At 38.2% G+C, this 72,089-nt stretch overlaps 1 protein-coding gene across 1 annotated transcript; it reads left to right on the top strand.

Moving 5' to 3' along the window:
- Positions 1 to 54,127: 54,127 nt before the first annotated feature.
- On the top strand, positions 54,128 to 68,995 carry PENK (proenkephalin). The gene is made up of 4 exons (XM_083357998.1): positions 54,128 to 54,293; positions 54,412 to 54,530; positions 55,286 to 55,426; positions 68,204 to 68,995. The coding sequence occupies exons 3-4, from the start codon at positions 55,289 to 55,291 to the stop codon at positions 68,864 to 68,866; spliced, it is 801 nt and encodes a 266-aa protein (XP_083214124.1). The 5' UTR covers positions 54,128 to 54,293; positions 54,412 to 54,530; positions 55,286 to 55,288; the 3' UTR covers positions 68,867 to 68,995.
- The last annotated feature ends 3,094 nt before the right edge of the window (positions 68,996 to 72,089 follow it).

Here is a 72,089-nt window from a genome sequence, read left to right as displayed (position 1 = left end):
GCCCTAGGCTGGATTCCATACTACCCTATGTACATCTGGCTTAATGTGCTTCATGTATTCAGCAAGTTGAAGGAGAAAAATAAAATATGAAAATGGGTTCTTCATCATATAATGAGTCATATAGTTCTAATTAGTATCATAAATCTTTCATTTTAAGATAATAATTTACAGGTGACAAAATTAATTATAAGCTAATATCCATATTTTTTCCAGAAAGTAATCAACAAGTTATTTGTTACTAGTCATTTAATATCCCTCTCATTTAGCTTTATTTTACAAATGAAAAAACAAATATATGCATCTACCCACAAAAATTAAGCATAAACTTAAATTCATATTCATATAAAACTAAATTGATTGGGCATCCCAAATATTACTTATCTGTGGAGAGATTTTCATTAGCCAGAAACTGGCTCTAGAGTAGTACTTCCATTACAATGCTTCCATTGTGGAGCTGCTCACAGGGACTTCTAACCCCTTCCCCCATCAGTCCTTGCCTGGGAGCCCCTTTTCAATTATATATTGATATATTTTTAATATTCTTTGGATTTCTCAATTATCCAGCAAGTATCAGTAATAATGTTTCTTGTTCCTTGTTTTCTTCTAAACTAAACCAACTGGAACACATGGCAATTCCCTGTTCATGTGCAGCTCTATCTGTGTTGAATAGCCCTAAGTATTATTGTATTAGCATGTGAGATTATGGAGACAATACAATAGTTTGCAAAACTGTAAGTCTCCTTTCTTTAGTATTGATATGTAGACTAATTTATTCCAATATGTTGGACATTGTTATTCTCCAAATTTGTTAGAATACTTTCATTAGAACATAGACTAGACTAGACTAGACTAGACTAGACTAGACTAGACTAGACTAGACTAGAATAGAATAGAATAGAATAGAATAGAATAGAATAGAATAGAATAGAATAGAATAGAATAGGACCTTGGAGGTCTTCTAATCCAGTCCCCTGCTCAAGCAGGAGACCCTATAATATTTCAGACAAGTGACTGTCTAGTCTGTTCTTTAAAAACCTCCAGTGATGGAGCACCCACGATTTACTACTTCTTCTGTTCTTTGTCATACATATGAAGATATTTCATGAAGTTCTATAGCTTTCTGATTTGATAATGACTGGAATGCTGATCTAAGTCCATCTTCTATCTGTTTAGGGTTTTGTACTTAGGAAATATCTTTGGTATCTTGAATGTTATCTTTACTATATAGAATTGCGTTATAGTCATCCGACTCTTCTATTTGTTCTTTAAATCAGGTGCTGTCTGATTCAAGCATGCTAAAATATTTTATAGCATATAATTTAAGGTAGGAACTTCCTTCTGAACCAAGAGACTTTTGAAAATATTCCATCTTTAATTTCTCTATAGTGTAATATTGCTCCTTGTTTCTCCTAACCATTTTCTAAAATTCTTTTTTTTTTCCTTGAAATCTTTTTTCTTGGCTTTGGCTTTTGCTCTTAGCAATTTCCACTGTTGTTTTCACATCCAATTTATTTTGTTCTTTTTTCTTGGTTTTGGTCAGTCTCCTTTCACATTCATCCTTAACAAATTCTTCTCATTTCATATTTACTCTGGTTCCCTATCAATGGAGAGAAGAACTTTAAAGTGATACTTGAAGTTTTCCTTGAAAAGTGGTGGAGATAGGCTCAAGGTAGAAACTCGTTTACTTATTCTTCCGCTTACCTTGAACTGGAACTTGCACATGGGCAGTTTGTGATCTGTTCGCATTCAGTCCCTGGTCACATCTTTGTTGTTACACTTGATTTTTTTTTAATCAACAATATAGCCATTTGATCTCTGGAGTAAAAGTATAATTTTAGTTGTTTAACAATAAAGAAATTATTGGAAATAGAACCTGATCATTTCTAATTACTTCATTTCTATTTCCTAGGTCATATAGTCCAATTTTATTTTCCTCCTTACTATTTTTAATTTTGCCATTCTGACTGCCAATCACAAGAAGCATATCTTGCTTTTATGTTCTGTTAATTTCAGGCTGAGCTTGACTGTCGATATTTATCAACTTTCTCTTTTTCTACAACACTGATTACAATGTAAATTTGAATAACTGTCATTAAAGTATTGCCTGAGAAATCTAATTGCTATCATTTGGTCACTGGCTACATTGTACTCAAGCACTGCTTTGCTTGACCATTCCTGATGATGAAACCAATGCTATTTTTTTTTTTACTTTTCATGTCCTTAGCAGTAAATAGCTTGGTCATCTGACTGAAAGTATCCAATTCTAGTCCCTTTCAATTTGCTCTCCTTCGAGTTTCATTTACTCTTTCACTTCATTGAACTTTCCTGTGTTTATTCTTCTTATATTCCATGTCCCCACAGTAATTCTGTATTTGCCGGTCCAAGTTTCTTTTCCTGCATGATGACATCAACAAGATGTCCAGAATGCTTCAGTTTAGCCATGACATAAGCAACATTAGTTCTCTGAAAGATCATCAGCTTTTCCACAGTAATACAGTTGCGTGCCATCCAACCTGAGGGGCCGATGATATGAAATCACTTTATTTTGTCTATTGATGTGTTTTTCTTGGTAAAATAATACATTATGAAATAATGCTTTTGTTGTCATTAAAGTGATTGCCCTTTTCTAATATCTTAATATATTACTGATGATATATATAATGCCTCCTTAAGTAACACCAGCTGCCTGCAATTAGTGCAGGTTCGCATCCCACCAGGCTCAAGGTTGACTCAGCCTTCCATCCTTCCGAGGTAGGTAAAATGAGGACCCAGATTGTTGGGGGCAATTAAGCTGACTTTGTAATAATGCCGCTTGGGGGGTGTATGAAAGCCCTAATAAACAGGCATATACATAGAATGAAGGCTACTGCTAAGCTTGTAAGCCGCCCTGAGTCTTCGGAGAAGGGCGGGATATAAATGGAATTAAAATAAATAAATAAATTATATATATATATATATATATATATATATATATATATATATATATATATGTATGTATGTGTGTGTGTGTGTGTGTGTGTGTGTGTGTGTGTGTGTGTGTGTAAATTACTAACAAAGAATTAAGGGAGACTGAAATGCATTTCTGACTCATTAGTCTTCATCAGTCAGCCATACCCTTCTGAGATTCGAACCTGGGCTGATTGCATATTAGGCAGTGTATTTACCTCTTGAGCCACAGGATCTCTCTCGCTCCGTTAGCTTTCTACAAGGGGAGATATGTGTCAAATGTTAACTATTTAGATTACCTTGCTAGGCCCCAAACATGGGGCAAATCTTTATTTCCTGTTTTCAGCCTATCTTGAAGGCCATCGAACAGGCTGTAGTCACACCGGACAGTTCATATATTTGTGTAAATTACTAACAAAGAATTAAGGGAGACTGAAATGCATTTCTGACTCATTAGTCTTCATCAGTCACCATACTGAGATTCGAACCTGGGCTGATTGGCTGAAAACAGGAAATAAAGATTTGCCCCATGTTTGGGGCCTAGTTATCTAAATAGTTAACATTTCACACACACACACACACACACACACACACACAAACACATATATATAAAGAGGAACAAACAGCCACATGCTTCTCCCAGAAGAAGGAAGCAGAAGCCACCAGCCTGATGATGACGGATGGGATTCCGTCGAAACGTCGCACCTACACTATATATACATACATACATACATATATATACATACACATATATGTTAAATGCTTGTTAACTATTTAGATTACCTTGCTAGGCCCCAAACATGGGACAAATCTTTATTTCCTGTTTCAGCCTAACCGAAGGCCATCGACAGGCAGTAATCACAACAGTGACAGCTCATATTTGTGTAATTTTTTTTTAGATTGCTAACAAAGAATTAAAGTGCATTTCAAACTTATTTGTTTTCATCAGTCAGCCATACCCTTCTGAGATTCGAACCTGGGCTGATTGCACATTAGGCAGTTGTTTTAACCTCTAGGCCACAAACTCTATCTCACTTTGTTAGCTGAGAAGCAAGGGAGATATGTGTTAAATGCTTGTTAACTATTTAGATTACCTTGCTAGGCCCCAAACATGGGACAAATCTTTATTTCCTGTTTTGGCCTAACCGAAGGCCATCGACAGGCAGTAGTCACAACAGTGACAGCTCATATTTGTGTAATTTTTTTTTAGATTGCTAACAAAGTCTCCCACTATAATGAGGAGGCATACCAAGACTGGGGCAAGAAGTTTTAAATATGCAGTTATTAATATTGATTTTTCAGATGTATTTAGAGACAACTTAAATGTCTTTTAATATTTCCAGTAATGTTTCCAATCAAGTCAAACATCTGCACATGCCAAAGTAATTATAAGATTTCCCCATAATGCAAAATGTATAATGTTGTCTGAATGCACTGATGTGGAAGAAATAATAATTAAGTAAGCTGAACTTCATATGTCTTTTGTACAAGATTCTTGTGTGAAGAACATTTAACACAGTATTATATAAATTTTGACAAGCATGAAAAGCCATTCACTGCAGTTTTCTCTTTTATTTTAAAGTCCTTGAAAATTATATTCTATACATACAGTATTTCTGATCTTCTGTTAGAATAATAGTACTGAAAAGTACTGAAAAGAAGGGGAAATAGAAGAAATTAAGAAAGCTAGAATTAAAACTGTACAGAATTCCAATCATAATGCAACATGCTGGAAAGATGTGTGGGGGTAGACACACTGCAAGATATTCTAATCAGTTACCTCTTATGCTCAGGAATAGTATAAGAATTATTCTGTGAATTCATCTGATTATAAATTATTGGAATTCTCATTCAAATTATATAGATAGAGCTTGTTGTTCTTCACCTTTATCTTTACATAATATATATTAAAATTGTGCTCCAATAAAAAGTGACTTCTTCGAGCTTCTTCATAAAATCTGTCATGTGCAACTTAAATCTTTTGTCAATACAGCAGAAATAAACCTTTCCATTGTACATTAACAATATGCTGTCATGGACCACAGCCCACTTTATTATATGCATTAAACCATATACTTTATTCTGTTAATAAAACAGAATTATGATTATGATTAAATTATGATTAAAAAAACAGAGGCTTGTTAATAAAACCCAAAGGGGCAAATATGAGATCATTTGGAGTCAGAAACAAGACAAAGAGCAAAGCTGTCTTGTATACATATTTGAAGTAATAGCAATAGCATTTAAGCTTATATACTGTCCCCATAGCATGCTCTCTGGACAGTTTACAATGTAAAAGCATTATTTGCATATTGCTCCCAACAATCTGGGTCCTCATTTTACCGACCTTGGAAGAATGGAATGCTGCATCAACCTTGAACCCTTTCAAGATTTAACTCCAGGCTGTGGGCAGAGTTTGCCTGCAATATTGCACTTTAACCACTCTGCCACCAGGGCTCCTCTTGTGTAAGACAATCTGTATTGTGCTTGATTCTTCAAAAGTCATATATAGACCTACTCTGTAAGCAAACTGGATGGTCTAGCTAAATTTTATAAGAAGGCCTGAGCTTGACAATAATTGTGGCTTTAACTCACTGATGATTGAAATTCAAAAATTCTATCAGGTTCAAGGTTGCTTTGTGTTAGGTTCTTTATGACAAAATAATTGCATTGTCCTCAAAGAACTGGAAAACTGCCTGCAGTTCAAAGGGGGGCAGGAATTATTCACATTAATACTTTATAGCAAATATAATTATTAAATTTATATAGCCAGACATCTCGCATATTTGTCTCTTGGGCAGTGCCGATAATTAAAATAACAAAAAGCAAATAGTCAAAGCAATTAAAAAACAATAACTGTTGGAATACAATTAGCACAGTTAAAAGCTGTAAATAGAACAAAAGGCGTGGCAGAGTGCATTCTAGAACCTACAAACATTAAAAACCATTTCTAAGGATCCATCCTTCATGAAATCCCCAGGCCCCATGACAAAACCAGGTTGTAAGGACCTTCTTGAAGGTCAGTAGGGTCAGGAGCAATCTCATCTTGCAGACAATAATGTTCCCAAGGGCAGGTTGTGAGGTAGAAAAGCCTGTTCTTCTGAGATATTATTAATTTGATGTATTTTTTATTGTTTTAAAATGTTTTAATTATAGCATTTTTTTTAATGTAAGCTGCCTCAAGTCATTGATTGAAATGGGTGGCTAAAAGAATTGAATAAATAAACATACATACATACATACATACATACATACATACATAAATTAATTAGGCAGCAACTCTTAACTAGCCATGGTAAGGAATTTGTTAAAATGATTGTATATAATGCTGTTAAATGAATATTGCAATCCGATTAATTAAGAAGGTTAAAAAAAATAAGGATGTTGCTGTACTATAAGATGTTGATAAAATCTCAGTTAGTGGATGGAATCCCTATCAGAAAGTATCAAGAATCTGTTGGGCCAGAGGGAACACTAGAAATTATCACAGAAGCTAGATCTGGGAGGAAATCCATGACACAGATGAAGATTGCTATATAGTATTTTTATGTGGTTCAAAGTGTCTTAGATTAGGCATTGGCAATTTCTTGAGCTGATAAACACCTTTAAAACTTTGACAGCTTACTGTAGCTCATGGAATAGTTGTTCCTGTTGAGATAGTAATTCACAAAGTAACAAAAGGAAATTGTTGTGGAATTACTGATACCTTCCCTATAGCCCTTTCCCTCCAGGATGACTCCGACATTTCCAATTTATATTTATATTTGTATTTTATTTGGGCAAGTAGATACCTTCTCATAAAAGCACTAAACTATAGCTACCCACCATTTTTATTCCCTAAAACAGTGTTTTTCAGCTTCAGCAATATTAAGATGGATGAACTTCAATTTCCTGAATTCCCCAGCCAGCATTGAATTTAAGTCCACACATCTTAAAAGCAGCTGAGATCAGGGGAAAAAAGCTCTAAAAAAAACAACCTATGTGGTTTTTGTAGGACTGATAAAAGCCAGAAGGAGGAGCAATTAAAATATGTCTCTTCTTCTAAGTAAAAGATACATTATGAGAGAAAACCAGTATCAGTTAAGACTATCTCCTGATGATGTTTCATCTGTCCAACTGGACCAGGATTTCCCCAGTCCAGCACTAAGAACATACAAAGGAGAGTGATTTTGAACTTTCTAAACCCAGATAAATAGTTTAACAAACATGGTAAAACTCCTGAATCACAGATGGTAACTATGCAACTCGATATGCTTGCATATGAGAATAATTTTAAATGGAAAATTGCCTTCTCCAGCTAATGAAGCCAAATCTATAGATGCAAAAGGCTTATTGGGGGAAACAGGAAATACAGTAAAAAAAAAGCAAGGCAATACTCACCAAAGCAGCACTTTCAAATAGAGCCAATACAGTCAGTGTTCCTAAACTAATTGCTCCTTGAATCTCCTTCAGATTTTAGCACATATTCATTGCAGAGACTATGTCAGAAGAAAGAGATCATTTGAGCTTCCTGCATCATTTATTAGCAGGCCCTTCTTATTCTTTCTCTTTTTTCCCCTTCCCTCTTGTTTTTCTCCTTTCCTTTGGAGTGCTTAATTCTTTTTATTTACAGATTATAGAAGCCATCTCTTTGGGAAGACTAATTGTTGCTTTGCTCAGTGAAGAATATGTATTTATATGTATTTATCAGAAGTTTAGGGGATAGTGTGATGCTATACTGTTAGGGATTGTTACAGGATTTCAGAGCATTCTTGAAAATAAAGATATTTATTAAACCTAAGCAATTATTTTTGCACTATGCTTCTTTAAACTGAAAGACCCCACAGCTTCAGAAACAAACAAGTGCATAGTATTCACAGAAAGATTACAAGGAAATCAATCACATGTTACCTATCACCGGGTTACATTTCAATAGAATATAAGATTGAAGACTTATACAAAACTCAAATGTAACAAATATGACTCAAAAATTAATTTTAACTTAGAAGTTTCAAGAAATACATTTTTGGCAAACTCACTTTTATAACCTTTGACTAACTGAGGGAATCAAAAACTCTTCTTTTGGTCAAGGGTTCCTTCTATGGATTTCTATGATTTAAAAGACATTCATTTTAGTAAGTGAGCAAGCTTTATGTAACCATGGAGCCATTATCATCTTTGCTCTTTGCAATGTTTATTTTTTAAAATTTATTAATTTGTATACCACCTTTAGGACAGGAAGGCCTGGAGGAACGTTGTCTGTGGGATCGTGATGGGTCGGACACGACTTCACAACTACCAACAACAACATCCCACCTTTATTATTTTTACAAATAACTCAAGGTAGCAAACACATCCAAAACACCTTCCTCCTCCTCCTATTTTTCCCAAAACAAAACCCTGGACTGACAGAGAGTGAGCAGCCCAAAGTTATCCACCTGGCTTTCATGGCTGAGGTGGGATTTGAATTTGCAGTCTCCTGTTTTCTTGCTTGGTGTGCTTATATTTTTATATTATTTTTTCCTTTTGGAGAGAAAAACCAAATAGACATAAAAGGGGCAAAAATAAGAAAAAAACAAAAAAATATTCAAACTGAATTTTCAGATAAGCTATATTGTCTAATAGATATAATATAGCTCCAATAAATTTGATGCAAGTGTTGAAAACAAAAAAAATTCTCTAAATAACCAAAGTAGATAATTATTATGAAGCTTCAATTTGAATAACTCATTCAAATTATTCACCTTACAGATAGCCTTAAAATAATTAAATGTTGTTGTTGTTGTTAGTTGCAAAGTCGTGTCCGACCCATCGCGACCCTATGGACAATGTTCCTCCAGGCCTTCCTGTCCTCTACCATCTTCTGGAGTCCATCTAAGCTCACGCCTACTGCTTCAATGACTCCATCCAGCCACCTCATTCTCTGTCGTCCCCTTCTTCTATTGCCCTCAATCTTTCCCAGCATTAGGCTCTTCTCCAGTGAGTCCTTCCTTCTCATTAGGTGGCCAAAGTATTTGAGTTTTAGCTTCAGGATCTGGCCTTCTAAAGAGCAGTCAGGGTTGATCTCCTCTAGGACTGACCGGTTTGATCGCCTTGCAGTCCAAGGGACTCGCAGGAGTCTTCTCCAGCACCAGAGTTCTAAGGCCTCAATTCTTTTGCGCTCAGCCTTTCTTATGGTCCAACTTTCACTGCCATACATTGCAACTGGGAAGACCATAGCCTTGACTATACACACTTTTGTTGACAGGGTGATGTCTCTGCTTTTTAGTGTGCTGTCTAGATTTGCCATGGCTTTCCTCTCAAGGAGCAAGCGTCTTTTAATTTCTTGGCTACAGTCCCCATCTGCAGTGATGTTGGAGCCCAGGAAAATAAAATCTGTCACTACCTCCATTTCTTCCCCATCTATTTGCCAGGAATTGAGAGGGCCAGATGCCATGATCTTGGTTTTCTTAATGTTTAGTTTCAACCCAAGTTTTGCACTCTCCTTCTTCACTCGCAACAAGAGGCTCTTTAGTTCCTCTTCACTTTCTGCCATTAGAGTGGTATCATCTGCATATCTTAGGTTGTTGATGTTTCTTCCAGCAATCTTAATTCCAACTTTTCATTCATCTAGCCCTGCCTTTCTCATGATGTGCTCTGCATATAAGTTAAATAGGCAAGGTGACAGTATACAGCCTTGCCGGACTCCTTTCCCAATTTTGAACCAATCAGTGGTTCCGTGTACAGTTCTCACTGTTGCTTCTTGGCCCGCATATAGACTTCTCAAGAGACAAATAAGATGGTCTGGTATGCCCATCTCTTTAAGGACTTGCCACAGTTTGTTATGATCCACACAATCAAAGGCTTTAGCATAGTCAATGAAGCAGAAGTAGATGTTTTTCTGGAACTCTATAGCTTTCTCCATGATCCAGCGTATGTTAGCAATTTGATCTCTAGTTCCTCTGCCTCTTCGAAATCCTGCCTGTACTTCTGGTAGTTCTCGATCCACATACTGCTGGAGTCTAGCTTGTAGAATTTTAAGCATAACTTTACTAGCATGAGAAATGAGTGCAATGGTGCGATAGTTTGAACATTCTTTGGCACTGCCTTTCTTTGGAATTGGAATGTAAACTGATCTTTTCCAATCCTGTGGCCACTGTTGAGTTTTCCAAATTTGCTGGCAAATTGAGTGTAGCACTTTTACTGCATTGTCTTTTAAGATTTTGAATAGCTCAGCTGGAATACTGTCACCTCCACTAGCTTTGTTGTTGCTCAGCTTTTCTAAGGCCCACTTCACTTCACATTCTAGGATGTCTGGCTCGAGGTCAGTGACCACCTCATTGTGATTATCAGGGACGTTAAGCTCATTCTTGTATAGTTCTTCTGTGTAATTTTGCCACCTCTTCTTAATCTCTTCTGCCTCTGTTAGGTCCCTGCCATTTTGGTCCTTTATCATGCCCATTTTTGCATGAAACGTTCCTTTCATCTCTCCAATTTTCTTGAAAAGATCTCTGGTCCTCCCTATTCTATTGTTTTCTTCTATTTCTTTGCATTGTTCATTTAAGAAGGCATTCTTATCTCTTCTAGCTATTCTTTGGAATTCTGCATTTAATTGGGCATATCTTTCTTTTTCTCCCTTGCCTTTCGCTTCCCTCCTTTCCTCAGCTATTTGCAAAGCTTCCTCAGACAGCCATTTTGCTTTCTTGCATTTCTTTTTCTTTGGGATGGTTTTGGTTGCTACCTGTTGTACAATGTTGCGAACCTCTGTCCATAGTTCTTCAGGCACTCTGTCTATCAGATCTAATTCCTTAAATCTATTTGTCACCTCTACTGTATATTCAACAGGGATATGATTTAATTCATACCTGACTGGCCTAGCGCTTTTCCCTACTTTCTTTAATTTAAGCCTAAACTTTGCAACGAGAAGCTCATGGTCTGAGCCACAGTCAGCTCCTGGTCTTGTTTTTATTGACTGTATAGAGCTTCTCTATCTTTGGCTGCAGAGCATATAGTCAATCTGATTTCTGTGTTGACCGTCTGGTGATGTCCATGTGTAAATCCGTCTCTTGGGTTGTTGGAAAAGAGTGTTTGCTATGACCATCGTATTCTCTTGACAAAATTCTATCAACCTGTGCCATGCTTCATTTTGTACTCCAAGGCCAAACTTGCCTGTTATTCCAGTTATCTTTTGGCTTCCTACTTTAGCATTCCAATCCCCCATGATGATAAATAAGGACATCATTTCTGGGTGTTAGTTCTATAAGGTGCTGTAGGGCTTCATAGAACCGGTCAATTTCATCCTCTTCAGCACCGGTGGTTGGGGCATAGACTTGGACTACTGTGATATTGAATGGTTTGCCTTGGATTCGAACTGAGATCATTCTGTCATTTTGAGGATTGTATCCCAGTATTGCTTTTCCTATTTTTTTATTGACTATGAAGGCTACTCCATTTCTTCTGAGGGATTCTTGCCCGCAGTAGTATACCTGATGGTCATCTGAATTAAATTCACCCATTCCTGTCCATTTTAGTTCGCTGATACCTAAGATGTCAATGTTTAGTCTTGTCATCTCTTGTTTGACCACGTCCAGCTTTCCTTGATTCATGGATCTTACATTCCAGGTTCCTATGGAGAAAAAATCTTTACAGCATCGGACTTTCCTTTCACCACCAGACATATCCACAGCTGAGCGTCCTTTCGGCTTTGGCCCAGTCGCTTCATTCTTTCTGGCGCTACTAGTACTAGCCCTCTGCTCTTCCGCAGTAGCATATTGGACGCCTTCCGACCTGAGGGGCTCATCTTCCAGTGTCATATCGTTTTGTCTTTTGGTACTGTCCATAGGGTTTTCATGGCAAAGATACTGGAGTGGGTTGCCATTTCCTTCTCCAGTGGATCACGTTTTGTCAGAACTCTCTGCTATGACCTGTCCGTCTTGGGTGGCCCTTCACGGCATAGCTCATAGCTTCATTGAATTACGCAAGCCCCTTTGCCACGACAAGGCAGTAATCCATGAAGGGGAAAATAATTAAATACTTCTTTTTATTTAAATCTATTTCTAACTTAGAAAGATAATTACTAAAATAAGTACACATTTTTTTAAAAAAATGTATGAAGTCCAAACAGAAAACTGGCAGGGCTTAATATTATTGTAGGTTCAACTGAAATGCTAATCTAGGTATAAATAATGTTCTTGTACTAATAAAAAATAGTACAAAATGAAGAGATGAGTATATGGCAATTATTATATAACAAATTTGTTATGGGTAAAAGAATACTCAGAATTATTGAACCATTCATGCAGCCGGCAAAATATAGAAGAAACAAACATTGAATGATGTTAGTATATGAATAATCTAAATTAGATAAAAAATAATTTAAGCATGGATGAAATATAAGGTCATTCCAATGAAATTAGAAATTGCAAAACAAGTGAAGCATAGAATGTTGTGAAGAAAGAAGGGAAGAAAAGACAATTAACTGAAGAAGAAATTAATACAATGGTAAAGCCATTGTTCCCACAACCTTCTCAGACAGGGAAGAATTAAATATTCCCAAAGACATACAATAGCACAGAGTTTCTCAACCTGGGTGACTTTAAGAATGTGTGGACTTCAGCTCTCAGAATTCCCTTGTCGGTTATGCTGGCTGGGGAGTTCTGGATGCTGAAGTTCACATATCTTAAAGTTGTCAAGGTTGAGAAAAATTGCAATAGTAGAATGTTATTGGGAGGTGGGGGGAGGGGAGAAATATTTTAAGCATGGAGATTATTAAATTTATACTTGTAAAAGATGGTTCAAGCTTGTTTTCATTATTGCTGTTGCTTCTTCCTTTAAAAATATAAAAAACACATCAAAGGGACTTCCGGTGGCTCCGCGGCGACGGAGGGAGCCTTCCCGGGCTGCCCGCGGCTCAGCTGGTGTTTTTTCGCCCGAAACAGCGCCGATCAGCTGTTCGGGCGAATCTGAAGCCCCCTCCTCGGGAGAAGAGGAGGGGGTGAGCCCCCAGGTGGGGGTTGAGTTCTCCGGGGCCGCCTGAGCTTGGAGCTTGGGCGGCTGAAGGATTGAACTCCCCCGTAGCCTGGGCTGCTCCCAGCTGGCTAGCGTCTCTGCTCCGGACTTCATGGAGCAGAGCCAGGCGTCTGCGACCATCCCTGCTTGAAGGAGAGACTATGAAAGGGAAAGAGCAGGCAGAGCAGTACAAGAGGGAAAGATGAAGAGATGAAGAAGATTTTATTTTACTCTCAAGCTTGATGGACTTTGCTTAAAACTTAAAGTGAAAGTGCGTCACAATTGTAAGTAAAAGATGGCGGCTAAACCTCCCCCTAGAACTTTTCGGAGTGCTGGAAATTCTCCGGTGCAACAACAATCATTGCTGCAGGCGTTGCATTCTCCTGATGTATTGACATCGAAGGATCTTGAAAAACATACCCAGTTAATTTTGGAGTCAATGGGTGTTAAATTTCTACAGATGGAGGAGAAATTGGAGAAATTGGAGCAGAGAATGGAAGAAAGGATGGAACAGAAACTTAGAGAAATGAAGGTAGACATTTTGTCCTCAGTGCAAAAAGTTGCTAAATGTGTGGAGGTGCTGGATGATCAAGTGCAAGATTTGATTCAAAAGAATGCTTTATTAGAAGCAAAAGTATTGGAAATTGAAGATTTAAAAGACAAAATCGACAGTGAACAGAGCTTGGCCCAATTTTACCAGATGCAGTTTGCTGTGAGAATTAGAGGCCTAAAAGAGAATATTAAGGAAGATTTAAAGCAGCTGGTTTCTGAGGCTTTTGAGGGAGTATTGAACCATCCAGCATCTGAATTAAAACAAGGTATGGACAAAGTGTTCCGTGTGAATTCGTGGATTGCTAAACAGAGAAAGTTGCCTAGAGATGTGGTGGTTTATTTTGTAAAAAGGGAAATTAGAGATGAAGTTATACAAGCTGCCTACGATACCAAAGTTGTGATTGCTGGTCAACAAGTTTTGGTTCTAAAAGAAATTCCTCCAAAGATTTTAAAGAGAAGGAAGGATTTTATATTTCTTGTGCAAGAGCTCAAGCAAAGAGATATAAGGTTCAGATGGGAGATCCCAGCTGGGTTGAGCTTCATGTATGATGGCAAAAGGTACTGTTTGAGTAATGTGAAGCAAGCGCATGATTTTTATAATAATGTCTTGAAAGTAACCCCATCAACACTTCTGGAAGCTGCAGAGGGATCTGGAGAAGGAGAACATCATGAGGATGAAGATGCACAGATAGACGAGAAGGGTACAGGAGGAGTTCAAGCTGCAACTCTTTTGGATGATCTTAGAGAACAGAGGGTGACGCGTGCTGCCTTAAAACGCTCAAAAAAGGAAAAAAAATAAGACCAGTAGAAATCTATGGAACTTCCACAAAATATTTATAGTTAAGTGGTAGTTGTGTTTTTTTTTAAAAAAAAAAAAGTTTTGGGATGCTATGTATGGTAATAGATTTTTTTTTTTTAATTTGGAATTAATGGATAACTTACTACAGAGGAAGAGGAAGAAAGTTTTGTGGGTTAATGTGGGTTAATTTGTGTAAGAACTATTTATTAATGTGCAAATGAGAATATGTTAAGGTAATAGTGAATTGTGGAAGAACATAGATGGGAATGATGCTAGTTTTCTTTTATTTTAGTTTTTTATATATATTTAGTATTATTAAGGATTGGTTTACTATATACAAGCTAGAGAGTGATGGATTTTAGAGTTTATAATTGTTAGTATATGATTGTTTATGATTGCCTTTTAGATATATACCTTGTATTTTGCTCTGGGAAGTGGGGGGGGGGAGGGGGGAGGAGGGGAAGTGGAGGGGGGGAGGTAGGGGAGGGAGGAGGGGGAGGGGGTAGGGGGGAGGTAGGGAGGGGAGGAGGGAGGGGGAAGGGGGGTTTTTTTAAAGGAAAATTGTATTTTATAAAACTTTTCAATTAAAAAAAAAAAAAAAAAAAAAAAAAAAAAAAAACACATCAAACAGCTGCTAAATTGCCTATCAAGGAGTGTATGTAATCCAAGGTCTTTTTCTTAAATTCTTAAATCAAAAGAGGTAGAAAAAAGTCAATGATAGTTGAAAATAAATTAATAATAATAATAATAATAATAATAATAATAATAATAATAATAATAATAATAATAATAATAATAATAATAATCCCGTGGCTGGACAGCTATCGGGTGTGGTCCCTACGGTTATGGGATTACCGGTCTTCTGATTGGTAGTGACGTAGCCACCATGAACCAACCCAGGCACCTCCCATCACCAATGATGAGAAGAAATAAAAAAAATTACATACCAGATCAATCATTGCCCGGGTCAACAAGGACCACGTCAGATGCTATGGCTCCTGGACATCTGTGAAAAACGGACCACAGGGCTCAGTTGTTACTGCTGGGGAACCAGAGCATACAACTGTAAAGCAACTGGAACAAAAGCGCAAAACCTGGACAACCGAAGAAAATTGAAAAATCATCCAATGCTACTACCAGGCAGAAACAACAGCCAGGGGATTTCAAAAAAGAATGATGCAACTGTGGAAGGAAAAGCACCCAGAAAGTGACATAACCAAACAACAATTAATGGATCAAAGATGTTTCATCATCCGTAATAAAGTTTTTACAAATGTGGAAATTCAACATTTAGGAACATTGGCTAAAAAGAAAACAACAAGCAATGATGATGAACAGGCTGAAGAAATTGTTCCAATACCTGAACAAACTGACCAACCAGTGGAAGAAGCCACCACACAGGATGAAGACTCCCCTGTGCAACAACTCGAAAGTGTAGAGCTAAGTAATCTAGCAAAAATGCTGAAAGAAAAGATTTAAAACCACATCAAAGAAAACACAGAAAGAAAAAGACTGCCTGCCATCTGTGAAGTGCATAGCAAACGAGTGAAAGATCTACTAAATGCTGTGAACATTTTAACTTCCATCCCATCCACCACACTGTATGAAACGAACCAACTAATGTACAGTACAGCTGCCATTATAACTGTAGAATTGGGTTATAAAATGCCAAAAAAAAACCATTGGGACACCAAAGTGGAAAATTCGACTTGAAAATAAAACAAAAAAACTACAAAGAGATGTCAGCAAATTGAAATACTTGAAAGAAGGAAAACTAAAGAAAAGCTGAAAAATAGTTTATACAAAAAATATAACCTGGAGGAAAAAACAATAACAGAAATCATGGAAAAACTAAAACAGCGTGTAATAGCAACAGCAAAGAAAATTGAAAGATATGAAGGACGAATAAAACAATATCGTGAAAATGTCCAGTTCAGAAGAAACCAGCACCTCTTTCTATCAGTCACTTGATGAAAATAAAGTCCAAACTACTGTTCTACCATGTAAAGAAAAAACCTTAAACTTTTGGAAAGAACTGTGGGAAAACCCAGTGGAACATAATAAAACTACCCCCTGGATCAAAGATATCCAAAAACAAGCAACACAAAACAAAATGGAGAATATTGTAGTAACCACTGATATGGTTGCAAAACAAGTAAAGAAGGTCAAGAACTGGAGTGCACCTGGCCTGGACAAGCTGCATGGATACTGGTTGAAACACCTCACCAGCTCCACCGCATGGCCACTCAGTTTGATGAAATGCTTCAAAATCCCACAAGTGAAGAATGGTTAACAGCTGGTTGAACATACTTGACAATGAAAGACCCTGAAAAGAGCACAGAACCAAGCAACTACCACCCAATTACTTGTCTGCCAACAATGTTCAATTTTTTTTACAGGAATACTGGCAAATTCAGTATTCAATCATCTGATGGAAAACAATTCGTATCCAGCAAAACAAAAAAGAAATTATAAAAAATCAAGTGGAACAAAAGATCAGCTGCTCATTGACAAAATAGTACTTAAAATGCAAAATGACAAAAAACAAATTTAAATATGGTGTGGATTGATTACAAGAAAGCATTTTACTCATTACCCCACAGTTGCATGGACAACATTTGAAAAACATTGAAGGAAAATGTAATAACAACTTGACATGGGCATGGTTTAAGATGGGAACGATCAAGAAAGAAACAGAAGGCTTAATACTGGATGCTCAAGAACAAGCACTACAAACTAATTCCATGAAAGCAAAGATACAAAAATCTACTGACAATCCAAATTGCTGACTTTGCAACAACAAAGGTGAAACTGTTTCACATTTAATATGTGAGTGCAGCAAAATCGTGCAAACTGATTACAAAGCTAGCCATGACCGAGTTGCTAAACTAATCCACTGGGCATTGTGTAAAAAATACAACTTGCCTGTGTCTGAAAAGTCGTGGAAACATAGGGTGGAAAAAGTTGTCAAGAATGACAGGGAGAAGATCTTGTGGGACTTCCGAATACAGACAGATCACCATTTGGAACACAACACGCCAGATATCACAGATGTAGAGAACTGAAGCGTACAGTTGATTAATATCGCTGTACCAGGAGATGCCAGAGTCGAAGAAAAAGAACTGGAAAAAATTATGAAATACCCCGACCTGGCCATCGAAACTGTGCGATTATGGATGAAACTTGTAACAGTGGTACCCATTGTCATCGGGGCACTGGTAACTATGTCCAAAAACTTTGCAAAACACATCAAGAAATTTCAGCTTCCTGCCATAACTCTAACAAAGCTACAAAAAACTGCGCTACTCAGAACATCTTACATTTTAAGGAGATACGTGGTTGATACCTAGGATGCTGGCAGCAGCCTATGTCAACTATTAGTGCCAGTCAATTTGAGTGTTCAGTTGACTGAGTTTCATGTTTTATGAATAAAATAATAATAATAATAATAATAATAATAATAATAATAATAATAATAATAATAATAATAATAATAATAATAAAGTTGGAAGGGATCTTGGAAGTCATCTAGTCCAACCCACTGCTCAGGCAGGAAACCCTATACCATTTCGGACAAATGGCTGTCAAGTCTTTTCTTAAAAACTTCCAGTGTTGGAGCATTCACAGCTTCTAGAGGCAGGGTGTTCCTTTGGTTAATTGTTCTAACTGGCAGGAAGTTTCTCCTTAGTTCCAGGTTGCTTCTCTCCTTGATTAATTTCCATCCGTTGCTTCTTGTCCTGCCTTCGGGTGCTTTGGTTTTATTTTTTCATATTACTACCATAACATATTTTCAGAAATAACAACCTTGCATACACACACACACACACACATATACATATATATACACACATATATATACACACACACATATACATATATACATTGTGCGTGTGTGTGTATATATCTATATACAAACACAGACACACATATAGATATATACATATAAATATACACATACACACACGTGTGTGTGTGTATGTATAAAGATGAAATTACATGTCAGTGAGAAAGTCTATTTGTAAAGAAACACTGAAAAATTTACTGAGTGGAAGATAATCTTCTGCTATTTATGCATTTTTATTTTTTGTCCAACATCTGGAAAGAATGAATGTCAATCTTCTATCAATAATATGTCTGGAAATAAGCTTCTTTGTTCAAAATATAGCTAATTTTTAGTTTCAGAAGATGCCGGGAAGATATTATTAGATCTGCATGAATTCATTGTTTTTTAAAGTTTTGAATGTATTCAGAAAGACCTTTGTATAGTTTTGTATTTTAAGCAAAGAAAATCTTAGTGAGACAACAAAATTGTTTATATAAAGTATTTTTTTGATTTTTGTCTAAATAAAATATTCCTGGTATTTCAGACAATAGTCAGTTCTCCATGGGTGAATAATTGATTTTTGGCAGGTGGGTGAAATATGGGAATCCACACATTTAAAAATTCAAGAACATAGTTTTTTAAAATAAAACTTCAAAATTCATATTTTGGATCAGAAGTTTGCTCTAGAAAAACAAAACTGTAACAAAGAATGTCTTTCCATTTTTCTTGAGGAGGGACTCATTCCATCTTTCTTTGGCATAAGAATTGTGTTTTGTCGGGAGAAAATAATGCCTTAGGATTTGTAGCCAACACTTTTTATGGAGTTTATATCAAATTCTTTCATTGTGAAATATTACACTTTTACTTTAATTATTAGCCTGGTGTTTGACAAATAAATAGATTCCTGACCCCACCCCAACTGCAGAATAAATAGGAATGTATTGTTGAGAGAGACCTGAGGAAGATTTACTATATGTGCAAAAATCCAGTTATGCTTCTCTAAGTGTTTTAACAGTCATCATCAGGATGGCTAACATATCTTTTCTTCCCCAGATTTTCTTCTTTTGATCTAACCAACTTCTAAACTAGTTTTCCCATCCCTTAGCTCATGGGTGCTCAAAATTCTGGTGGCTGAAAGATGCATTTTGAAAAAAATCTTGGTGCCAGATTGCTTGGGTCAGGAATTTTGCTTTTTTTTTAATACAGAGAACTTTTGAGTGTATTTTTAAAGCTATGTACCTTGCTAGTTAAATCTTCTTTCCTGTTTCAGCCTAACCCAAGGCTATCCGCAGGCTATAGTCACAACTTACAACAGTTCATTATTTGTGTAAATTATTCAAATTGCTAATAAAGAATTAGGGAGGCTGATATGGCCATTTCGAACTTATTTTGTTTTCATCAGTCAGTCATACCCTTTATCTGAGATTCGAACCTGGGCTAATTATATATTAGGCAGTTGTTTTAACCCCTAGGCTACAGGCTCTTTGTCTCTTTATTAGCTAGGAAGCAAGGAAGATATCAGCCTCCCTAATTCTTTATTAGCAATTTGAATAATTTACATATATATGTACACATACATATGTGTGTGTGTGTGTGTGTGTGTGTGTGTGTGTGTGTATTATCCATCAGTGGAACTCTTTTACACATTCAGGATTGTCTAGACCACTGTTTCTCAAACTCATGCTGGCTGGGTAATTCAGGGAGTGAAAGTCCACACATCTTCCAGTTTCTCAGGCTGAGAAACACTGATCTAGACTATAAGTTACGCCTAACTATGACAGATAAAATAGTTGTTCTAGGGAGGATCACATAGTGGCCGTGACTAGGGGGGCTTTTGCCCAGGTTCGCCTGGTGCGCCAGTTGCGGCCCTATCTGGACCGGGAGGCCTTATGTACGGTTACTCATGCGCTCGTGACCTCTCGCCTAGACTACTGTAATGCTCTCTACATGGGACTTCCCTTGAAGACTACTCGGAGGCTCCAACTGGTACAGAATGCGGCCGCGAGAGTTGTCTTGGGAGTTTCCCGGTACTCCCATGTTACACCTTTGCTCCGTGAGCTACATTGGTTACCGGTTGTCTTCCGGGTAAGGTTCAAGGTTTTGGTTATGATCTTTAAGTCCCTACATGGCATGGGTCCGCGATACCTCGAGGACCACCTGCTGCCGGCGTCGATTCCCCTCCGCCCTGTGCGCGCCCACAGAGAGGGCCTCCTCAGGGTGCCTCCTGTCAGGGAGTGTCGACTGGTGGCCCCCAGGGGGAGGGCCTTCTCTGTGGGTGCCCCGGCTTTGTGGAACCAACTGCCGGTGGAGCTCCGGACGACATCAGACCTCCGATCCTTCCGTCGCGGGTTGAAGACCCATTTATTTGAACTAGCGGGTCTAGCCTGATGGGGGTACATGGGTTTTTATTGGCTTGTTTTATTCTTGTTTTAACTTGGGCACTGATTTAATTGTTTTTTAATGTTTGTAATGTTTATATTGTTATTTATATTTATGCCCTGTAAACCGCCCTGAGTCCCTTTGGGAGAAGGGCGGTATATAAATCTCAATAAATTAAAATTAAATTAAATTAAATTTACCAGCTTGATAAAATTGTGCTATACTGTTTGACAACACATTATGGCATATAGCATCTCCAGACTAATTCTGAGTGGATTAAATTACATTATTGGAAAAAAAATCCCAGAATCAGACATTTGGTTTGGTTTTCATACTCTCACAGATCAATCAATACTGGTTCAACCTTCTGAAACATTATTTTCTGGGGCTGTGAAGGAAATCTCCCAGAAGAATACATGAAACTTTAGCTTCTATTGAGAGAAGCAAAAATACATCAATGGGAATGTAACATATATTTGTTAAATTTAATTAAAACACCATTTTTGCACATAAGTAACTAAGTACTCTTAACCACAACTATTAAAATGCAAACCCCAAAAAGGAGTTACTATGTAATAGTTGAAATACTGGCAGAAATCTCTCTCAACATCTTATCAACTAGGTATTTTATGCATGTTTAATTTATTTAAATATAAAATCACATTATAACATACTTTAAAATATGAATATAATCAAGATGCAACATATTTTAAATGACCCCAGAAGGTCTCAAGATTATGTTATATTGGGAAACTGGAAAAATATTCTGAAAGAAGGCAAAACTTTCATATAATTCCATGTGCCCATATGTGTTTTCAGAAATGGCACTTGACTTGAATGCATTTTTACTACTATTGAGTCACTCTAGAAAAATTGTGTTTTGAAGATTACTGCAACATTAACATTTTAAAATAAATTAAATTAAATTAACATACAATAAGTCTGCAGCTTCCACATACAGTACATTACTAATTCAAAGGACAAAATGCATGTAAACAGCTCAAGAGGATATATCACTTTTCCCATTCCTAGAAAGAAATGACTTCCTCCTCCACTAAGTTGATATTCCTTATGAGGTGGAGATGTCTTCACCAGGAAATCTGCTGAATAAATGTATTTGCTTCTACATTTAAATTAGACTTCCACCTCCAGCATGTGAGCATGGGATTGGGAAAAATTCTGACTTGAGCCACTTGATCCAAAATTTATCACCTTTACAATCCACCTAATAAAATGATTTTGTTCTTCTTTCTTCAAACATGCAGTACAAAGGGGAGTGCATTGATTTTGCAAATCAGCCTGGAAGGTAAAGTTTAAGATTCTTCCATTTCTATGCAAAAATTTTCCTCTGGGCTGGTTCACATACTTACTGAAAATAAAAACATTAGCAGTGACTCACTGAATATTTGCTTTGCTGTGTAATTTGGTTTTTAACTTATCAGTGAAGTTTATCTTTGGAAATAATTTGAAACATCAAATATGTATTCATTTGTTGAAAATGGAAAAAAAGAAAAGAAAATAGTAAAGAAGGAAAAGAAATCACTGTTCAAATCTCTCTCAGCTCACAGTGAACATCCAGGAATGGTATTAAGATGAGAAGATTGCTGTATCTTCTCTGACTCTGAAATTGGATATCTTCTCTATTAATGCAGGTAGCATGGCAGTTTAGAAAGAGAATTTGTTATTGCTTCAACTGAAAATAAAAGTCAGTATCTCAGATGACAACTCTGAATTTTTTTATATCTGTTCTGAATCTAACTCACCAAAATATTGTTGCTTAATGGGATTCTATTTCTATAGTTATGAGTTACAGCACTTATGCATCTAGGCATCTATGAAAAGTAATAAGGAATAACATAATTTCTGCTGCCATGTTCACAGACTGAAGCACAAATCTTCAAAGCCCAGTGATAGATGTCTGGCAGAAGCATGTTGCTCCCAGACAACCTGCTTTGATGAGATGCATCATCTTGCACAGATACATTCTCACTGAAGCACAAGTTATCAAGAGGTACTGCTTCATCTCAAGCGTGTTTTTGTTATTACTATTACAGTTTTATCGTACTAAAAAGAAAGGAATGAGGGGAAATAATTAAAATGTGAAAAAAGAAACAGTTAAAAGAAGAATATATGATGTTAAAATGAGATGCCAGTTTAATTTTTAATTATAACACTAAATGTTGAACTAATTGAATTAAATAGTTCAGTCTTCCAATTGAAATAATAGCCCCTGATTGTCAGAAAGCAACAATCCTAGGATGATGCAGTCTTTTCAACTCTGAAGAGTAATCTTTGTTATTGCCTTTTTTAACTACTCCCATGAGGCTTGTAAATATATACCTTTCATATAGTGATAAATCCCAAATTTTGGGTATATAATTTAAAAGCATATTCACACCCTTAACTTGTATTTTAGGTGAAGGTTAACCTCATCAATTCCTGCATTTAAAAAGTGGTGAGTGGCCCATACTGGTGATGAGACAAGCAGAAAAGGAAGATCTCTTGTCAAGAGATGATATCTTTTCCTCATCAAGGTGTTTGACATCCAAAACTCGCCTGGTAATAATTGATTGAAAGCATTAAAGGAGGTTGCTGTATATTAAAAAGCATGCATTCATAATCTACTTCCAGCTACTGGAACTGCTGAGAGAGACTTCAAACCAAGGCAAAGCAATACAGTCTGACAATTGTGGATCATTTTAGGGCTAGGATGAGAGGTTGATTTATAGGAGTGTCTATAGGAGATTCTCAGTCATCCAGGTATGGTTGTCCCAAAGATGCTTTTTCAGGAGGCAACTGGACTTTCTTGTTTTTCTTTTGAGACAACTTCATGAAAAGCAGAGTGAACAACAGCAGCAGAATGAAAAGCCAACTAGTAGATGGACTCTTTCAAATATCTGTGAACAAGGAGAGGACTTGAGATTGACCACAAATGCTTCAGACAGCTGCTTCTCATGAGGAAACTATAAGATAATAGTGTCAACAGAGAGATCTGTCTCTGCAGAGAGACTCTGTTTAAAAGATATTTTGGAAGATGTAGAGGCACTGTGGTATTTCAAAGAGTTTTGTGATTTCTCCTTCATATTAAGGAAATGCTAGAATTTTGTAACTCATTCTGAGCTGTTTTACCTGCTTGTTTTTCACTTTTGTTTGATGAATAAGAAAAGGGAAGAGTGGGAGGACTTCATACAACTGTGCATTGTTTAGGTTTGCAGGTTGGCTTATCAGCAAAGTTTTCAGAACTCTCAGTCCCATCCCAAAGTTCTGTACCATCCAGTTAAGGTCAGGTCCTGCAATCTCTTGACCATGGAAGCAGGGCCATCTTGGTGCCAAGTTTTAATAAAAACATTGCACATTGCTTTTTTTTTGGCTTTGACCTTTGTACTGAGCACTCATTGCTCTGCAAAACCTGGTCTTTCATGACCCCCACTATTAAGAGCTTCCAACAGCAGAAGTGAGAGCATGTTATGTTTTTATGTTTCTGTCTATATCTGCCTGCCAAAGTTATTAATAAAGCTTAATATCTTCTTACCCTCTAGTGTGCTCATTATCCCTGGATCCTCAAAGAACCAATTGTCTGGCACCTGGCCACTACCTGACACTTGGCAAAACAGAATACGTTTTACATGACAAAAACAAGACTAAGCTGAAAGTAGATTTACAAATGATAGGCTACAAGAACAACATGGGAAAAGACGCAACACTGGACATACAAAAGAAATTGGCTATGTTTAAATCATTAAAAGGGATATGCAAACAATAAATTGGTAAGTATTATGATAGCAGTTGAGAACTATGATGCTGGCAACAGCTGCATAAAATGTCCAAAGCAAATCTGATTTGCTTGTGGCAGCAAGCTAACTTTCTTTTCCTTACATCATCTTAATTTCCTCCATCCTTTCCTGGGTGTTCTATTTCTTAGTAATAATGCAATAGTAGGTATTATAATTGTATATTTTTATATTTCAGGTACTGCTGATATAACCTGTTGCTTCAGGAATACACGCTGATGTTGATTTAGAAAGAGCTGCACAAATTCCTTTGAATGTCTGTAAGAGTATGTTCATGAGGACCCAGATTGTTGGGGGCAATAAGCTGACTTTGTAATAATGCCGCTTGGGGGGGGCCTGAAAGCCCTAATAAGCAGGCATATACATAGAATGAAGGCTATTGCTAAGCACATTGGTTTGTGCTTAAATTGTAAGCCGCCCTGAGTCTTCGGAGAAGGGTGGGATATAAATGGGATTAAAATAAATAAAATAAAATAAATAATGCCCTCTTACCTAGAGGGACCTGTATCACTCAAAGCAGGGTCCGGAATGACAGTCTGTATTTGCAATAAATATGAAGTAATGATGCTTCACCACCCTTACCACAACAAAGTTGGCCTTAATATCAGTTCTAACCCATGTCTGGTCTAGTTCATCTTTTGTTGGGTGCCAAAAATTCTGTTAACATCTCTTCTCTTGTTTCATCTCACTCAGATCCAAGGGGAATGCCAGAATCCCAAGAAGAGAGAGGTTGCATGGGCACAATCCAATCCAAGACTTTGGTTGCCCCCTTATTCAAAGCAACAACCAAGGCATTAAATGGACTGTTATATTTTCAGTTCGTTAGGCATTAAGCGAGATGAAGTGTTGAAACAGCAAACAAGTTTATTAACTCAGAACAGAAGCAGCCCTAATGGCTGTTGTGCAGCTATTTATACAGTTAGCCTCTAGGAGGTGACCAATAGGTTTAAAGTAAAAGTTTTCCACCCAGAACCTAATTATCAGCCTGGAGACAGCAAGTCTGGCTTTCAGTAACAGCAACCATTACATAACACAGAAATCTACGTCAGACATTAAGCAAGTGATCTAAACAGTTATGGCCAATACATTACATGGACCATAAAACAGATCAACAGGGATAACCCCCAGTTCCCTCGGAAACTGCTCTGGGTCCATAAGGCACCAGGGGCAGACCAATTAATAGGTTCTTCTTGCAGTGGGCAGTGGTGCTAGAGAACCCCATGGAAATCAAGGAGTGATTCTACCATGACAGAGGGGAACCTGAATGCTTCTCTAGGAGTATTCCTATATGTATAATAGGAATGTGGGACTTAAGCTAAATGATGGCTAATTCAAAAAATGTTTTGCAAATGAAAATCACTCTATACATGATAATAAGTTGCCAAAAGAAGAAAAACTATTTTGGAAAGACATTATAGCAGTGCCCCACGTAGAGATCAAATATTCATAAATATGCATTTTCCATTACAGTGTCAGAATTTTAATATAGAATCACAATGCCTTTGCCCATAAGCAAATGTTAAAGTGCCCACACAATATAGGAAGATTGAAAGGAACTCTTAGCTGAAAAAGAAAAAAAAATACTGGTGTCTATTCATACTAGCTAAAATTATCTCCCAAATGATGCAGAAAGCATATCACATGTTCTTTCCGTTGATGGTTTCATTAATAATAAGATTAAATTAAGGATACATTCATTTGGAGACTGGCAAACATGATTTGCCTTCATACATACACACCTATACACAAAATGAAAAAGGAAAAGCAAAAAAGTAAGAAAAGGAATGAAAACACAGCTAAAACTAGTTCAGACCAATGTCCTCTATTTTTCAAATGTGTAGATCACCCATTTCATTTCATAACTCTGCATATTATACATGTACAGTATAAATGCAAGAAGAATGAATACTAATTTATGTAACACATTTTTTTCTATCCTTGCAAGTCAACCTTGCTTGCACCACATTTCTGCCATACCATATGTTGCCTTTCCTCCTTTTCTGGAGGAGCAAACACTTAAAATTAATGTGCAATTGTTCCATGGCAAAATCAAGGTATACAACAATTCAAGAGAAAATGTCATTCTTAAAATATGAGAAGAGAGAGAATTAGTCCCTGAAAACTCAGATCAGGTTTTTGTAAGGAAAACAGTTGTTTTCAGACAATCCAGAAAATATGTGGGCCCTGCTACTAAAAATATCCCATGAATATTACCAGAGAGAAAAACTGGGTTAATTCTACTGTATCTTCATTATATTGTAACTCAAAGCTTTTACCTTGTAATTTTTAAATATATGAGGCTGTTTCCTTTTTAAAAAAATGCCTCAGAAAGTCATCATTTTTAATATCAAACACTGACTCCCACATATTATGCTTCTGTCTAATTCATACCTTTTAAAATAATTTTTATTTTCTATATATTTGCTATATAAGAAAAAAATTGTGAATAAAATCCCCACTTTTTTCCCTTTTGTTTGGAATTCAGCTTTACTACAGTGTTCAACCCTCAGAAGCAATACAGGAAACTGGGAGGAAATTTTCAAACCAGATTTCTAAGAAGGAGGCTTGACCACTAGACTGATAAAACTGATAATACCTTAGTGCAGGGGTGTCAAACTCAATTTCATTGAGGGCCGCATCAGCATTGCGGTTGCCTTCAAGGGGCCAGGTGAGTATGGCCAGGGTGGGTGTGGCCTACTGGGTGGGCATGGCTAGAGTGCATATGGCCTACTGGGTGGGCATGGCCAGCTCTACATCGTTGGCATCAAGGGTGCCTATGGGGGCCTGGGCAGGAGTGGGACAGATCTGAGGGTCTCTGGCAGAAGGAGGGTCTCTGGGCCAGGGCCAAGGCAGTGGGGGCCATTCCCTCACTGTTTCTAGGATGGCTTCGCAGGCCACATGAAACCACTTCGTGGGCTGGATCCGCCCCCGTGCCTTGTGTTTGACATGTCTGCCTTAGTGTGCTTCCACATTTTTTAAAAACAGAGTACACTGTCATTGGAACATCCTACAACCCATAAGCTTACCTGTTATCCTACAAAACATTCTGTGTTTTTTAAGGATTTCTTTAAAACAGTATTTTATTTTTCCTATTGAACCTCAGTACTGTATCATTAGTGACCGCCCTGTGTAACAAATGTTACACAGCAAATGTTTGTAGAAAAAGTGAAACTACATCAAAGAATGCAAATGTGAAGTTCTTTCCTTTTCTGAAATAGCCTACAATTTTCCTAAGCCTTATTATTTTCACCATTGGAAAATACTTCTCAGATATGCATTTGCATTTACTTGTGGCTGCCATGTACAATGAAAGCAATACGCATGTGATAAGCATTTCCCATTGTGATCCCTTATTCTGAATAACATTGAGAATTCATTGTAGTGCTGCAGCTATAATCATAACAAACTTGCTTAGTATTCATGGGGCTGAGAAACCCATTTTGTTCCATTATAATTTAGCTATTGTTAATGGCTACATTTTTTTTCTTTTTTTCTTTTTTCTTTTTTCTTTTGGAAGGTTCAGTTTACAGCAGTTAACATCTGCTGTGGAATACATATATAAACCACATTTGGAATGTTTCTTTGAAATGTTATTGGGTTCAATGCTCTTCTGCAGGAGGTTGTGGGAGTTGCACAATGCCATCATCTTAAAACAAGTGTTATTGATAATTTCTATACTTTGGCCACCTAATGAGAAGGAATGACTCACTGGAGAAGAGCCTAATGCTGGGAAAGATTGAGGGCAATAGAAGAAAGGGACGACAGAGAATGAGGTGGCTGGATGGAGTCACTGAAGCAGTAGGCGTGAGCTTAAATGGACTCCAGAAGATGGTAGAGGACAGGAAGGCCTGGAGGAACGTTGTCCATTAGGTCGCGATGGGTCGATCACAACTTCGCAGCTAACAACAACAACATATGTGATCAAAGCCTTTGGTGTCAATGTATGTGAAAAGAAAAACATACATATCTGTATAAGAAACTAGTATAATCGTATTATCCATGACAAAGAAGAATAGGCAAAAGTCTGCTCTGTTTCTCTTTGGGGAAGGGATACAAGCTGCTGTATATATTTTTCAAGGCGGTCTGATGTCAAGAGGAACTGAACTACTATTGTCTATGATGGGGGATGGTCAGGTCTGGTGAGACTGAAGCAACCATAGTTAATTTAAAAAACAAATTTGGGCGTGTGTTTCCTCTTTTTTGTCACAATTCTTTTCTCACTGTCTGCTTTCATTCATTTACAGATGCTCATTTCACTCAAATTTGGCAGGATCAATTAAGTAATGGGGGGAAAAGCTGGCTTCAAAGAAAACTACCTTCCAGAGCAATATTTTCCACTTTCTATATAACCAACCATTTGGCAATTAATCTACCAGAGAAGACTAGGAAGTATTGAATGAAGTAGGAATCCCTCAGCTGCAAAAATCTACTTTTCCCAGCTGCTCTCCTCTAAAAAGGAGAAAGCAAGCAATTTCAGGGTGGACCACCAAAGTCGAGTACCATAAATTCTGAGAAACTGTCAAGGATGAAGGATGAAGATGAAAATGAACCAATTCTGGTCTTTTTTGAGGAATGCAATAGCATCTTTCATTATCTCAAAAATGCCAGGAAAATATTGCCATTTGAAACGGTAAATTATTGATTAATGTCACTCAGAAGATACTGAAATACATTCCTTTCCATGATTTTCGCTCCTGTAAATATAATCCCAAGTTACCTTTGTGAAGGACCACTGATTACAGTCACACAACACACTCATCCAGATTTCTGAAACTATCCATTTTCTAGACATCTATAATATATTGGGATATAAACCTTCAATTTTGTGTTAAGCCAATATGCTAAGCCTAAATAAATACATTTAACCAATGTTAACACTAATCAGGTTTTGCTGTGAATGTATCTGCTAAACATTTATTTGGGGCTGATTAAATGTGTTTTATGAGTACAGTCGCTGAGTTTTGGCTCTTAAAAAAGAAAAAAAATCCAGAGCACAACTAGAAGCTGGTAGAAAAGCTCTTCTAGCTTCTATGTAAGACTACAAATTGTTCAAATTGTACTAATGTTTGACTATGATATCACCTTTGCTGGTTCTGAAGCTTTTATTGTCACCTCAATAGCTATCCAAGGTTCTGAATCAATATGTACTAGAACTGTACACCAAGTTGCTTCCTCTTTCCAAGGCCATTACACAGATTTCCATGAGAAGCTTCAGTGATTCTCAGTATTAGCAGCCAAGTTGTGATCTATTGATTTAGTTCAATAACATGCTTCAGTTAATGCAATGTGTGGTGAGCCTCAGTTAGCAAATTTACGATCAATTCATGGCTTATTCTGCTCAATTCACACTGAGGATCAAACCAATCTGTCCCTTTAAAGGAATGATTCAGCTTTCTGCTTTAGCAAATCAAATATTCAGCTTTTAGAAAAGCCTATGCATTTTGGTCCATTCACACCCACATACACTTACATATCTGTTCTGGGTCCTATTTAGGACTGTGTTGGAATAAACTGAGATATCAGATATATGCAATTCATGAAAGACACTTAAATTATATGCAAAAAGCTACTGGGCCCAATATATTTTGAAGAAAAAAGGGATAAATCAACTTAACCAACTTAACAATGCTACATTATTTTCCTACCTGATGACTATAAAATGAACAGTGGGAGAATAAATGCAAAATAAAATAGCAATAGTACTTAGACTGACTGTATATACCACCATATAGTACTTTACAGCACTCTCTAAGCAGTTTACACAGTCAACATATTGCGCCCAACAATCTGGGTCCTCATTTTACCGATCTCGGAAGGATGAAAGGCTGAGACAACCTTAATTCGGTCAGGATTGAATTGCTGGCATTCAGCAGAATTAGCTTGCAATACTGCATTCTAACCAGCACAGCAGATAGAAGGCAGATATCAGGATCAGACTGTTATTTCCTTACCTTATCCAAATGGTTCTTTAGGTAGATTGAAATGAAAAATACCAGGAACCACATCCTGCTGCTGAGGCAGTTTATAATTATGTGTGTATATAAATATTTTTTGGTTTTATTATTTATTTAATCAGTTCATTAGCTGCTTGAATTAGTGAAAATATTTTCATTTTTCTTTTAATTGGATATTTCACATAAATGTGTGTTGTGCAGATTGGAAGGACTTTGAAGTCTTGCATCTTAAATCTCCTTCTCTGCTGTTCTTCCGGTTATTTTTTTTTTATTTGCTCATAATAAGCCTTAAAAAGTTGAACATTGGAGAGACAGAGGACAAAGAAAAAATAAGGAGATGTTAGCAGCCCTGGTATTAAAACTCCAGGGAAAAGTGTCATGTGTGTGTGTGTGTTGCATGCTCTCTTAGATTCAGGATTATTGAAAGTCTGGGTGAAGTTCCTACTATAGACTTGCATGATTGAAAACACAGTGATATAACTTGCCTTAATAGAGGCAGTTCCTATTTCCAGTCAAATCCTTCCAACTTGACCATTATCCTAGGTGTACATCGTCTGAGATGCAGGAATAGGATGAAGATTTACCATGTGTTGAAAATACGGGGTCTTGGCAATACAATTAATGTAGGGGAGGTTCCATGAAATAATGATAAATTGATCTGATTTTCTAAATTTATCCACACATAACCTCTGCTATCTCCTTTGCCTTGGCTACTGACTAGAAGCTATTCTGATTGATATATTTTGATATTCTCTGCTGGTTTTTAAAAAGATGTTTCTGTATAATAACCCAAAACAACTTGATTAATCTAATTTTCCACATTCACTGAATAATTCCCAGGATAAGTGGTTTATAACCATCTACAGAAACATATAGATATTTAAAATAAAGGATTACACATTTGACTGCTGGAATCCCCCTATTTATTCATTGAATATCTACAAGTATGATTTGTGAATGAAAGTCATAATTTCATTCAATAGCAACAAAAATGGAGTCTGTATAGACATTGTTTACTGCTACCATAATTTATCACTTTTTTGAAATATCCAGCCTCATGAAGCCTTTTAGCATCTTAAAGGCATCTTATTATTTTATAATATTACTATAACTTCAGAAGGTGGCAGCATATAGCTGATCTCAGAGCTTGGCTAGGAATTGGACTTCTATGGTGGACTCCTTAGGAAATCCTATAGGCTCAAAGGTTGAAACTCATTTGAGAAGAAAAGAAGGTAGTGACAAACCACTTCCATAATAGTGAGTGGAAAACTGCAAGGATACAAGTACTAGGATTCAACTTAATTTGGAATGTTTTTACTAATATTCAAATTTGATTTTCTTTCCATCATGTACTGCATTCCTCTGCTTCTTATTTATTGTTTTTATTTTTAAAAAAATTGAGCTGAAAGGTAGCTTTCAATGCATGAATTCAATGGATGATAGTAATGCTATTTCCCTGAGGGTTTTTTTAAATTTACTGTATAAAATGATTTTGTACATTAACTGTATTTTGGTTGAGGCTTTGTAACTAAAACTGAAGAAAATTCAGATGTCTAGATTAGTCTCCAACCCAAATTATATGGGTCACAAACATCTTTAAGATCATAACTGGCAATTATTGGCTTCTATTAAAACAGACAAGTCAATCCAGTGACTGGATAAAATACACCACAGATTTAGGAGGGGTCTTAGAGTTCATCAATACTACAGCATCCCCAACAAATGGATCTCAAAACTTTTTAAATACGTTTAGCTAAGGAGACTTTACCACTTTCTAAGGCTAAGCAGTCTGCTGATTAGTTACCAATGTAAAATTTTTCTTGATGTTCAAAAATGTAATTGCAATTTTTTATCCTGCCTCTGAAAAAATTCTACCCTATCTTCTACATGACAACTCTTTATCAGTTGAAAACAGCTATCATGTCTCTCCCATATATATCTTTTCTCTGGGATAAACATTCTCGTTGTCTCCAAACATTATTCATATTTTTTTTCAAGCTTCCTCATTATCGGAAAAATTCCAATTTTTCAATGTTCTTCGTAAAATATGGTGTCCAGAACTGAACCCATTATTCTAGGTATGTTCTGATCAATGCAAAAGGGACCAGAATGATTTTTTTATACTGTTGCTAATGTCACCTAGACTGCATTAGCTTTTCTTGCAGCTGCATTGTGTCATGTTCGGCTTATAATAGCAATAACACTTAGACTTATATACCACTTCATAGTTTTTTACAGCACTGTCTAAGAAGTTCACAGAGTCAACATATTGTCCCTAACCATCTGGAACTTCAATTTACTGAACCTTAGAAGGATGGAAGGTTGAGTCTACCTCAAGCCAGTCAGGATTGAACTCCTGGCAGTGGGTAGAGTCAGCCTGCAATACTGCATTCTAATGACTGAGACACACCACTCCTTTTGATCCTCCTAAAATGATCCTCCCAAACATACAGATTTTTTTTTCACATTTGCTCATACCCTATTCCCTTCATTCTACAACTATTCCTTTGAATTTTCTTACCTAAAAAAATAAAATTTGCCCTGTTCGATTCCACTTGCTAGTTTCTATCCCTTGTTCCAGTTGTCAGGCACTTTTTCAATCCTAATTTTGTCTTCTAAATATATTTGCTATCTTTCTTTTAGCAGCAGATTTGATAATCAAATTTCAAACCACACATGCAAGTCACTTATAAATATCTTGAACAGGACAGAGCCTATCACAAAAGCTCTGTACTATGCCACCTGAAATTTCCCTCTAGGAAGACATAAAAACATAAAATTGATGGATATAGTTTTTTTAACCAGCTCTGGATCTCTCCTTCAAGGTTCTGTAAGGTAATTAATTGGTCTACTGTAGTACTAGAGATTTAAGCTCATGCAAATACTATTTTTCTTAGCCAGATATTTGCTAACTATCTTATTATTTATTTTGGCTTGGCTCTACCTCTTTTTGTCATTGTTCAGTTTAGGTTCATTTGAATACAGTTTTTCTTAGTAGAACTCCCTCTGCGCTACCCCTACCCTATTCCTTTTTTTCCTACTACTGACAATAAAACAATGATACAGTAGTTGTTATTTTTAGCTTGCATTGTAAGTTAAGTTCCTTTTCCATTTAAACCTTTCTTTTTGTTTTCAGATATTAGCTGCTTTGATGGTACATCTCCTTGGTGATGAACCTATCTTCCATTTTCTTTATATTTCTTTTAATTCTTTGCTCAGTGAAAAGCACTCTTTGTGTCCACAATGAATTCTTTTTAGGTGCTTCTTTGAACCTCTTTTTCTTATGGGAATGACATGTGATTATATTTTCAGTATCTTATTCTTAAGAGGTTCCTACGTTTCCTACATTCCTCGTAAACTGAAGATTTCTCTCCATTGTGGAAACTGTTAGTCACTGCAAGTGCCTCCTTTGCCCAGTTAAAAAATTATCTATCATCCTGATGAGTTTTTTCCTCAAACTCCTACTCCTTTTCTTTAAGGGGAGCACTCATCGTGCACTTGTAGCATGTATGGTTGTTGTCTTCAAGGATGAAAACAGTCATGGCACAGGTGAGAGGAACAGTTCTGTTTCTTTTCATGTTCCTCTGATAAACAAAGTGTCTCCCACTCTCACACACAGAGGGTTGACAAACTATTTGTTGGACTTCCTATTTGCTTACTTAGTGAGGTGATTCTCTTATATATCTCCTGAAACTCCCTCAACCTGGACAGTAGCAACTAATACTTTGATTACACAAAATTGGCAATCAGCAACATGGAGCACAATCAGCAGCATTCAGGAAACAATCAATAGTAGCACTCAGTCAACAGTATCTCATAGTCCTGTGGTCTCTTCAGAAAGTTGGTGTGTTCTAGATTATTAAAATGTTGTTAACAACCAGTGAGGAAAGTGAGACACACAAGGAATAAATTGTTTTATAAATTCTGTGAAACACAGGATTGGTTGGATGTTAATATCCAAACTCTTTGTCGCAGAACATCCACTTTAAAATATAATAAACTAAAATTATTTGAAATTTGGAATGGGCAAGCTGAAGCCTATTAGTCATACATATCCCTAGTTCCTTCTTTGTCCATCTCACGAGCTATCCAAATATGCAATTTGATATCACCCTTTCACTTTTTCCCCCCAAATAAAATAGATATGTAACAAACAAAAATATGCATAAGCTAGATAGAGTACACTTGAGCATACTTCATATTCTCATCATATTCAAAAAGTAAAACAAAATGCCTTGTCTTTTGTTAGTTAAGTGTAGCCTTTGGCTGAAAAGGGTTGGCTTCTTAGTTAAGATGCTTTGTGTTATGACAAAAATGGCAACAAAAAACAATCCATTATTTCAGTTTCATTGTATAAATTGGTGATTTTGCCAAATCATCATCCACTCAGTCTGACACAATAGCTGCCAGATTGAGTTTGTTTAAGGGCATGACTGCACAGGAAGTTGGAGTTCGACTTCCTACAATCAATGGGATAGTATTAAGCTGAATCTGGAAGCATGTGTAAAAATGAAGCTCTGATGTGAACATTCTAAAATGGTCTTAAAGTCTAACAAACTTTACTGTGATGTAAATGTTACATCAAAAGTGTGAATTATTATAATTATTATTATTATTATTATTATTATTATTGCCAGAGCTTTTCTCACTGAAAAGAAAAAAAACATATTGGGTAAATAAAATAAGAAATATATGGATAATATTATATGATAATCCATATATCCCCTAGGATGGTTAATAACCCAACAACAGAATTAGAAAAATACTCAAATGTAGTTTTTGTTTGTTTGTTTGCACAGCTGCTGGACTGCTTCCTGCAAGTAGGTTGATCATGAGATAATTAGATGCTCAGCTCTCTTTCTAGGGCTTGCAGTCTTTGTAATTAAGGATCACAGTTTCCAATCTCCGGTATGTGTTAATAGCAGATTCCTTAGGGGTTGAACTACATGCTATCTTCAGGTAACCACCCACACACAGTTTCAGGCTTTCAGAAGTACAAATTGTCTTTAAGGAGAAAGGAACCATTAAAGACTTAGAAAAATTACTGCTGGAGGAGAAAGGATGGAAATTAACAGATAGTGATGGAAAGAATGGAATGCAATATACTGAAAAAGGCCATAGATAATTGGTTGTCTGATAACATCACCCATCAGGCAATATTTTGCAGCAGCTTTATTTTATCTATTTAAGATGAATCCAACGGTAATATGCTTTTTACTTAGATACATAAATGTCTACATGTACAAAACCCAGTCCTATCCTTAGCATATAGACTATTTTTCCTGAGAATGTCTAATGCAGCAAGCATAGAGTATGTAAAACAGATATTTTTCCAATATAGAAACCACCAAATAAATGCAAACAATTTGAAACACCACCATCTTCAACTAAAACATTTCAGAACTCTGTCAAAACAATATATTTAAGTATCATCAGAAATGCTTTCTAAAACTGAGGAAAAAAACTAATCAAATCAAAACTATGCAAATCAGAGTAAAATTTACTCATCTACAATATCCAAACCTCAGTGAGTAATTCAAGAGTCTGAATCTTTCATTTGTTGCTGCATCCATTTCAAAGATTTCTGGGCTGTTGAAAATGATGACCATATTTGTAACCTTGTACTGACAGTCAAATATCAGCCTTTTGGAATTAGCAGTATATAGGGAGCATGTATACAGCATGTATGAATGTATGGTTAGGGGGCTGGAGGCTAAAACATATAGGGAACGGTTGCTGGAATTGGGTATGTGTAGTTTAATGAAGAGAAGAGTGAGGGGTGACATGATAGCAGTGTTCCAATATCTCAGGGGCTGCCACAAAGAAGAGGGAGCCAAGCTATTCTCCAAAGCACCTGAAGGCAGGACAAGAAGCAACGGATGGAAACTAGCCAAGGAGAGAAACAACCTAGAACTAAGGAGAAACTTCCTCCCAGTTAGATCAATTAACCAGTGGAACAACCTGCCTCCAGAAGCTGTGAATGCTCTAACATTGGAAGTTTTTAAGAAGAGACTGAACAGCCATTTGCCCGAAATGGTATAGGGTTTCCTCCAAGGTCCCTTCAACTTTATTATTATATGTATGTATGTATACACCATTGCAATGTCGCGTGGTTGAACGGAGAGACGGACACTTGAGCTGGGTAGTATTTCTTTATTGAGTCAGAAATGAAGCTGGAGCAAAGGGGTTACCTGGCGTCTCTTTATACCTGCCCAGGTGAATGGTGACCAATGGATTTAAACCTGGGCTTCCCACCAGTGCAGGTGGCCAATGGATTTAAACCCTCGCTTCCCGCCAGAGCTGACCATGTCCTGGGGCTGTCAACGACTCGCTCTATTCAGGCTTTCCCGCCAAAGCGGTTATAGCCTGGAGCTGTCCAGCCCCCTGCTGTGCTGACATTTCCGTATATGCTTTAAAGGCATACACTACACCCCTTCCCCCATAGTGAGGAATTACCCTCTGTCATTCTGTCTCCATAACTATATACACTTATTTACACTATACACAAATTTTACATATACAAGAGTTTACAATGTTATCCCTCGGTTGTTACTCCAATCCCCCTAAGAACACACATAGTCCGCGAGGTAGCTTGGAGCCTTGTGTGGCCTGCTTGATCTTCTTGGGACTGGTTCACCTGGTGGTGTGGTGCTATGTCTAGGCTCTCTTCCTTGTTGTGAATGTTGTGGTGGATTGTGGTGTGTGTGTGTGTGTGTGTTGCGGTGCTTGGGTTTTGTGTTCTGCTGGGTTCTGGTGACTGCCTGGTTTCTCTGTCCATCTCCTACCTGGGGTGGGGTTGCCACTGTGCCCCTCTGGTAACCCTCCTGGGTGTTTGCGTTTGTGTTGGCTCTTCCTCCTCCACCCCTAGTGTGTCCTCTATAACCCTTTCAGGAGCCCTTTTCCTCAGCTGATCCAGGTGCCTTTTCCAAAGGAGTCCCCCTTCCACCCTTACTCTGTAGGAAAGGGGTCCTGTTTGCTCTAATATCTCCCCTGGTACCCATGGGTGACCTGTGCTATAGTTCCTAGCCCAGATGGGGTCTCCTGTATTGAAGCTTGTTTTGATGCTGGGGGTCCCGGCGTCTGCTGCTACCCTGTCTGGGTGAAGCCTGTCTAATGTTGTTATGAGGCGTCTGCCCCATCTGAGTTCCACTGGACTTTTGCCTATGGCGGTGCAGGGTGTTGCATGTTGGTGTAGGAGAAATGTGGCTAGTCTTTGCTTCCAATTCCCCTGTACTATGCGCTTGAGAGCATCTTTTGTTGTCTGCACAAATCGTTCTGCCAATCCGTTACTGGCAGGGTGGAAGGGAGCCGAGGTGGCGTGCCTAATCCCCAAGGTCCTCAGGAACACCTGGAAATCTGAGGAGGTAAATTGTGTTCCATTATCTGACACGATTACATCAGGCAACCCATGTGTAGCAAACATCCCCCTCAATGCTTGAATGGTTCCTGCTGAGGTCATGTTGCCCACAGGCACCACCTCCAGCCATTTGGAATGGCTGTCTACTGCTACCAGAAATGTGTGACCTTGGAATGGGCCTGCAGAGTCTATATGCACCCTGGACCATGGTGAGTGTGTTTCCTCCCACTTGTGGACTGGTGCATGTGGTTGTTCTGGCCGTGTCCTCTGGCATGTGTGACACCCTGCTACTAGTTCTTCTATCTCCTTGTCCAACCCTGGCCACCACAGGTAGCTCCTTGCCAGGGCCTTCATTCTTACTATCCCTGGGTGGCCTTCATGTAATGACTGGAGGACTCTTTCTCTGAGCCTTGTGGGAATGATGACTCTACTTCCCCACAAGAGGCATCCCTTGTGTGTGGACAGTTCATGCCTTCTGGAGAAGTAAGCAATGAACTCTTGCCCTGGTGATTTGTCCTGCCACCCACTGCTCACCTATGATTGTACCCTGCTCAGAACCTTGTCCTTGGGGGTCTCTGTGGCTATGTCCCTTGCATTGAGGGGGCATTCTGGCAGTTCCTGTATTGCCAGTATTTGGACAGCTGGTGCTGGGTCTGGCTCAGTGTCCCTTAGGGGAAGTCTGCTGAGGCCATCGGCGTGCCCCATCTCTTTGCCCGGCCTGTGTACCAGTTTGCATGAGTATGCGGATAGGAATATGGACCAGCATAACATCCAGGGTGACAGAATCTGTGGTGTCTGCTTCTCTGTTGTAAATAACCCTAATAATGGCTTATGGTCTGTATAAATTAGAAATTCCCTACCATAAAGATAGTCATGAAATTTCTTTACCCCTGCAACCACTGCCAGTGCCTCCTTGTCTATCTGGGCATAGTTCTGCTCTGCAGCTGACAGGGTCCTGGAGTAGTAGGCGATGGGGGTCTGAGTTCCATCCTCCCTTAAATGGCTGAGAACTGCCCCAATCCCATAAGGGGATGCATTGCAAGCAAGGCAGATTGGCTGGTCCTCCCTGAAGTGGGTGACTGTGGCATTGCCTGCTAACAGGTTCTTCAATGTTTTGAATGCATTAGCGTGTTTGTCAGTCCAGTCCCAGGATGCTTGCTTGTCAAGCAGCCTGTGTAGGGGTTCAGCAATTGTGGCCTTGTGTGGCAGGAATGCGTGGTAAAAATTGAGGAGGCCCAGGAATGCCTGCAACTCAGACTTGTTTTGGGGTGTAGGGGCTTCTTTGATTGCCCTGACTTTGGATGCCCATGGGTGGATGCCTTGAGCATCGATCCTGAACCCTAGGAACTCTGTCTCAGTTACCCCAATCTTGCATTTCTCCCTTTTGAGCTTCAACCCTGCACCCCTGAACCTCTCGAGTACTGCCTTCAAACGGTCTGCCAGGACGTCCTCGGAGCTGACTGCGATCAGGACGTCATCGAAATAAGGGCAAATCCCTGGTATTCCCTTGAGGGTCCTTTCCATCACCTCCTGGAATATTCCAGGAGCCACACTGACCCCAAACTGCAACCAGTCTACCCGGAACGCCCCCTTGTGTGTTATGATTGTTTGTGCTCTAGCAGCCCCTGGGTCTACCAGCAGCTGCTGATAAGCTTGGGCAAGATCCAGTTTAGCGAACACCGACCTGCCTTGCAGGAACGCCAGGATGCTGCTGACCGCGGGGACTGGGTAGGAATGGGCACTCAAAGCTCAGTTAATGGTCCCCTTATAGTCGGCGCAAATTCTAATTTCGTCGTTTGCCTTGAGCGGCGTTACGATGGGGGTTTCCCATTCCGTTCCATCGACTGGCGTTAGCACCCCCTGGTCTACCAGCTTATCCAATTCCTGCTCTATCTTATGTTTTAGCGCGAACGGAACCCTCCTAGCCTTCATTCTTATGGGTTGCACCTGGGGGTGTAACTTAAATGAGATTGGGGGACCTGTGTACCTTCCCAGCTGCCCGTCGAACATGTCCGCAAAATACTTGCAGACGGCTTCAAGGGAAAGGCAGCTCCGCATCTGGTGAATCCCTGTGATTCCGATGCCCAGTGCATTGAACCACCCTAACCCCACGAGGCTGGTCTGCTGGCCCTCGACGACCAGTACACTTAATTTGCCTCAAACCCCTTGTACTGAACCCTCACCAATGCCTCCCCCCGGACGTTAATGGGTGAATTTTGAAAATCAGAGAGGGTCAGTCTGGATGGCCTCAAAGGAACCCCTTGGCCGCTCCGCTTGCAAATCTCCTTAAATGTTCTGGTGGAGATGATGGACACGGCTGACCCTGAGTCCAGCTCCATCATGCAGGGGACCCCTTGCAGCTTCACCCTCAGTTTTATTTTTGGGGTTAGCGCCGCAGGGGCCCCTGTTAGAAAAATGTCCAGCCGTCCCGCTGTGTGGCTGACCATCAGTCCCGGCAACCGCTCCCCGGTACCTGTAGTGAACTGGAACTCTGCCTCCACCTCATGTAGGCTATCCCGCTGCTTGCTCCTACAGACCAGTGTGCCCGGTTTTCCCGCATGCCCAACACGTCGCCTACTTGAAACGGCAGGTAGACCGGGGATGCTGTCCTCCGCAGCTGACGCAACGGGTTGACCAGGAGCTGTTCACGCCGCAGCCGGAACACTGGGTAGACCAGGGTTGTCCACAGCCGCTGTGCTGGGTAGACCAGGGGCCGCAACCGCAATGCTGGGTAGACCAGGCCGATTCGCATTGTAGCCATGGAGTTGGGTAGACCGGGGCCTGCTCGCTCCGCACCTGCACTCCTGGCCTCTTGCGTCCGCTGCGGCTGGTCTCGGCTCCCTCACGTTGTCTTAGTTGGAGGTGATGGGTCGCTGTTGTCGGTGGATGGCATCCACTTCCAACTCTGCCCCGTCTGCGTCGCTGCAACCACTCAACTGGTGGATGGATCCATCTTCCCTCGCATTGGACTCCTTGGCCACGTCCCAGGCTAGGAATTCCTCTTGGACATCCCTCAGGGTCAGCTTCTGCTTTGCAAAAATTTTCTGGCACAGCTTCCTGCCCCTCACCCCGCAGATGATCCGATCCCGCAGCCAGATCTTTAAATTCTCAAAATTACAGAGGCGAGCTGCCTGCCTCAGGGCTGCCATGTATTGCTTGGCAGACTCACCCGGCCACTGGTCCCGCTTCTCGAAACGATACCGCCAGGCGATCTCGGACGTCTCGGGCTTGAAGTGCTCGGTCAGTTTTGCCAGCAACTCATTGTACCCGACGGAGTGGATGTCGTCGGGAGCGCAGAGACCGACCGCCAGCTGGTACGTTTCCATGCTGCAACTGCAGAGTTGTGCCGCTGCTCTCTGCCGGTCATCTTTCACCCCGTTTGCCCGTAGGTAGCACTCGAGCTGCCCCACGAAGGCTTCCCACTCCTCTGGGCGGTTGCTATGGAAAAGGAGATACTGACCCAGTTGTGCCATTCCGCCGTCTCGGTCGTCCTGCGTCTTGGTCCGGGGCTGCCGATTGGATTCCGTCCGCAGCTAGTGTTGTCCGGTGCAGAATCCCACCTTCGTCGCCAGTGCAATGCCATGTGGTTGAACAGAGAGACGGACACTTGAGCTGGGTAGTATTTCTTTATTGAGTCAGAAATGAAGCTGGAGCAAAGGGGTTATCTGGCGTCTCTTTATACCTGCCCAGGTGAATGGTGACCAATGGATTTAAACCTGGGCTTCCCGCCAGTGCAGGTGGCCAATGGATTTAAACCCTGGCTTCCCGCCAGAGCTGACCATCCCCTGGGGCTGTCAATGACTCGCTCTATTCAGGCTTTCCCGCCAAAGCGGTTATAGCCTGGAGCTGTCCAGCCCCCTGCTGTGCTGACATTTCCATGTATGCTTTAAAGGCATACACTACAACCATGTATACAAGAAAATAATCAGCCACAATGGGCTGCCTTTCCATTCATTTAGAAGTTAGTGTCCAATATGCTCTTTCTATGAGAATATACATTCCAGCATCTTCAAACCCCACTCCTCCAAATAAAAAACTTAGTTATACATGTCCATTAACATGCTCTTTTATATGACTTAAAGTGAAGGGAAGGGAAAGGCATTAAGATTAGAACATTAAAAATGGAATGTTAAGAAGAAATGGAATGTTAATGTACAAATATTAACATTTTTATGTATATGTTCTCTTTTTCTTTCTTCTATCAGAATCGCCATTGTTGAAAATTAAGAGTTGTTTCAACAGCACTGTGCTGCCACAACTGTTGATTAAACCATATTATTGTTCTGATCAAGGTTAGGTTTCTAAAGTAAAACAATCTGAGATTTTATAAAGCCCACTTGTCAAAAGAGACTGATAGAAAAAGTGCATTTTTCACACACTCCTCAATCGAGCCTATTAGCAGTCCAACTCTCACCGTTGTTGTTTTTTTGTACTGTGTGTATACTTTGTGCATTATGTATGAAACAGAATTTGTATATGTATCTTTCATTTACTTGATTCAACAACTATACTGTTTCTTTACTTGGATATCCAAAGCAGGCCCTAAGTGGCAGGCTTTTTCTGCTATATGCTCACATTGTGGAAACTTCTCCTTCCTTAGATGAGGATGTCCACATCCCTGTTGAGATTCTGGGGGTCCCAAGACCTGGTTATGTCAGGACCCCAGAGAATGGATGAATTAGTGAGGTGGCTCTGCTACTTTTAATATCTCTTCAATTATTATGTTTCTCTTTGTAATTTATTTTCCATCAAATTCTGATAAGATAGCTTCTCAAGTATTTATCATTAAGATAAACTCCCCAATTTTTATCCACTTTCATGTGGGTACTTTCAAAGAAGGTGTCTAAACTGAGTAACTTTTAATGCATTTACACACAATTATTAAGAACTTCAAATAAATATCATAGATATTTTTCTCCCTAAAAATTACAAAACTGAATTCTGACTTCTGTAGCTTAATATTTTACTACCTTAGGCCATCTGCTGTAAGTTGTGTACTGTCCATTTCATCCATGATTTAATAAGATTTTATTTGTAAAGAAAAGTCTACTCATTCTATAGCTTCATTATTTCTTCTTTTCCCCTCCAGAAAAAGGCAATACTTGCAACAGTTCAGTAATTCACAGAAGACAAATTATTTTTCAGCATGGATCCTATTTTAACTACTGAATTTATTAATGTTAAATAGATTTTTTTCTACAAAACTTTTAACTAGAAAATATAAAACTCATGCCAAAGTAATTATTTATATAAGATATATGATGAATGGAAAAAAGAGATGGGGCTTCCATCTCAGTTCCTTGTAGACATCTTTGTTTCAACCATAATGCTTCTTGCCAATGAGTACATAAAAGACTCAGTCTTAGAACAAATATAGATGTAATTAGCAATGGGAGATCACAATTCCTCCAAAGCTGAAGCAAGCATGTTAGCCAGGGGTAAAAGATGATCAATGCATAATTGTAAGGTCAAGAAATAATAAAGTAAAATATCCAAAATATCAATAACCAGTTAGTATTAACTACATTTTACTTACTTATACATTTTTAAATAACATCTTTATAATATATGACCTAGAATTTAAGTGTGTGTGTGTGTGTGTGTGTGTGTGTGTGTGTGTGTGTACATTATCTGTCAAGAAATTAACTATAGTTCCAAGAATGGAAGTGGCCCACACAAATAATTATCAGGAAATGCCTCCCTCCCTGTAACTATATTTCCATTGAGAATTACATGTTGAGTGCAATTGGTCAGCCAGTCACGAATTCATCTGGTGGTGAAGTTGTCTATCCCACATTTTTCATTCTTACTAAGATGTAGGTTGTGGTCTATCAAAATATACAGCTGCAGACAGGCAACTATCTTGTAAAGAGGTTCCTGGCTGCAAAAAAAAAACCCACAGAATTACTGAGCTTGTTCCAAGAAATTCAAGATAAAATTTTTAAAAACAGTTATGTACCTGAGCATTTTTATATCACCATTCAGAGATAACAATTTTCTTTTTGTCTCAAGACTCTTCCAGAGTGTTGGGAACTGCAAAAGGTAAAAGGCTGCTGGGAAAATGAAACAATCCTGTTCCTCTTCGTAACCTCAATTCCTAGCTATTATCTTTATTTTTAAGAGGAAAGGATTTATAATGGATCTCCCTGCCTACAAGATCCCAAGCCTTATCTAGCAAGGATGAAACTTGTATCCCTGCATTTTATCTTGCCATTAGATTGGGGTGGGGGGGGAATGTTACTTTCAAGTGGGTTAAATGGAGAAATGAAACCTCTTAGATTCAGCTGAAGACAGTGGGAGCCTGAAGCCTTGTTAATGACACCAGAACAGATGTGGATTTGAAGCAGATGGTTCCCATAACAAAGCGAACTTGTTGATATGAATTACATAAGACATTGGGGGTTTGACTGGGGAAATTATTGTTTCAGTCTATGAATTGGTGTTGGAACCTCAGTTAGTTTTACTTTTGACAAAACCATGTAATATATTCAATAAACAGTAAGGTTTTCAGAAACAGAATAAACCTGGAGTTTTATTTGGATTCTCAAGTTGAATGTTGACAATATCTCTGTCAGCATGAAAGTTCATCGGAAGAGAAACGTGTTTGGCTGTCAGTGAATTTCAAGCAGGAGCTTGCCTGTTCATTCACCATAGGTAACTTAGTAGACTATCCCAAATGCCATAATTCTCACAATGTTTTTGAACAAAGGGGCTGTTTCTTTCTCTATTTCTGTATGAATAGAATATGTATCAAAGAATGAATATGTATCAAAGAATTTGTAATACAGAATTTTAAAAATAAATTTTGAGGATGTTTATATTGTAATTCAAGTATGGCAATCTACATAACCAGAATGACTATTTGTGATAAAATAAATATTATTCCTTCTTACCAACTTACCAAACAAGTTTCAGAACTCCTTCCATGTTTTAGCTGAATATTTCATGCCCATAGCCAACCTAATTGCCTGCCACTCAGCTTGCAGTGGATATGTTCTAAGGACAATCTGCTTCTTAGTTTATATGAGGCTGTTATTGTGCTTGTCTCCCTACTATTCAAACTTGGAGATTTAACAGAAGAGCTGGAATTATTCATGTTGCCAATTTGTAACTGACTCACTACATTTCAGTGAAATAATTGCCTTTTTTGTATAGAGAAGGACATAATGTCCTACAATGGATCACAGTAACGTAAAAATTTCCACATACTTACCCAATTGCATTATAATCTCTCAAATTCTTTTCAGGCTAGATACATAATTACTGTATTGCCTAAATGAAATCTTTTAAATGAACCACTTCACCTTTTTCCCTTGTCTTCCTCCCTTCCTCCCTTCTCAAGGCCTATAAGTACTACTTAATGAACATAATATACAGAGCTAAACAATCTTCCACTAACCTATTTCTATATTTTAGAAAATCACTTCCAATGGTAATGGAGAATTTCTCAGTGACTGTTTTTCCCTTTCTATCCTGTTATTTGTGCATTATCATGAGAACATTAATCCTTGGTGCTATGACGGAAATAAAAATACGGTAATAAAAGCATTTTGATAGCATACCATGCTGTTATTTTGTCAGTGTTTATCTTGTCATAAGCCATATGACAGTAAATTTCAGAATGTCATTGATATTCTACATACAGCTAGACCTAATGAGGCTCAGAGTGGTAAAATGTAACTTGAAAGTTAGGAAATAAACCCAGAATTTTCTACAATGCCATCTTTTATACATTTTTAACGATTGTCTGAAATCATTGGATGATGTTTGAATTCAGATATTATATTTGTTTTAAAAAGTGATTTTTAATTGTTTGAAAATGACTCTGTCTTTATTATTTTCTTTGAGAAAAGAAGAAAAATTACTGTCCATCCTTTTATCACTGTTTAACTCTTTTGCCTTTTTTCCCCATTACTTTAACTAGAGAACATTCTACTTCATAGCCTGCAGAATTTTTTGTTACTCTTAAGAAACCTAACTGCAATCAAGATAATAGTTAACAGGTTTTAATGTGCCCTCAGATGCCTGCAATAATTACCTCTGGACCTTGGTATACATAACAAAATCTAGAATTCATCTGAATACATATTCTTAGCCTAAATTCTTAGTTTGGGAGGAGGCTTTGTGGTATCCGAAGCAGAACATGCAGATTCAGTCAAAGTTTTGTTCCATACAGTATCAACCTTGTGAACTCTTAAACTTCCTCTTTCCACTATGTATTCAAGATGGACAGTAATTGATATTTATATATATTTATATGTAAGGGTGTAGATGTATACATATGCATGTATATAGCATATCTATATGTGTGTTGTGTAAGTGTACACTTTTGAGAGCAGGCAACAGAATTTCATTTTTAATGTGTGCCAGTGTGCCTACAGTAAAAAATGACAATAAAGGATATATTTTCTTAAAATGAAATAAGAGCAGCTTCCATTAAGCTAAAGTCTGTATATGTATATGTGTATACACATGTGTTATATGCATATATGTATGTATGTGAGCATATGTATGTCTGTGTTGTATATATGTTACCCCTGCATAGTGTTTTCATAACTGGCTTTGTTTTCCCACCTTGCTACTTTCAGCCCTAATTTCAATATTGACATTAATTGCCTTTTTATGTTTCAAGCATGTTGCTGAATAGGAATTACTTCGGATGCAATTCTAAATTAGGAATAAGCTTCATGGAATTCAATATGACTTCTGCTAAGATTGCACTTTTAAATGTTCTTGATGAGCCTGTTACAAATGGAGGAAAAGAGGGAGGAATGGAAGGAAAGGGTTGTTGTTTTCAAGAAGTGCAGCCTGTGCTATTTGTATATATTCATTCTGGTTCCTTTTTGTGGATTGAATGAACAGTCATTATTCTACTAAGTGCAAAAAGATGTTTTATAGTAAGAAAGATATGAAGTTATAAGGACACCTTGGGTCAAATTCTTTTTGTCTCCTTTCCTAGGTCATTTTTCTTATTGCTGCAGCCAATGCTAATTTGCTTGACCTCCAGCATTGGTTATAACCCATCTTCATAGCTGCTCAGGAAATGAAACCAAGAAGAATAACAATTTCTTGCTTGCCTGCTTGAAAATTGTGGCAGACAGACAATATAATCAATGTGGAACGTTGAGGCCCCTATGGAGATATACTAAGCTGGAGGTGGGTTGCATTGACAGAGAAGGCACCAGTCCCACTCCGCACAAGCCCTTGGTTTTTTTAGCCTGTATTTAACTTTTTGCATTTAAACATGATTTTATATTTGTAATTGTTTTTATGTTTATATTTTTATTGCATTGGAAGCTGCCCAAGGTGGCTTACATATAATTTGAACAATAAATAAATAATAAATAAAAGTAACAAGGCCAGAAGCATCAGACATTGAAAATGACCCCTTACTGCAGGGGTGTCAAACTCACAACATCAGGTGATGTGTCACGACATATCACAACTTTTTTTGCCATTGCTAGCAATGGGGTGGGTGCGGTTTTGCTATGATGCATCCGGCCCAAGGGCCGGCAGTTTGATACCCCTGCCTTACTGTGTATAACCTTGGTAGGTATCCAAAGTGCCAGCTTCTGACTTTAGTTCTGACAAGACTAGTATTTCTTAAGACAGCAGAAAGTTTTGAAGAGCTGAAATCTTCTGAAGCTTTTTCACAAAGCAAAACGCCCCCAAGTGCTTCTAAAAGTAAAAATGGTGTTTGCTTCTCCTTTAAGGATTGTGCCACAGTGTTGTGTCACCCTATAGAACTAAGGTGGTGCAGTGATTAGAATGCAGCTCTTCAGGCTACTTCTGCTGACTCCCAGCTGCCAGCAGTTTGCCAGTTCGAGTCTCACTGGCTCAAGGTTGACTCAGGCTTCCGTCCTTCCAAGGTAGGTAAAATGAGGACCCAGATTGTTAAACTGCTTAGAGAGGGCTGTAAAGCACTATGAAGCAGTATATAAGTCTAAGTAGTATTGCTACGGTACTAATGCTTTGCAACTCTCTAGGATTTCAATGGTGTGTGGTTTTCTTCTTGATGTCAAGATGTTATGACTACAGCGATAAAATGTGCAACAGAACTGTATGACATAGAGCCACATAATATTGTGTAAAAAATGAAACAGTCTTTATTTTATTCCTCTTACATTTATTTATTGATCTACTCTCTTAATTATTAAAGAGAAACGGGCATATTTGATTTGAAAATTCCTGCTGTGGCTCATCAGCCTTCATAAGGAAGACAATCATTTAAAGTCTTTCCAATCTTCAATTCTTTAACAGTAATTCAACCCTTAGAAAAAGAAGATAATATTAAGATTTCTCTTTTGAAGAAAATGAAAAAGAGAATTACTTTGGATCTCCAGCTTAAATATAAATAAAAAAATTAAATTGCTGTGAAACAAACCAAAAGATGTCCACTACATGAAGCCTGATGCAAAAAAATATTAATTATTCACTCTGCACATGAGACAGCAAATCACATTAGTTATGAACGCAATTGGAATCACTTATCTATTTAAGATTTGCAATGTTCTTTAATAACAATAATTCTTCAGTATTACATTTCTCAAATCAGTGGAGCACTTTTTATTACCTTTTTTTTGTATGAATGTTGATTATGAAAAGGTTTCTCTATAGTATTAAAACTCCAGATTACAAATTGTTATCACTGAGAATTCATTTATTTGATTATAATAAAGCTATTATTATAATTTCTTTTGTTCCCTTTGGAACTGCATTTTTATTTCTTAGATATAGGAGTTTTGATATAGGAGACTAGCAGACAAATCAAAGATTCCAGCCGGTTTTTTAATTGTTTCGTATTCTACTCAATGGTATAGCTTTAAGAATTTCCTGAAGTAAATCTTTCATCTATGAATTAATATTCAAGGAACCAGAATAAATGTAATTACGTCACTAAGTCTGACTGATGACAATAGAATGGCTCACTGTAGTAATTGGCACCATTGCACTCTATCTAGCTTGAAACAACATATTGTTATATAGTATAGCTATGCATCATAATATGTATGATGCATCAGTTGCAAGCTGATTAAAATCCCAGTTTATTCTGTAATTTCATTGTTTATGCTTTTCAACAAGGTTTTAAATTGTGGTCTATCCACAACTATAACTCTGTTAACTTTTTGCTTTATTCAAAGTAATTTATTTTATGGTTTACTTTAAACCTTTTCCTTTTGAAAATTGTGGCTTTTAATTTGCTTACATACTGTTCACTCCCCACCATCTGAATTTAGGCTTGAAATAATTAATATTTACATATATTATCTCAAGATTTTGTTATTATGATAACTAAAATAAGGACTATTTGTTTCTGAGAAATATGCTTCAGTGTGACATTTAGATCAGCTGAATTATAAAATATACAATTATTTTATTTTTTTCCTTTAAGCATCAAATGAGCATTATATAATTTGAGAGTATTGTAGATTAAATTTTACAATCTAAAGCAAGCATTATCTTTTAACCATTATGATTGTTCCATTCCATTTCAGATAAGGTTAATGCTGGCTGACCCTTTTTAATTATTCTGGCTTTTGTAAAGGAACATTTGGCTGGGAAACAGATTCCAGGTTCCTTTCTGTAGATTGCAGTTTATTGCTTGATTAGAACCCACTTAGACCACAAAAGTATTTCTTATTTATTAGAAGTTTGTTTATGTAGAAAACTATCCAACTATCATTTCTTTGTTTCATGAAAACCTAGCCAGAGCTATTAATCTGTGGGTCAGTAGCTTATGTAACCTTAGGAAATCATAGTAGTTGCAAAATTCATGGTTAGGTTAAGTATGGGAAAGCAAATATGCAAATTAATGCAGGCACTGGTACCTATCCATAATCTTCAAGTACCTCATTTTAAGTACTTCAATTCAACTCAATTTGTTTAATTACAAGATATGGGAGCCCATCAGAGAATTGTCAGGCTGCAGACATAACTGGGAAATCATAAAAACACCACAGAAGAAGCCCAAAGCATAGCACTTCTGCTAAGATAGCTACATGGATCTGTCTAGGTTGTTTCCAAACGTTGAGCTGCAAAGGATTCATCTTATTTATACAGATAGTCACCTTTTAGAGCAATGAGTTTAACTTGCTCTTAGCATTAGATGGGACTATTGATTGTATGATTGTAAGTGTAATAATGAAAAGAATTTTATAATCATCTTTAATTCTCAATATAGTAGAAGAAAATCATTTCAAGAAAATGAAAATGAAAGAATTCTTATAACCATAGAATTCTATTGCAAGAAAGTGTTGTAGTTTTGCACTTTTTCAATATTTAATTATGTTTACTATTTAAACAGTTGTTACTGTTAGAATTTTACAGGAGTTGAGGAGATTCTGTCTACTTCCACAGCAGTTTCACAGAAACTAGCCAATAATTGCCTGAACGCTCAGAAAAATGTGTATTACATTATAAAAGTCCATCACACTCTCTCACACACACAGTTGTACTGTTCACTGTTCAAAATATTTAGCAAATGATTACTCCAGTGAGTTTGAAAATCATCCCTCCAGTTCTAACATCACAAAAATTATGTGTTAAAAGTTTTGTTTCATTATTTTAAACTCTTAGGTTATCAAAACTGAACTTCCAATAGCGATTTCTAATAAAACATTTCTAAACATTTACTTCCTTGTTGATGGAAATGCAAATCATTTGCATTCTACAGAAACCTTCATATTTCCTTTGTGCTCATGTTATACAGTATTCTAAGCATCTTCCAGACACAAGAATGTATTTTAATAGGATGCTTACAAAACTATTACTGTAAGCTAAGTAATGAAAGAAAGCTCATTGTCTATTTGCCAGAGGTCCTTTGCATTTTTGCTTTCTCATTTTTCATTCCTTTGCAAAATGCAAAAAAGTACCCTAATTTATCTGAATAATTGACTTACATGACAATGGAAATGAAACAAAATTAATTTCTTTTCTGTAAAAAATTATTTGAAAAACAAAAACCTGTGACCTAGTTTTGTTCTGGACTGAAAATCAGATTTTCCTGTGGATTTTTTTTTCTTGGATAATTTATTTTAGGTTAAATTGTAGCAGTTATGTTTTTTAAAAAACAATATGACATTATGCACTATAGAAATGAAAGGCTGAATGCAATCCATGCTAAATTTATTAAATACAGCTAGTGATTATGACTTATTTTGTCAATGTATTTACAAACCTCTACACTGATAAACTAAGCAAAAAGCTGGCAATTTGCAAAGTCAATGAAGACAAATTTGCAATCATTGGAAGATAAAAGGGACAAAATTCTATGACTATTATCAGAGTATCTAACAAAGGCTTATATGAGCCAGTTGCCTAATTCACCACAGGACAATGTTTAGTTTTCCTATAAATACAGATGTAGATTTAAGGATTTATCTAGCTGTCATTCATCCACCTTACCACAAATTCAGATTGTACTCTAAATCATGTACCGGTAGTTCCAGCCCTGGCATCTCTGATTACTTTGAGACCATCAGTCCATCTTTTCCAGCATTTCAGTCTAGTAGATACAAACAGAAACCTTATTCAGCTTGTTTTCTGCCATCCTGGTTTATAATTGACCTAAAGCTTCACTTTCTAGAGTATGGACTACACAGTGACACAGCCATACCCTCAGATCACAATTATAATGGCCAAACATGTTGTGCTTATTGAGGTATGATTTTCAGTCAACATCAGTGTTGAATAAACTTTCCTTGCTGTTAAAAAGTCTGCCTTTGAAAATCTGCTGCAAGGCAATGAGTGCCCTCTAGTGTACAAAACTGGCTGAAAAAAGTTACAGGGAAGATTAAATGCAATGTTGAAATTCAAGGAATGCTCAAGGTGCGTTTTGCTTTCTTCTGGGTTCTTACTCTGTAAACAAAAGATGAAAGAGCGACAACAAGAGGGAAAATTATAATACGGATAAGGGAAATGTGTTACAAAAATTTAAAATAGACAATGTCTTGTGGTAATCATTTGTGGGATCACAGAAACATATTAAGTTATTACATCAAAAATAGAAGGTTTTCTGGACCATTTGCAATTTGCAAACAATAGTAACAAGACAATATCTCTTTCCTAATATGAATGAAGTAAAAAAAAAAGGTCTAGGATAGCCAGAAGTGGATTTTCATCTGGACCAACTATGAGTTGCTAGGATTACTATAAGGATTACTTTAAGAATCTTGGAATCATCAAATCTCAATATTCTATTTTAAAAACTATAAAACAAAATGGATCCTGCAGACTTGAAGACTGAGGATTCCAGTCCTGGTCCTTAGCAGTATTTTGAACTCTTCGTCCCTTTTTGGCTACCGTGCTGTTGACTTTGTCAGTTGAAACTACAGCAACCTTTTTTTTCAAGTATACATTCTGTATGTTTTCAAAACATCTGTATTACTTATCTTCATTTCATTTTTTTCTCTGAGTTCAAAATAGTTTTAACAGATATCCATTCAATTTTTATGAATTCTAGGAAAGAATGAAGCAATCAGAAGCTGTGATTTCAGACCCTTTGTGGGAATGCTTTCTATACACGATATGAATAACACAAAAACGGTCTTCTGGCATCTGGAAAAAATATATAATGAGGATAAAGAACAACAAAATAAAAGGATATGAGTTACTAAGTATCTCATATCTCAACTGAAGGGAGCCTAAGAAGGGCCAGATAAATAGACAGGCTAGACTATATTAAAAAACTTTAAAAACCTGAATGTCGATAATGACAAACCATTTTATATGAATATGAGTAAAATAAGATGTAAATGTCCATGTAGTCATCAGCAATCTGGCTCAGGGATCTTTATGTTCTAATGATCTATTTGGACTTCATGTACAAAATAAGCACATGCCCAATCATTCATTTCACTAATAATAGACCAACCAATTGAAACCTGCTTCTTTGTACTCCACTAATGGGATTTATGGATGTTGTACTATTAAAATAAAGAGAGATTTATTTCAATATAGCTAATTGAGAAACTTTCTTGGCTTCAAGCCTTTCTTCTAGTATCTACTCTTGACATTAATTAATCAGTGCTCTGCCTGACATCACTGAATTGATTGCTTCTCTTCACAGGGAGTCTTTTCCGCAATGTACGATTTTTGGAATGGTGTTTACCTAAAAGTTAATTAAAAATATAAAAAGGAGGTATCTGAACTTGTATATTTTTTTTCTTTTTTGATGCAGCTTTTAAAAATGGCACAGTTTATTCCAGAGTAAGATAGTAAATAGAATCGACCAATACTTTATATACCGTGAATGTTTATCATTTTAAAAGATATTTGTTTTCAAGATATCTAAAAGTATATTAAAAGTCATTCAGAGCCACAGAAATCTCATCTAACATCACAAAAATTATGTGTTAAAAGTTTTGTTTCATTGCAAATGCATTAAACATTTTATTGCCAACAAATCTGCTGCCCTTGAACATTTATTGGCTCTCATTTGTTTTCAGAAAAAAAAGACTACTGTGTGGTAACATGTAAAAGGATAGCATTTTTTTTCCCAAAAAAATGATCTAACAGTTGTGTGTTATTTCAAGCTGTCCTTCATAACAGCAGTGTAGTTTCCTGCTGCCTTTTTTAAAAGTAAATTGTTTTGCTGATGATCTCTATATAGCAGTCAAATTAAACTCTGGCATTCAAACCCTTAGGGCGTGCTTAAAATTGGATTTCATTATTAGCAACGCATATATTTTGTACAATAATCCTTTCTTCACATATATATTATATACAGCTTCAGAAAAAATACATCCATATGCCCTTCTCTTGAATTAAATGACCCAATTGCCTTGCCTGTCACCTTCACCATTATTTTTATCACTATTACTATCCTGACTGATGAAACTTTCTGTTTTCTTCCTTGCTACCAGGGCCCTCTCTATGTTATCAGACTATGGGCTTACAGATGCATCAAATGTGGAAGATGAGCTAAACCCACCCAACACTTATGCATCTGACAACACAAACAACAAAATCCTAGAGCTTCTGAAAAACAAGGGGAGGGAGAGATCAAGAATAAATGATATAGACTAATTTCCCCTGCCTAGTGCTCTTCCGATGCTCCCTCCAGCTAGGGAAGGAAGGAAACTGAAGACTCTAGTCCCGACACATTGGGGAGGTACTAATTTAGGGCCAAATTGAGACAAAAATCTTTCTGGCAAACTTCTGAACATGACAAGTTTCTTATTACATCCTTAAGTGGCCTCTGTTAAAAAGAAGTAAACCCCACTCCAGCTTTCCCTGGGATGGGGGTCTGGATCACCCTCCAGCAGAAAGGAAGAACTTTTGAAAATCCCATGTAGCCAAAGGTGATTGGACCAATGGTCAACATGGAAGGCCCCACTGGAACTTGGGGTGATAGGGAGAAGCTATCCTGGTATGAAATATCATCCTGATCAGGTGGGGATGACTCCCACATCCACCCACTCACTCAAGGGAACAAGAGAATCGTGAGTCTTGCTTTGGCCCTAGGCAGGCTGATGCATCTCTCCCCACCTCCCCACACCCAGTACCAGATGCTTTACTCCTACTGGATGGCGTAAGTCTTGCGTCACACGGAGGGCAGTAGGCGATTGGGAGAATGGTGCCCGCGTCTCCTTTTTTGACTAATTATAAAGTCGCCTTCTCCACTTCTTTGCTCCTGATTTTGCTGAAGAGTTCCGAAGCTACAAGAGATACCCTTCTTGGGAAGCGAAGGAAGTAGTCCCAGCACCGCCGCCGTCGCTTCTCTTCGGTAAGATTGATTTGGAGTATTGCAGCAGGTCGTCCTTCGCCAGCTGCCATGCCTTTCCTCCTCCCTCCCTCCCCGTTGTTCATTTCTTTCTCTTTTCTTTTCTTTCTTTCCCCTGCAGTCAGTTAGCTTCTTGGGAGAAAAGCCCTCGCAGGTTTCTTCCGTGGGATCTTCGCCAAGAGGCTCCGAGCGAGAGCTCACTTCAGAAGCGCACCGTATATTCCGGAGCGGAGGAGAAATGTAAGTCTGGGCGTGTGGCGAAGGAGGGGACAGCAGAGCTCCCAGGTCTAGGCTTCTCCAGATTTTTCTTTTTTTTAGAGCCTGGGTTTCACTCGCCCGCCTCCCGTGGCTCATTGCCGGCGGGGATGAGAATGGAATCAGATTTCAGGTGAACGGGATGAAATTCGCTCGCCGCTGGTCATAGTATAGCATCTGTCTGGAACTCTTTGTTGTTCACTTTTAAATCATCCCGTGACAGTACGTGAAGTATTTTATTCTTTGCTTCGTTTGTTACTAAGATTTTTCCCTCCTTTTTTTCCAGTTATACTGAAACTCTGTATAAAAGCCAATATTTGCAAAAGGATTGTTCTGTTTATTATGAAAGGAGCTATTTGAGAACTGATAAGGGAGGGGAGGGTTACACTCAATTCCAAGGAATGTATTCTAATTATATGTTCTTTAATGGTTTCTAGCATCATGCATGAAATTGTCCATATATGACATTATTGCAGGATCCAATCTGGTTTGGTCACCGGGACCACAGGTCACCATATAAATACCACACACTCTGCAAGAGACAAGTTTCCTGAGGATGAGTTCCAGCACAAATCTGAAAGCTTGGAAGAGTAAACCTCTGGTCCTGGTGACCAACCCAGATTGGGTGCTGCAACATTATACTTTGGATTTTTTTTTCCCCATATGTATTTGTTAATGCAATCTATTGCTTATAAAAAAGGGAATACTGTGACTGAGTTTAATTCTTCTTCTTTTTACAGACCATGACATTGCTTCTGAGGTGTTATTTCTTGCTTTTGGCTCTTAATGCATACCTTATCCTTACTGTTCAGGCAGAATGTGCAAAAGATTGTGCATCCTGTGCCCATCAATTGGTGTATCACGCTGATATCAACCCCTTGGTAAGCAGAATTTACTCATTGTTATTTTGAGATTCTTTCTCCTGGCTCAGCTTGATGCTTCATAGTTGCACAAATAGATTACAAACTCAAAATTAGATAGATCACTAACTTAGATTAGTCACTCAATGGATTTGAATTATCACTGAAGAACTTATAGTTCGTTGCCCATGTATATTTTCACACAGAGCATTGAATCTAATGTATATCAACTACAGATAGAAGCACTACCATACTGAAGATTAGTCGATGTTCTTCATCAACAAAATTATAATAGTACATCAAGTATTATTTATATAATTTTTCTCCCCAATGTGTTTAAGTGTTATGACTTCATTCACTAGTAAAATGTTGCTTGAAAATTGATGTTTTTTAAATGTTATTATTGTATTTTATTTTTTTGTACTTTAAAATTAATCTTGACTTCTGGCATTAGCAGGGACAAGTCCCTGCATTTTTCTTGGCTATGTTTTTTTTCCTAAGTGGTTTACCACTGTTTTCTTCCTTGGGCTGACCCATCTGGGTTCCTGTCTAAAACTGGAACTCATGGTCTTTCAGTTGTAGCCTATTGCCTTAAACCACAACACAAAGTGGCTATCAGTCTTTAATACATTAAATATTCAAGTTATATATACTTCATTGACTAATTAATAATGAATATGCATTAAATTCATTGGTTACATTCCTCTACTTCATCGCAGCCATATCAATGAGTTAACAAGTCCTCTTTAACTCTCTGTGTTGGAAAATGCTTGCTTTTGCTGTAACACGCTAAACAACAGATGAAATAGCAAATAAGGTGGAATGCCTTTCACATATTTCAGCTCATCATGTTGCAAACTTAATGGAAGCTATGAGTTTCAGAATTAGTACAAACAATAGTGCCTCAATTTTATGGTTTATTATTGTCTCCCTATATCCTGCTTATGTCATAATATAGTGGTGGCATAATTATTTCTATTGTTGGTTTCTGTAGCCCCCCCCCCCTTTTCGGTCAGTTTGATGAAGATAAAGACTTGGAATCTGTCAACCATTTCATTTTATGAAGCTGGATCAATTAAGTCTCACATGAACACTTAAGTGAGAATAATATGATCAAGGAAAGATTGAAATTTCTATTTAAAACCTGGGCTTGATTCTGGCATGAAAGTACATTTGAGAAGGTATAGCACACTTTTTCTACTTTTGGAAATCCAGCTCTTATCTGGCTATTCTGGATTGTATATATTTTTGCCAAAGCTTATAGGAGAGATTTTATCCAATTAGTGTCTACTTTCTTACATTTTTATAACTATGTAGCTAAAATGATATGCAGGAGAAAATGAGCTTTTATTATTCAAATAGTGCTCCTCCATTCCAGATAGCAAATGTTTTTTTAAAACAGTCTTATATTTCTTTGTTTTATTCTATCAAGCCTAAGCATAGGACATGATTAGCTTCTTAATGTCTTTTCATATTGTTCTCACAACTTTAGGAATTGGGTAAGGTTGGGAGACACCAAAGGGTCACATTATTTCCGTTCAGGTGATATTTGAACCTGGTTTGCATTTTACCTTTCGGGGTCTAATCTGACCCAAAACAATATATATATTAAATATATATATTAATGTACATCCTTTCTCCTGCCCTCCCCCTTTCCCAATGGTCTTTCTTCTGTGAATTTGTTTTTAAAATATAATCAGGTCCATAAGATCATGTGCATTCTTCTATATAATCTCTTTGGTTAATAATTAAGACAATTGAAACTAATAAGATTGACATAGAGAAAAACGTGTCTGCTATGTTCTTAGCTGTCGATGTCCTTTGCAACTCAAAAGCAAAACAGCAGCTGATACTTCATGATATTAAGCTCCCAGACTTTCTTCCAAAATATATTTTTGAAAGAAAAAAAGGTATTGTTTTTCAAGTTTTACACTTATTCTTCAGCATGCACATGAAAGGCAAGAGCATCAGTTTGAGTTCAACCATACTCCTGTTAAATAATGAGGATCGTTAGCTTCATTATTATTCCAATAAATATATACATTAAAAAGATAATATTAACCAAAATAATCAGGATATTAATTACTATCTTAAAGAAAATTGAGGCAAAATAAAATAAAAGTAAGGTGCAGAGCCAAAAGGTTGAACAATCTTCCCTTATCAGATTTTCATTGTGGAAATGAATTAACAGCCCTCTCAAAAATAAAGATAGTACAAGGTAGTACTATGGCCACAAAAGGCATCATTTAATTTACAACAGACTTTTGAAGAACTTCAGGAATGGTTGTGTTGGCCAAAAATGAGTTATAAACCAGCATAATTGGATGGAATCGGGTGAATGTATCTGGGTAGACTTCCATGAGTCCATTCCAATGAGCAAAGATGGACATACTTCTGGGCAAATAAGCATAAGTTTACATCAGATAAGAGAGCAAAATAGCACTGAAATTAATCACTTGATTTTTTTAGCTCATAAATACGTCGTTTAAATTTGAGCAGCTAGCCATTTATTTTTCCTTTTGTTTAATTGCATCCTGAATAACAAGACCTTTCCATAACTATTTTGTTTGGTTTTTCCTTCTTAGTTTAGAATAACAGAAGTGAAAAATAGGCATTATTTTCATAAAGAGTGAAAGATTTCCCTTAAAATAAAGTCATACACAGAAAATAGCATAACCTAATGCTACACGGGGTATCACAATTCACTCATTACATATTTGGTTCTTTTTCCTTTAGCCTACTAAAAAGATTTTGGTTGTTGGTGACTTTAATGCTAATCTATACATTCACTTAATTCTGCAGTTTGGTTCTTTTTTCACATCAGATCTATTAAGTGAATGCTCCAACACTGGAGGTTTTGAAGAAAAGACTGGACAGCCATTTGCCTGAAATGGTATAAGGTTTCCTGCCTGAGCAGGGGGTTGGACTAGATGACCTCCAAGGTCCCTTCCAACTTTATTATTATTATTATTATTATTATTATTATTATTATTATTATTATTATTATATTATTATTATTATTAAGTTAGGGTTATCAATCAGTGGTTGATAGTTACATGCATTCACACCATAATCACAACTGCAGAGGTTAAAAATGTTTTGGATATGAGATTTATTTAGATTTATTCTAAGATGGCAGCACCTGGAATGGCTCCAGCTGCATTGGCTCTCAAAGGTGAATAGTTTTGGGAGGCATATTAAGGGATATAGGCCACTTGATCGGGAAGGCTTTAGTGTGTTTGAGCAATATGGTGGAACTAAGGTAACATACGACTGACAATCTTTGCTGGCATGGCAAGTTTATAGCTGTTTCGGAACTGTTGGTAAGACCGCTATAAGTCGTTGGCGCTGTTTGAATTTGTTCTGCCAGCAGCAAGATCTGACTGCTGGCCTAGCGATGGATTCTATTGCAAATCAGGGCTGTTTCAAAGGGAGGCAGAGGAGAAGAGGTCCCAGGGCTTATGGAGCAAAGGAACTGGTAGCGGTGGCAGCATGCTCCAGGGGCGAAAAGAAGCAAGGCCTCTTTAAGGAAAAAGTGGAAGAGTCAGGATCAGAAAAAGGAAAGAAGGTGAGGTCGTGCAGGAATAAAAGCTAATTTGAGGGCTAATCCACATGGAGCCCCATTTCCATCTGTCCTGTTTGCCATCGTTTGCTCCCGAGACTAAAATGGATGATCTGAAACTTGAGCTGGGCATGAACAAGGAGTGTATATTGGAGGTGGTGACCCTTTGAGAGCTGTATGCAATGAAATTTCATTTTGATGTATGCCGATTGGTGTACATTCAAAGTGACAATAAAGTTGTTGTTGTTGTTGTTGTTGTTACACCAGCAGGAGGCAAAAAAATTGCTAAATATTCTGTCAGACTTTGAAAACCAAAGAATTTTCAAAATGTTTCTGTATAATAATGTTCACATACAGCTCTATGCTAATGATAATTGCATCACAATTCTATTGAGGTATACAGGGTATAATTTATAGCCAAATATTCATATTCAAGCATGCAGAATTTTCTTACTTCAGAGAAAAGTGATGAACTCCTAAGGGTTCTTGAAGAATCCCTAATGAATATAAATTATTCCTTCATCAAAACTGAGCTGCAAGAAATAAACTGGTAGAAGTAAGCCACAGTCGTAACTGGTAAATCAAGCTAGTACAATTCCAAGCATGAAAAACAAAAGCAAAAGTAAGAAGCAAATGTGTAAATAAAGCAATAGCAAACTCTCAGTTTGAACAAGAAGCATTTATTATAAAGAAAGCTAATGATCAATGTTGTATAGGTAGATTATCAGGGGAGTGGTTTCCCAACGGCGGGAAATCCACGAGCCTGGGTTGGGTATTGTTTCCTGTGGCGGGAGATTCCCGGCCGGGGGTTGGCCAGCGTCCAGCGGCTGCCGGGCATATATTCAGCCACCTGGACAGGGATCCCCGTTGACTCCATGTGTACCAATAAAGCATCGCTGCAATACCTCGCTGTGTGTGTGTCATCGATCCGAACACAACAGTGGCGACGAGGATGGGATCGTTCGGCGGAACAACAAAGGAACAAGCGGAAGACAGCAACGCGCGAAGCGGGAAATTCAAACCGCCGTCAACCAAAGCAGCTGATCGCCGTGAACAGAAAGCAGAATGGCACAAGTCAGATCTCTGAAGGAATTCGACCCGAATTACCCCGAAGACTGGGAGGAGTACGTCGGCCAGGTCGAGGGATTCATGCTCGTAAATGGTATTACAGACGACCGGAAAAAGGTGGCAGCGCTCCTCACCATCAGCGGCACACCGGTTTACCGGGTTGCCGTAGGACTGTGCCAACCGTTGCTGGTGGCTAGCGTCTCGTACGCCGATTTACTGGCGAAGCTAAGGGTTCACTTTACCCCCAAGAGATCAGAGCTATACTGGCGGAGAATCTTTGAAAAAAGGAACCAGAAACCCGGTGAGTCAATAACACAGTTCGTGGCCGCCGTGAGGGAAGTGGCCCTGCGTTGCAAGTACGATAACTTAGAGATCCGGATCCGCGACAGGGTGGTTTTGGGCTTGCGAGATGAACAGCTTCAGAACAGGATAATCGCAAAGCCCACCGGAGATTTACAAGAGGTGTTGGACGAGCTCCTCACCTACGAATCAACAGGGAGACGTGACCCCCCCCACAATAGTAATGGCGCCGCGGCTGAAATCAATATAGAAAGCCATGTGGACGGTGGGGAGGTGGACTACACATGGGAAGCCGACATCGACGAGATCGCCCGAAGTTTCGGGAAGATGCCAGCAAAGACCAACCACCCGGACAGCACTGATCGAGCAAAAAGGCAACAACCGCAACAACTACCAACACAAAGGTTCCAGAGAGACAACTCAACCCGATCGCGAGACCCCGACGCCAGGTGTGGCAGCTGCGGCGGCAGCCACCCCCGATCTACCTGCCAGTTCCGCAATGCTAAATGCAGGAACTGCGGAAAAACGGGGCACATTCAAGCAATCTGCCGAGGAAGACCGCGCGACAACCAACTTCACAATATCGACGCGTGGGCTTTAGGTAAGGTAACCCCCCGATCGAGTGGCAGAGAGGACCCCAGGCCTAAGGCGCGATCCTCCAACTGCGGGAAGGGGGTGGGGGTCAACCACATCGGGAACCCTAGGATCAATCACATACTGAGCCCCAAATTAAAAATTGAGGTCTGGCTGCAAGGTATTCCCTGCAGGATGGAAGTGGACTCAGGGGCCTCGGTATCAATCATATCCAGCAGTACCCTAACACATATCGAAGAGAAGTGCGGGCAGAAAATTCCCCTAAAACAAACCATAATCCAACTAGCAGATTTCCAGAGATCACCCATAATCGTTAAGGGAAAAGTTACCGTAACCGTCAGCTACAAGGGATTTAAGGGCCCCCTAGATCTTCTGGTCACCGAGGGCCAGAGAACCAGCCTAGTGGGCCTCAATTGGTTTAAGGCTCTAGGCATTTGGGTGGGGGGAATAAACACAGTCCACCGCCAGAGCCTCAAAACCGTCTGCGATAATTTCGCAGACGTATTTGATGGTTCCTTAGGGAAGTACAAAGGCCCCCCCCATTAACTTTAATCTGGATCCAGCAGTTAAACCCATCAGGCTTAAGGCCTGGAGGGTACCCTTCGCGCTTAAGGGAAAAATCGAGGCCGAGCTAGAAAAGTTAGTAGGCCAGGGAGTGCTGGAACCAGTAGAAGGAGGCCCCTGGGAGACACCAATCGTCACTCCCCTTAAACCTAACAGGGATGTGAGGATTTGTGCCGACTACAAAGCCACCCTTAACCTAGCTATGAAAAAACATGCTTACCCGGTCCCGACGGTGAAGCAGGTCCTCGCGACGATCCAGGACGGCGCCATCTTTGCCAAGCTCGACTTGGCGCAGGCGTATTTGCAACTTACTATGTCTAAGGAAGCCGCCGAGGCTCAAACGATAGTTACCCACAAGGGGGCGTTTCGAGTCCATAGACTGCAGTTTGGGATTGCTGCAGCTCCAGGCATCTTTCAAGAAGTGATGGAGAGGACCTTAAAGGGCATACCTGGAGTATGCCCTTACTTTGATGATGTCTTGGTGGCTGGAAGAACTGAGGAAATCTTGGCAGACAGGCTGGAAAAGGTACTGGAAAAATTCAGGGAGGCAGGACTTAAGCTAAAAAGGGGGAAATGCTGCATTGGAGTTAAATCCACTGAATTTTTAGGATACAGGATAGACGCTCAGGGCATACATCCCATAGAGGAAAAAATAAAGGCCATTAAATTAGCACCAGAACCAAAGAATAAGGCAGAACTCCAAGCATTCTTAGGTCTTATAAATTTCTACCACGCATTCTTGCCACATAAAGCTGCCATAGCCGAGCCCTTACACAGACTGTTAGATAAAAAGACCCCGTGGCAGTGGCAGGAAAAACATAAACAAAGTTTCAAAACCTTGAAGGACATATTGTCTAGCAGATCCACTGTCACACATTTTATAGAGGGCAAACCAATTTACCTCGCCTGTGATGCATCACCCTATGGGGTGGGTGCAGTGATCAGCCACATGGGTGACCAGGGGGTTCAGAGGCCAATCGCATATTATTCCAGAACTCTAACCAAAGCAGAAAGGAATTATGCGCAAACAGACCGGGAAGCACTAGCCATCGTGGCTGGTGTCAAAAAGTTTCATGACTATCTTTATGGTAGGGAGTTTACAATATTTACAGACCATAAACCCCTTTTAGGCTTATTCACCACAGATAGACAGACACCCCAGATCATATCACCTAGAATGCTCAGATGGTCCATTTTCCTAGCAGCGTATACATTCACCATTAAGTACAGACCGGGGAAGGAAATGGGGCATGCAGATGCTCTCAGCAGACTGCCACTACTTGACACAGGGCCAGACCCAGCTCCAGCGAGTCTCATCTTATCACTGCAAGAACTACCAGAATGCCCATTGACAGCCCGGGACATTGCCAAAGCCACTAGCAAGGACCTCATACTCAGCAGGATAGCAGCATGGGTCCAGGGGGGGTGGCCTAGTGAGAACCCTGACACCTAATTCACACCATACTACAGGAGGAAGGACGAAATGTCGTCACACCAGGGGTGCCTACTGTGGGGCAACAGGGTAGTTATACCAGAGATACAAAGGAACACAGTCATAACGGAACTGCATGAGGGACACCCAGGGGTGGTGCGCATGAAGGCACTAGCGAGGAGCCACTTATGGTGGCCGGGACTGGATAAGGCAATTGAGGACAGAGTAGCCGGGTATTACCAGTGCCAGAAGTCTAGGCCAGAACAGACACACAAGCCAGTACACAGGTGGGAGGTGGCTCGCAACCCGTGGTCTCGCATACACATAGATTTTGCAGGGCCATTCCTGGGCCAAATCTTCTTGGTTGTAGTAGACAGTTACTCCCGGTGGTTGGAGGTCGTGCCTGTAAAGACCATGACATCCGCCAAAACGATACAGGTCTTGCGGGGACTCTTTGCCACCCATGGGTTACCCGACGTACTAGTCTCTGACAATGGGCCGCAATTCATGTCTGCTGAATTTCAGGATTTCCTCAAGGCCAACTGGATTAGGCACGCAACGTCGGCTCCCTTCCACCCCTCCTCTAACGGATTGGCCAAAAGGAACGTCAGGACTACCAAGGAAGCATTGAAAAGGATCATCCAAGGTGATTGGCACCAGAGACTGGCCCAGTTCTTGTTGGCCCAACACACAACACCATGCGCTGCAACGGGGAAAAGTCCTGCTGAAATGAGGTGGGGCAGAAGGCTGACAACCAAACTGGACAGGCTCCACCCAGACAGACTACCCATTGAAGCAGAACAAGACTGTGCAACCAGGTCCTTGAACATCGGGGATTTAGTGTGGGCCAGGAACTATGGGCCGGGGGAAAAGTGGACACAAGGGGTAGTCATAGACAAAACAGGGCCACTATCATACATCATAGAGGGGGAAGGGGAATGGCAGATCAGGAGGCACATCGACCAGCTGAGGAAAAGGTCTCCAGAGTTCACTCAGGGGGCGCCCAGGGGGGACCCCATAACACAAGATAACAACAATAGTTATGACTGGTGGGTAGATACACCATCGGGCAGGGGAACGGTAACACACCCTAGGCAAGCAGAACTACCACCTCAGGGGAACATGGCTGCACAGCCAGCAGCCCGCATAATAACACAACGGGCCGTAGACCCGACACCTGAAAGGACACCCCAACAGGCAGCAAGGCCCAACGGGGAAACCAACAACAGTGCTGACATTCCAGTGGGGAGGTATCCTGTTAGGGCCCACAAGCCACCCACTTACTTAAAAGATTACGTTAGATAATATAACTCTATCTGGGGGGGAAGGGGTGTTGTATAGGTAGATTAGCAGGGGAGTGGTTTCCCAATGGCGGGAAATCCACGAGCCTGGGTTGGGTATTGTTTCCTGTGGCGGGAGATTCCCGGCCGGGGGTTGGCCAGCGTCCAGCGGCTGCCGGGCATATATTCAGCCACCTGGACAGGGATCCCCGTTGACTCCACATGTACCAATAAAGCATCGCTGCAATACCTCGCTGTGTGTGTGTGTCGTCGATCCGAACACAACAATCAACTTCAATAGTTTGAATTAATCACATATGCAGGAGCTAGGGACTGTCTATTAAGATGCTCTAACTTATAAACCTTGGGCTTAGATCCTTTTTTATTCTAGTTTCTGAAGTTCCTAATAACCTTTTAATAATCAGAAATTAGAGAAAAAGTCAGTCAAGGAAGGAAATTATATATTTCATCTTGAAAGAATGTGACCTGTTTGCTTCCAACCATGATGAATTCAAAACAATTAGAATTATTCCTCTTTTGAAAAACTATATTATTTCAGTTAGACTGATATATGGAACAGGACAATGAGTGTCAGAGACCTAATAAAACCAAAATTTGCTTTCTGAAAGCTATGAATGAAAATGATTATAGGCTGAATAACCATACCTTTTAGTATTAAATTTTGCAGATCAAGAATGGACCAATTTTAGGGGGGGAAAGTTACCATAGTCCCCACAATACAAAAAAGATGTTGAGACCCTAAAATAAGTACAGAGAAGAGCAACGGGTCTGGAGGCTGACCTGTATGATGAATGGTTGAGAGAACTCGGTATGTCTAATCTAAAGAAGAGAAGGGCTTAGAGAAGGAATGATAGCAGTTTTCCAGTACTAAGAGCCCTCACAGAGAACAGTGGGTTGACCTATTCTCCAAAGAACCTGAGGGCAGGACAAGAAGTAACAAATGGAAGATCCTTAAAGAAAGATCCAACCTAGAACTACAGAGAAATTTCCTGACAGTGAGAACAATTAATCAGTGAAACAACTGGCTTCCAGAAATTTTGGGTACTCCATCACTGAAGGTGTTCAAGAAGAGATTGGACAGCCATTTATTTAGAATGATAGAGGATCTCCTGCTCAAGCTTGGGATTGAACTAGAAGGCTTCAAATGTCCCTTCCAACATTGTTATTGTATGTTCTATGTACTAAATTGTAATACCACTGGAAGAAATAAAGCTGAGGAAATTAGGAATATTTGGCTACTCCAAATGAATTCTCATGGTTCAAAATGTTTAATATTAAGTGTACAGATTGTATGCAGTTCAATCTTTATTTAGTATAGAAATTAACAGAATATTTAGGGATGTCAATTATAAAATGCATTTCTTCAACCTGTGTTTGAAATCAACTTTCATATAATTCAACAACCACTTATTGAATCAAGCAGCAGAATTATTTTATTTACTGTATATGCATGTATGCATATTTGTCTGTCTGTGCATATATCTTTTTGTCGATCATTATCTATCTATCTATCTATCTATCTATCTATCTATCTATCTATCTATCATCTATCATCTATCTATCTGTCTATCATCTGAAACAGCACAAGAAAACATTCCTGCCAAGATTCTGCAAGATAGTTCTGAAATAATTCTGAAGTTTCTTAAACCAATTTCCTTGAAAGCAGCGTTTGAGTAGAATTTTTAATTATACCGTATTCCATACATCAAAATGGATACCATCCCAGTTTCTGAGAAATCACACAATAAGGAAACTTTTGTCAGACTCAAGGACAACAACAATATAGTGAAATCTAATTGAGTCCAGTTCTTCATTTGTTTATACCTAATAGACAAAATCTTGCCAGACTAAAGCTAAAACCCTCTAATATAATAGAACTATGCTGAAAGATTCTAGAATGGCTACCCGGAACCTCTTCCTCCCTTGCCCATCCAGCTCTGGATTGTGCAGTCTCTTAATTTGGGTTTATCTCTCGAATGTACTGCCGGCTAGAATTCCCCCCCCCCATTTCTTCTCCAGGTTCATAGTCCATCACACATTTTGATTTATCAGCAACAGTGATTATAGAATATTTGGAGAAAAACTTACGTTTTAAAACTAGCTGAACTGCCAACTAATATATGCTTTTTGTTTTGCTTTTATCAGCTTAAGCCCTTAAACTTCATAGTCATATATAATCGTTTAAATGGAGAGTGATATGTGTATTTGTGTATGTTGTCTTTATTCAAAATTGTTTTCAATCCCTTAAATGAAGGATAAATGGGGGATTTATAGCTTATATGTGATTCAAAGTATTCAAATTGCAGTACAGAATAAGAGGTTTACAGATGGTTGCTTGAATTATCATTCCAAAGAATTATGTAATTATGAAGTATTGAAATACTTATGCAACATTGCTGACATACTTCTCTTTAACCCAACTGTGCAATATGAGGCAAAGGTAGCACCGGTAATCTATCTGGATAGTTGCAAAACCTTGCGTAAGAGCTTTACCATAAGAGCAGGGGGTTGGACTAGATGACCTCCAAGGACCCTTCCAACTTTATTATTATTATTATTACCTTGAGCTCTATCAGATAATCAGAACAGTCAACAATTAAGCATGCAATTATCTATTAAATCCAGAGATGCCTTAGCAAATGTCCTTGCTATACGTGCCTCATTTCCAGGTATTGCCTTCAATGAAATGAAATGAGCAACAACACAAATTAAGCAGATAGGGAAGAATGGGATTTATGGACACTAGTGTTTCTGAACTGAAAGAACTCTGAAATCACTTTACTGATCCAACTAGATCATTTTAAGCAGCACCTTCTGTTTAAAAATTAATATCTCTTATTGGCATAAATCAACTGCTCAAATTATATCACTGTATGTAGACTGTGATAGATAAAAGTGTAGTTATAGACTCATCAAAACTGTAATTTTAATTAATAAAAACTGATGTGTCTTGTTGATTTCAAGGGATCTAAGAGCAATTTAGTCTAGTCCTTTTTTATGCTATAGAAAAGGGCCAGGGAAATAATTATCATAATATTTCCCTACCCTGAAGTTCTGTGTGTTTTTGAAAAGGCTGGGAAAACTACATGCAATATGCTGCAGTAGGAAGAGGCCATTGGTAAAAAAATTACTGTGCTATTTCCTTCCTTTAGTGGGAAGTCTCCTAGTATCTTCCATGACCACAATGAAGAAAGATCATGGGATAATATTCATTATTATTTAATACTTTAAAGCTGTTACTTAGTAAAGTTTTACTTAGGAAGGCTTTGAGGATTAATTTTAATAAAGTTATTCTGCAGCATCCTTAAAAATTTAGTTAGTCTGTTATTTTTTATGAAGTGATTTTGCAGCAGTTTTATTGATATAACATGCAAAAATTTGAAATACTTATTTCAAACAAATTATTACAATAATCACACTTAGAAACAGGATTGTGCAATAAATATGTATTTATTTTCAATATACTTATATAATCTGATCATTGGTTCAGTCACTTTTACACCACTCATCTTGGTTTCACCTACCTTTTTGTTCCTCTTCTACACTTTTAACCAATCCCAAATATTTTCTACAGAATTTTTTAACAATCTAAACTACAGGGGCAGTCTGACTATATTCAGTTTCCCATTGTGTGGATGTGTGAGACATTATATCCCTTAAAAATATTTTTTGCAACAGCACTTTCTTCTATCCATAAACTGAGCAATCCTATATTTCGCAAATCATGCAAAATCTTTATCACTATTATTAGACTACTGTTCTGAGAACTACATCTTTTTAATTTTTTAATTCCATCTTTTCCATGTTTAAAAATTACTTAGATCATCAGTTCAGGAAGAATTTTAAAAAGTCAAGTACATTCGTTTTGTTTTGTTTTGTTTGGCCATATTCAGAATTTAAAATTCTGAAACATAAGACAATATTTCAAATGTTATTTCTATTTCTAAAATAACTTTATAAAACAAACTATTTTTCAGGCATGTACACTAGAATGTGAAGGAAAACTGCCTTCTGCCAAAGCCTGGGAAACCTGCAAGGAACTTCTTCAGATGACTAAACTGGGCTTCCCCCAAGAAAGCAGCAGCATCCTAGTGGACAGTCCAACAGAGGATGAAAGCCATTTGCTAGCCAAAAAATATGGTGGCTTCATGAAAAGGTATGGTGGCTTTATGAAAAAGATGGATGAGCTCTATCATGTAGAACCAGAGGAGGAACCCAATGGTAGAGAAATTCTTGCTAAAAGATACGGAGGGTTTATGAAGAAAGATTCAGATGATGATGGTTTAGCTAATTCGTCTGATCTTCTGAAGGAGCTTCTTGCAACAGAGGAAAATGCTGAAACAGGACACTATCAGGACTTGAGTGATAGTGAGGTCCTCAAGAGATATGGTGGCTTCATGAGAAGCATAAAGCGCAGTCCAGAGTTGGAAGGTGATGCCAAAGAGTTACAAAAGAGATATGGTGGTTTCATGAGAAGAGTAGGAAGGCCAGAATGGTGGCTGGACTACCAGAAAAGATATGGTGGATTTCAGCAAAAGCGTTTTGCTGATACGCTTCTTCCTTCAGATGATGATGGAGAAAATTATTCCAAAGAGGCTCCAGAGATGGAAAAGAGATATGGTGGATTTATGAGATTTTAGCATCCCTTATTTTGTCCTTTTGATCCCAAATCAAAGACTGCCTCATTGACCATAATTTATTGTATTGTGTTGCTTGTACTGTACAGTTTTTTACTGTCCTGGTTAATAATGCAACCTATTGTCTGTTATTTCAAGTTTTGTGCTCTTTTCAGTAAAAAATAACTTCTGTTTTAGTCTAATTTGTCTATATTGTACTTTCATGCTAAATCTATTTTAATTACCATATCCATTTCTTTAAAGAATGTAATTGTTTAACTGTATATACAATAAATTCTTCATTTTAACTGCATAAAATATCTTGAAGCATTTTTTTGTAGTCACTAAATGTATGAACAGCAAATATTTAACAGTGGAATGTTTTTATGTGAGTTTTATGCTGTCCATGAAATAGAAATTTAAATTATATCAGTCATATTTTATCATTTACTTTCTGAAAATATTCCATAAGGTTACTTTTTAAAATCCTGTATTTCAACAGCTTAACCGTATTTAATAATTTATATATAAGCTTAATCTTTGCTGTAACCAGCCTTTATGTTTGTAAAGAACAGATTTCATCACTTCAAGGCAATAATCCAATCTGATTAAATCCAAAGGGATATTATTTTCATAACCATGTATATAATTGGTTACAGTGTTCTTAAAGATAATTAAGAATATAATCCTATACTGTATATCAGGGGTGTCAAACTGCCGGCCGGAGCGTCATGGAGAAACCGCGCCCATCCCATTTTCAGCAATGGGAAAAAGTTCCGATACATCGTGCGACGTCACGTGACGTCGCGAGTTTGACATGCCTGCTATATATGCTTTCTATTATTCAGTGACTTAATTAATTCTATAGAATAATTTGAGAATTTTACCATAAAACTTTTATAGTTATGAAATTACAGAACTACATATAGACCTTAAATTCAGCAAATACTTCAGCTTACAACAGAATCATCAACTTACGTAAATATTTTTTTTTATTTTTTTATTTTAATTCCATTTATATCCCGCCCTTCTCTGAAGACTCAGGGCGGCTTACAAGCTTAGCAGTAGCCTTCATTCTATGTATATGCCTGCTTATTAGGGATTTCACACACACCCCAAGCGGCATTATTACAAAGTCAGCTTAATTGCCCCCAACAATCTGGGTCCTCATTTTACCTACCTCGGAAGGATGGAAGGCTGAGTCAACCTTGAGGCTGGTGGGATGCGAACCTGCACTAATTGCAGGCGGATTCAGAATTGCATTCACTATATTTCAGGATTTAAAATTTTGCTTGTCTCCAGATATAATTGGTTGTTTGTCTGTTGCATTCAGGCCTCAGCAGCATGAGTCCAAACAGCAACTATGTTAGCTTCTTTAGTCATAGAGACTATCTATATATGTATAGTTATTTATAAGGGTACAGTTTCTCTAAATGTTAATTAGTACTAATTTGTGACTTTATAATAGAATATGGATGAATAAAGGAAAACAAGCTAGAACTTATTGTATTCATCCCCAGTCTTATTTTCGGGGAAACATGGTGCAACATATTTTGAGCACTTTTTCATATGTTGCAAATAAGGATAGAAGAATTGTATATGCTGAAATGCAAAATTGCAGCATTCCTGACTTCTAACCTAGGTATGGCATATTTGAGAAAATGCTTATTATCTTTATAGAATGATATTTAATAAAGAGTACTTTGCTGAACATATTGGGACAGAGCTAAACGATCTTATATAACATGCGCTATATTAAAAAGACTTGTTACTTTTGGTCCTCTTCACTTAAACTTAAAAAAAAAACCTTGATACATCCTATGATCGTTCTGTATTGAGATACAAGTTAAGGTTTTAAACGGTACATGCTTTCTGTATCAAGCATATAAATGATGTTGTGAGTAGTCTAGGATTAACATTACACTAGTTATCCCATTTGTTCTTTGCTTCTACATATAGTTCTTGTGAGAGAATGGTCAAGGCAGCAAAAACACTCCCATCTTTATTTTAAAGAAGTCAGCTAGGAAAGTAAAGGAACCAGTTCTTCACGTGAAGTGGTATAGGAAACACTAGTTTATATACAGGTAGTCCTCAATTTACAACAGTTTCATTTAGTGATTGTTCAAAGTTACAACGGCACTGGAAAAAAGTGACATGACCATTTTTTATACTTATGGCGATGGCAGCTTCCCATGGTCACATGATCACAATTCAGAAGCTTGGCAAGTTGTTCATATTTGTGACGGTTGCAGTGTCCTGGGGTCATGTGATCCCCTTTTGCAACCTTCTGACAAGCAAAGTCAATGGGGAAGCCAGATTCATTTAACAGCTGTGTTACCAACTTATCAACTGCAGTGATACATTTAACAATGGCAAGAAAAATAATAAAATGGGGGCAAACTCACTTAACAAATGTTTCACCTGGCAATATAAATTTTGGGCTCAATTGTGGTCATAACTCGAGGACTATCTGTACAGTTTATCCCTTGCAGAGAAAGTTGATTTTATTATAAAAAGCAGTAATATGCACTAATTTTTTTTATTTTTTATTTTATTTTAATTCCATTTATATCCCGCCCTTCTCCGAAGACTCAGGGCGGCTTACAAGCTTAGCAGTAGCCTTCATTCTATGTATATGCCCGCTTGTTAGGGCTTTCACACACACACCCCCAAGCGGCATTATTACAAAGTCAGCTTAATTGCCCCCAACAATCTGGGTCCTCATTTTACCTACCTCGGAAGGATGGAAGGCTGAGTCAACCTTGAGCCTGGTGGGACTCGAACCTGCACTAATTGCAGGCAGCTGGTGTTACTTAGGGAGGCATTAGCCCACTGCTCCACCAAGGCTCATTTGACTAATTTGACTTGGAGTATGTAAATGGTCTGAAGTCTTATTTACTTACTTAGAAAATTATGAATTTCTATTTATTTCTATATATCCCAATTTATATCAATTTCACACATCATAACAAATCTATGCTCAATCCTTTGGATTATCTTTTATCCTAAAATTTATTGTATATTTTATCCTACAGTTATATTTTCTATTCATGACACTCCTCTGTTGATTTCTATCCAACCTAGCTTTAGTTCTGTTTTCCTTTTATAGCACAGGTGTCAAACTGCCGGCCTGCATCATAGTGAAACTGTGCCCATCCCATTGCCGGCAATGGCAAAAAGTCACAATACATCATGAGATATCACATGACATTGCAAGTTTGACACCCCTGTTTTATAGGGATTATTG

This window comes from Vipera ursinii (assembly GCF_947247035.1).
Source record: "Vipera ursinii genome assembly, chromosome: 3".
Classification (NCBI taxonomy): domain Eukaryota; kingdom Metazoa; phylum Chordata; class Lepidosauria; order Squamata; family Viperidae; genus Vipera; species Vipera ursinii.
Note: the sequence above shows the minus strand (reverse complement) of the source record. Positions and strands in the feature narration are given on the sequence as shown.

Bases quoted from the DNA above. Each gene is read 5' to 3' on its own strand.
- PENK (XM_083357998.1), top strand. From the start codon at position 55,289: ATGACATTGCTTCTGAGGTGTTATTTCTTGCTTTTGGCTCTTAATGCA. The intron at 55,427-68,203 runs GTAAGCAGAATT...ACTATTTTTCAG, and splicing joins ACGCTGATATCAACCCCTTG to GCATGTACACTAGAATGTGA.